At 47.5% G+C, this 71,764-nt stretch overlaps 1 protein-coding gene across 2 annotated transcripts; it reads right to left on the bottom strand.

Moving 5' to 3' along the window:
• Positions 1-48,953: 48,953 nt before the first annotated feature.
• COPZ1 (coat protein complex I subunit zeta 1) lies at positions 48,954-70,429 on the bottom strand. 2 transcript variants are annotated; one of them, XM_077329084.1, is made up of 9 exons: positions 70,218-70,429; positions 57,450-57,518; positions 56,086-56,167; positions 54,395-54,486; positions 54,027-54,082; positions 51,174-51,251; positions 50,972-51,023; positions 50,174-50,212; positions 48,954-49,117 (listed from the first exon to the last, which is right to left on the bottom strand). In XM_077329084.1, the coding sequence occupies exons 1-9, from the start codon at positions 70,233-70,235 to the stop codon at positions 49,070-49,072; spliced, it is 534 nt and encodes a 177-aa protein (XP_077185199.1). In that variant the 5' UTR covers positions 70,236-70,429; the 3' UTR covers positions 48,954-49,069. The 2 variants fall into 2 exon arrangements, with proteins under 2 accessions (XP_077185199.1, XP_077185198.1); XM_077329083.1 differs by lacking the exon at positions 50,174-50,212 and having other exon boundaries at positions 70,218-70,418.
• Between the last annotated feature and the right edge of the window lie 1,335 nt (positions 70,430-71,764).

The raw sequence follows: 71,764 nt of genomic DNA, 5'->3' as shown, positions 1-71,764 counted from the left end.
GATCTTCCTTTCCGGGGATGAGCTCAGAGTTTTGTCAGTCAGTCAGCTGGTAGGGAACAGCTGGAAGCTCCCTGTCCTCATCCCCTCCATTCCACTTAAGACTCATTGATAATTTTATCACCCAGCCTTTTGAAGCAAACAGGCACCAGGAAACGTATCAGACAGCCCAAAGTCTGAGATCATTGGCATGAAGAATCAGTGAGGGTAAGTAAAGGCCATTTAAACACATGAGGAGTACAAACCTCCCCCCCCTGCAAAAAAAGGTTAAGGTGTACTGAGAAGAGTTGGTTCTTATATGCCATTTTTCTCTACCCGAAGGAATCTCATACAGTCTCCTTGATACAGAGCCCTGATATTACTGAAGAAGAGTTGGTTCTTATAAGCCATTTTTCTCTACCCAAAGGAGTCTCAAAGTGGCTTATAATTGCCTTCCCGTTCCTCTCCCCACAACAGACACCCAGTGAGGGAGGTGAGGCTGAGAGAGCCCTGAGATTACCGAAGAAGAGTTGGTTCATATAAGCCGCTTTTCTCTACCAGAAAGAGGCTCAAAGTGGCTTATAATTGCCTTCCCTTTCCTCTCCTCACAACAGACACCCAGTGAGGTAGGTGAGGCTGAGAGAGCCCAGATATTACTGAAGAAGAAGATTTGGTACTTATATGCCACTTTTCTCTACCAGAAGTCTCAAAGTTGCTTACAGTTGCCTTGCCTTTCCTCTCCCCACAACAGACACCCTGTGAGGTGGGTGAGGCTGAGAGCCCTGATATTGCTCCTCGATCAAAACAGCTTTATCAGTGCTGTGGAGAGCCCAAGTTCACACAGCTAGCTGCATGTGGAAAGGCAGGGAATCTACCCGGCTTTATAGATTAGAAGTCCACTCCCCTAACCACTACATCAAGCTGGCTCTCTGCTTAAAAAGTTTGCAAAAAACAATAAGCACTTCCAGGGCAACTCTCAGTGAAACAGAACCTGAATACCTTGGGGTCAAATGGGTAGCCCCATAGCTTGAAATGGCTCTTCCTGATCAACAATTGGTGAACAACTTCAAAATTAAGGAATGAAGCCATGAAACATTTTCTTGTCTGATCCATTTTTTCGCCTAGCAACTCTTGCATTCAGCCCAAAAACATCCATCACTTCTTCAAGGGCTCATTCATCCACATGTCCCTTGATGTCATGCACCATCACCTGCCTGTTAAACCCATCAGAGCTAAGAGAAGGGATGGATGTGACATCGTGAACCTCTGGGATCACCTGATGCTGCAGAGTTTCTAGAGGAGGGGGTGTATCTAGTCACAGGGTCAGATGGTCAAAGCCCACTGAGAGCCACATGTTTTAAATAATCTGAGAGAAACACACTCTATACCTGGAATCATAGAATAACAGAGTTGGAAGGGGCTTCCTGGGTCATCTAGTCCAACCCCCTGCACTATAGAGGACACTCACAACCCTATTGTTCATCCACTGTAACTTGCCACTCGCTTGAACTTTCACAGAATCAGCCTCTCTGTCAGATGGCTATCCAGCCTCTGCTTAAAAATTTCCAAAGATGGAGAACCCACCATCTCCCAAGGAAGCCTGTTCCACTGAGAAACCGCTCTGTCAGGAACTTCTTCCAGAGGTTTAGATGGAATTTCTTAATTAATTTCATCCCATTGGTTCTGGGGCAAGAAAGAACAACTCTGCTCCATCCTCTACATGGCAGCCTTTAAATACTTGAAGATAGTTATCAGATCCCCTCTCAGTCGTCTCCTCTCCAGGCTAAACAGACCAAGCTCCCCCAACCTTTCCTCATATATCTTGGTCTCCAAACCCCTCACCATCTTTGTTGCCCTCCTCTGGACATGCTTCAGTTTGGCTTCAACTATGGTGCCCAAAAGTGAACACAGTGCTCCAAGTGAGGTCAAACCAGAGCAGAGTAAAGCAGTACCATCACCTCCCGTGATCTGGACACAATACTCCATTTGATACAGCCCAAAATCCCATTTGCCTTTTTAGTCACTGAGTCAAACTGCTGACTCATGTTCTACGTGTGGTCTACTAAGACTCCTAGATCCTTTTCGCACATGCTACTGCCAAGACAAGTCTCCCTCATCATATATTGGTGTATTTGGTTTTTCCTACCTAAATGCAGAAGTTTACATTTGTCCCTATTGAATTTCATTTTATTCAGTTTAGCCCTCTTCTTGAGCCTATCAAGATTATCCTGTATTCTGATTCTATCTTTGGTTGTGTTTGCTACCCCTCCCAGTTTAGTATCGTCTGCAAATTTAATAAGTGTCCCCTCTAAACCCTCATCCAAATCATTTATAAATATGTTGAACAACACTCCACTTGTCACTCTTCTCCAAGAGGATGCTGAACCAGTAACAAGCACCCTTTAGGGTACAACATCTATATCTGGAGGTTCAGCACAAAAGGAATACCCACGCAATGGACCACGATATTAATATTACTGATCGACGACAGGTGACATAAAAGTCCTAATTTTCAAACCAAGTCTTGTTTAATGGCTTGAAGAGACAATTACTTGAAGATTTCATGGAATCTTCAAGCAATTGTTTCTTCAAGCCATTAAACAAGCCTTTAGTTGGAAGACAAGGACTTTAGTTTGCTTTTTTGATCATTATTATTGGTATTGTGGTCCATTGCATGGGTATTCCTTTTTTGCTGAATGGACTGTACCATATACACCTTCGTTGTTACTATTCAGAGGAATCTACACATGGAAGTTTCATTTCGAGAAGATCATAGAATCATAGAATCATAGAGTTGGAAGGGGCCATCCAGGCCATCCAGTCCAACCCCCTGCTCAATGCAGGATCAGCCCTAAGCATCCTAAAGCATCCAAGAGAAGTGTGTATCCAACCTTTGCTTGAAGACTGCCAGTGAGGGGGAGCTCACCACCTCCTTAGGCAGCCTATTCCACTGCTGAACTACTCTGACTGTGAAACATTTTTCCTGATATCTAGCCTATATCGTTGTAGTAGTTTAAACCAGTGGTCCCCAACCTGCGGGCCGCGGCCCGGCGCCGGGCCGCAAAGGCCATGGCGCCGGGTCGCGGCTCCCTCTCCCCGCCCCCCCTGCCCCTCCCTCGCAGTAGAAAACTTCCCAGGCCGCAATCTTGCGGCCCGGGAAGCTTCTTACTGCGGGAGGGCGGGGAGAGGGAATCAGGGCCAGGCCAGGCCGCGCCCGATGCCCTGCCGGTCCCCAGCCTAATAAAGGTTGGGGACCACTGGTTTAAACCCCTTACTTTCCTCTGCAGCCAACGGAAACAGCCAACAGATAGCTAACCACGACTGAAATTTCTCCCTTTCTCTTTGGCAATTAACCCGTGGTTCTGTAAAACGGTTTGCTAGAAAGTCACGCGGCAACTGTATTAATATATACAGGTGCAGAGAAAGCAGCTTAGCACACAGGAAAAGATCACATCCCACAAACATATATTCACACACACACACACACACACACCCCAGCTCACACCTCTTCTCCCATGAGCACACATTCTCGGGCACATTCTTCTGCATGCTCTCCGCACCTCCTGATGTAATCTAATCCAAATAGCCCATAAATTAACCAGGACAAAAGCTGCATTCCTGGCCTGCTTGGTCATCCCCCGCTCCTCCACCTCAACCCCCTGGCTCCGCAGTGTCTCCTGCGCCAACACTGCAGGAGAGCAGGGATGTTTCGCTCCCTAGCACTGGCATCCTGAGAGATTCTCCCCATAAATCTCTCCTGCTTTGTTGTATTCTCCCCGCCGCCAGCATCACCCTGCACGCAGGCACACATGCACACACACACACACACACAGGCAAGCTGTTTCCATTCAGTCTGCCCTGGTAATTTCATCTTCATGTGCAAGATCTGAAAGGGGGAATCCAGCAGGGGAGGGAAGCAAAAAAATCCGGAGGAGATAACGCTGAGTTGGCTGCTTCCCCTGCGCTCCCCTGGCCCTGTCTCCGGGCTCTTTGGAGCTGCTTCCAGAATAACAATCAAGGGGGCCCGCTGGATCGAGAGACTCCCTCCAAGGCACGGACGGAGCTCAAGGACATCCTGCCCTGACAAGCGTTGACTTGCCGTTGAACCTTACTTTTTTAACCCCGGCGCAGGCCTGGATTTACCATTTCAGAGAGCAACAGAGGAAGGAAGGCGCATGAAAGTTCATGACATGTGAAATTCTCTTGGACTGAGTCAGTCCGCTGGGCCCAGCCACTGCCACTGCCTTCCGCAGCCTAAGAGGGAGGCTAGATACCTTTTTTTTTAAGCGGAGAAGTCAGGGAGTGAACATGGAGCCTTCTCACATAGGGTGACTTTAGTTCGAACACGTTTCCTGGTCTGCTACGGGCTCCTGAGCATAAAAGTGGCTAATGGAGCATCACAGAGTTGATGCAAAGAACATTCCCATCCAGCAATTTGGCCATTGTGCAGCTTATTAATAGTGGTCTTTAAAGCGCTTGTTCAAAATACTTTTCTGACATTATTACATGATTATCCCTTAAAAAAACCAAAATATTGGAATGTGCACATAACAAAAATTCAGTACTTTTCAGATTCAGGTCAACTCGATTACGCTGAATTCAAATCACCCAAATCACTGGTGTGGATTCGGAGATTTAATCATAGAATCATAGAATCCTAGAGTTGGAAGGGGCCACACAGGCCAACTAGTCCAACCCCCTGCTCAACGCAGGATCAGCCCAAAGCATCCTAAAGCATCCAAATAAAGGGGGTATCCAACCTTTGCTTAAAGACTGCCAGTGAGGGGGAGCTCACCACCTCCTTAGGCAGCCTATTCCACTGCTGAACTACTCTGACTGTGAATTTTTTTTCCTGATATCTAGCCTATATCGTTGTACTTGTAGTTTAAACCCATTACTACTCTCCTCTGCAGCCAATGGAAACAGCATCCTGCCCTCCTCCAACTGACAACCTTTCAAATACTTAGAGGGCTATCATGTCCCCTCTCAACTTCCTTTTCTCCAGGCTGAACATTCCCAAGTCCCTCAACCTATCTTCATAGGGCTTGGTTTTGTGTTTAGCCGAATTGATTCTGTGCCATTATAACCTATGACGCCATTAAAGTTGTCTTTTTGTCTTCTCTGTGGTCTGGGGGGATGGAGGAGACACCAAATTTGCGGCACAACTGCAGAGCCTCTCCGTGAAAGCAGTAAAGTTTCAGAAAGATTGGACCAAGGGGTCCAATACTACCAGCACCCAAAAAGGGTGCCCCCATCCAACCTCCATAGGAAACAATGGCAATCAGATGGAAGCACCCTCTTTGGGTATCCATAGAACTGGATCCCCTGGTCCAATCTTTTTGAAATATGAGGCTCCGTGGAGGAGAGGCTCCCCCAGGCCATGGGATAGACAAAGTGGCAACAATTCCCTTTGATTTTAATGGCTACATAGGCTACAATGGAGCGACCATGTCTCATCCAAATCGTGATTCAAATAAGACTGATTTGGACCATTTAAAGTGCAGGGACAGGTGAGTCAACTTGGATATGGCTGAAAAGCACCTGAATCAACATTGGCCGAAAAGCCAAGTCAAAAAAGCACCTGAGTCAACATTGATTCGGATACTTTTCGGCTTACCTGAACCGAATCGCCCATCTCTAAAACCAGCTGTGTAAAGTAGGCCACTATTATAGCCTATTAGGGGGTGGGGGATTGACTTATTTAATTCATTTTTACCCTGCCTTTGTCCCTATTGTGGGTCCAAAGTGGCTTACATAGTTCTCCTCTCCTCCATTTTATCCTCACAATGAATAACCCTGTGGTTTGGATGAGAGGCTGTGACTGGCCTCTTTTTATCCAGCGAGCTTCCATGGTCCACAATTTGAACCTGGGTCTCCCGGATACTGGTTTGACTCTCTTAACCACCTCGTCACACTACCTTGCTGGCTGAGCATCTGCTCTGTGTGCAGAAGGTTCCAGGTTCAGTGTCGGGCATATCTAAATTAAAAGGTCACGGGGAAGGTGATCTGAAAGACCTCCACTGGAGACCTCCTGCCAGAGCAGACAACACTGATCATGGCAGACCCATGGACTGACTCCGCAGAAGGCAGCTCTGTGTGTCCATATATTATCGAGACCCACAGAACCTGCCCATTGTTTCCCCTTCTGTTCTCACGAAAACCCTGTAAAGCAGATCTCTTGAGTTGTCAGGTTCTGCCTGGCTGCTGGTGGGGGATGGTGGGTAGGGTTGCCAGATTCTGGTTGGGGAATTCCTGGAGATTTGGAGATGGAGCCTGGGGGTGCAGTGCAATGCCATAAAGTCTGCCCTCCAAAGCAGCCATTATCTTCAGGGGAACTGATCTCCTGAGGTGAGCATCCAGGGGATCCCCAGGTCATACCCAGAGGCTGGCATCTTTAGAAGATTATGCTGAAAAGCAACCAGACTGAGAGCATCCAGTGGAAAGACTTTGCAGAGGACAGCTTTGAACCTGGATCTCCCCAATCCCACATTATATTTCCTGCCTCCACACCATGACTCCTGAGCCTAGTCTGCACACAAGAGATAATGCACTTTCAATGCACTTTAGAAGTAGATTTTCCTGTTCCGCACAGGAAAATCCAGCCGCGAAAGCACATTGAAAGTGCATTATCTATTGTATGCAGACTAGGCCCTAGTGTTCCTTGGAGGATCTAACACACAAATCCTTGGAGGCCTCCCATCCAAATACTATCCAAGGTCAACCCTGCTTAGCTTCCAAGATCTGACAGGATCGTATTTAACTGCACTATCTAGGACTCATTCTGCACATGGAGGATAATGCACTTTCAATGTGCTTTTGCAGTTGGATTTTCCTATGCAGAACAGGAAAATCTACTTCTTAGGTGCATTGAAGGTGCATTAACCAACGGGTGCAGAATGGGCCCATGTCAACTCCACGATATATCCTGGGCTCACTCTACAAACCTTCCATAATGCACTTTTAGTGTGCCTTTGCGGGTCAATTTTCAATGCGCAAAACAGGCAAGTCTGCTTCTAAAGTGCATCAAAAGTGCACAATGTAACCATTATACCCATCTTCCTTGTACTTGCATTGCTGCAGAAGGACAGTTCTATTTCTCTAGCCTTTCCCCCCTGCTTTCCAGTTCATCCAGAGGTACATGCTTTTTGCATCTGTGCATTTGTGTGCCGAGAACAGAGACACGGGCCATCGACAAGACTGGCCCAGAGGATTTCGAGGGTTATGCTGACCTTCCAAAACGCTGAGACAGAATTCAAAGCTTTGGACTCCATTTCGAGATTCTCTCTTTCCCCCCCCTCAGTTGAGAACGGAGCCAGTTTGCTTCCAGGCAAGTCTGGGTTCGCATCCTAATGTGGATTCTGCAGCCTCATTCACCTCGGTGTCTAAAACCAGACAAATTCTGCATCCCTCCTTCTTTCTTCCCTTCTGCCCAAGGTTAATGGTAACAAAGAGAGAAGCGGAGAGTCATCAAGTCTGTTCCTCAGCCCCCAGCCACTCATCCTGCACCAAGGCAGGACTCTCCATTCATCACTTTCTACCCCACCCCTGAGCCACAAATACGCACCGCGCAGGCAGGCAGCCGTGCCGCACAAGCAGAGGGCAGGCACGAAGACTCAGAGGGGCCTACAGAGAAGGATGCTTCCGAGGCAATGCATCATCTTGTTCAGAAGGGATTCAACCAATTCCTGGGAATTCTATCAACGGTGATTTGCCAGGATAGCTCAACGAAAGGTCCACAGAGGTGGCATGTGGAGGCCCTTTCATACACTTTCAAGCCCCATTCAAAGCACTTCCAATCCATGTTCCATGCAATTTGCAACTGGATTTTACCATATGACGGGGCAAAAAGAAAAAGTGGACTGGAAGACCATTGTTCAGTGTACGTAAAAGTGCTCAGATCACAGTGGCGGGGGAAGGGGGGTAGGGATCATGGGAACTTCTCAGAGACAGCTGGCTGGGCGTTTTGAGTCTGCCATGAAAACGCTAGAGGGCGTCCCCCTAAGGATCAGACATGACTCGGTGCTTGCACAGGGGATACCTTTACCTTTTTACTTTCCTGGAAGGGATATGACCACAGCAGAACGATGGTTCCCTGGCCCCAGGAAGAGCGAGTCAAGGAAGAAAAAGATGCAAGCGATGGGAACGGGGCTGTCTTGTTGGTCTTCAATGCCAACATTCAATACATCAAAAAACTGGCAAAGCATGAAACCCGCTGACAGCCCTGGATTAACCAGGAAGCAAAATACGTACATGCTTAGAGCCAAGGGGGAGGGGGACACTACAGAGTTCCCCCCCCCCAGCTATCATGCCCTTAACTCTTTCACTGTCACACTCAACTTTAGTTGAATTTTTTTTCTAATTGTCCTCATCTGCTGCGTACAACTTTACTCGGCATTGTTCAGAAATAGTTTTCTTTGGCACGGTGAGCACACCAGCTTGGTGTTGTGGTCGAGAGCAGCAGCTTCTAATCTGGAGAGCCAGGTTTGAATCCCCGCTCCTCCACTTGCCTGACCTTGGGCTAGTCACAGTCCTGTTAGAGCAATCCTCCCAGAGCAGTTTTCTCAGAGCTCTCTCAGCTCCACCTACCTCACAGGGTGTCTTTTGTAGGCAGAGGGAGGGAAGGCGACGGTAAGCCGCCTTAAAATACCTTTGGGCAGTGAAAACCGAGATATAAAAAACAACTCTTTCCCCTCTTCTAACCTCTTGGAAGGGCTACTGGACACCACTTTTGGACTAAGTTTAGGGTAGGGCATCGGTTGGCCTTAATCCAACCATGCCCTCTGGGTAATTACTTTTGGTCCAGGCAGGGAGAGTATGGTGCATTCTTTGTGACAGCTGAATGAAGACTACCTTGGAATCCAAAGGCCTGAACATATCCATGAGTGAGACAATAGGCTTATGAGAGAACAATGGGTACTCAGGGTATAGCAGAAAGTAATCTAAAAAATAAGAAAATTCCAGTCCTAAAGGGTGATTGGGATTCTCAGCTTCAAGGGCTTGTTGGTTTTATCTCTGCAAATCTGTTCTATATAAATACTACAGGGGGGCAGGTCTCTTCTGTGCATGGCATGGCCTCTGTGTATGTGTGTGTACGCGTGTGAGGGAGAGAGAGAGAGAAATATGTGCTATGACTACTTAATAATTGCAAGGTATAATGGCAAGGCGATGTAATTTACTGAGAGAGGTTCAGGAAAGTAAAGGCACGCAGATGGAAAGTTCTCTAGGATCTCAGGCCGAGTTCTTCTGTATCACCTACTATCAGATCCTTTCAACTGGCGATGCCAGGGTTTATATTTGGGGCCTTCTGCATGCCACGCTGATGTTCTGCCACTCAGCTACAGCCCCTCCCCTTATTTTCACGGTAAAATGATTTCCCAGTTGTACAGAAGCAAGCATATTTCAGAAGGATTTTCTTAAATTGTCTTATGTAGGGAGAAATGGAATAAGGAAGGTACGTAAAACACATGGGAAGAAAACGAGAAGAGCATAATGGAAATAAGCCTCAGAATGTTTGCCATAGGGCAGAAGGAATGAAAAGAGTACTTCTGAGCATGTTGAGAATGCATTTTCCATGCTAAACCGAAATTATCAGGAGTACTCATACAATTGTGATTAGCAAGCTTGGGTCTCTGGGGTAGTGAGTTTGACTCCTATAGTGAACCGTATCAGACATTCAGGGTGGTTTCGTGATTTGGGGGCCCTAGGCAACAGTTTAGGGCCCATTCTGCACACACAGGATAATGCACTTTCAATGTGCTTTGGCAGCTGGATTTTCCTGTGCGGAACAGGAAAATCAACTTCTAAAGTGCATTGAAAGTGCATTATCTATTGTGTGCAGAAGGTCTAAGATGGGGATCCAGAATCACTGCTACCCCACCACCAACTGACCCCATCTGCTGTGGCCAAAGAAGGAGTGACCCTTGCCCTGTGGAAGGTGGGCAGATACCCCTCTGCCACCAGAAGCCAGCTCCCCAAGCCCCAGATTGAACAGGTACAGGTAACAGTCTGTTCTTCATTTCTTTTCCAGTTTGGTGTAGTGGTTAGGAGTGCAGACTACTAATCTGGCATGCCAGGTCCGATTCTGCACTCCCCCTTTGGGGAGAAAAAATGGCATATAAGAACCAACTCTTCTTCTTCAGTAATATCATGGCTCTCTAAGCATCACCCACCTCACAGGGTGTCTGTTGTGGGGAGAGGAAAGGGAAGGTGACTGTAAGCTGCTTGGAGCCTCCTTCAGGTAGAGAAAAGCGGCATATAAGAACCAACTCTCCTTCTCCTTCTCCTTCTCCTTCTCCTTCTCCTTCTCCTTCTCCTTCTCCTTCTCCTTCTCCTTCTCCTCCTCCTCTGCACATTCCAGACTGTGTGAGGTTTTTTCCAGGTGAAGACAGTCTGGTGCAGTTTTCCTTTTGTTGCCATAGCAGCAACAGGGTTTCTATGTGACATCCTCTGGCAGCCATTCCCCTGCATTACCAGGGGGGCTTAAAAAAATAAAATGGCAGTGATCTTTAGTGTGTTATATCAACTTGCCTATAAGGCTCCTTAATTTCCCAACTTTCATTTTGTTCAGTCTCTATCCCCTTTTCATTGTGGAGATATAAGGGGGAATGCATATGTTCACAATGAAAGCAGATGAAAACTTACTAAAAAAAAAATTGAAGCCAGGATTTCAGAGAAGAGAAGAGTCAGTTTTTAATACCCCACTTTCCACTACCCAAAGGAGTCCCAAAGAGACTTACAAACACCTTTCCCTTCCTCTTCCCACAACAAACACTCTGTGAGGTAGGTGAGACTGAGAGAGCCCTTAGAGAACTGCTGTGTGAGAAAACTCCAAGAGAACTGTTACTAGCCCAAGGTCACCCAGCTGGCTGCATGTGGAAGAGTGGGGACTCAAACCCAGTTCTCCAGATTAGAGTCCACCACTCTTAACCACAACACCACCCTGGCCCCTACACACATGTCAGTTGACACACATGTCAATTATCAATTCCAAGCAAAAAAGCCTTCTGGTTGCAGGAGGAATGGCTGCCATAGAGAATTGGGGAAGGGAAAATAGTGTTGATGTGTGCATAATCAGGAAGGTCTGGGCTTTCCCATCCACCCTGTTTTTACTGCAAATTTTTCCACCACCACCCCCCACCTAAATCACAGCAAGACAGCTCTGGGGAGAAATCACAAAAAAGATGGGAAAAACCCAGAATACGCATGGCAGCAGCATCATGCTGTGGGAAGCAGAGAAAGGGACCCACATCCCAGCAGCATCCAAGCCAGGGCAAACAATGTGTAAACGGTCCAGCTCTGCGTTTAGAATACACTCACGGGCAATATGAACGCCTACGTAAATACCATTTGTGAAAATGGCCAGCTCTTCTACATTTCCTCTGTTGGCAATCCAGATGTAAAACTTGCATTGGCTACAATACATTGCATTGGCTCTCTAAAAGGCATTCCTTCGTTACAGCAAGGCAGTCATTGCAAGCGCATGAAAAAGCCATTCAGCTGCACCAGCCCTTGGGGAAACGCTCTCAGAGGTTTAACCCCACAAGCCAGAGACAACTGTGGGTTGTGAGAGACGCAGTGTGTTTATGCATTTAGACATCTGACCGCCCTGGGAAAAGCCATCCCCACCGGAGACACTTCTTGTGATCCACCAAGAACACAGGTAACTGCTGCACAGCCGAATTCCACACCTGGCACTGAGTCCCTCACTTGTATGTCACTGGATCTGATCCCATTAATATACGAGCCCCCTTCTTTGAAAAGCACTGCATGAAAGTATGTGAGATAATGCAAAAGGTGTCTGTGGGGTTTAAGCTCTGATGGCTGCTTCACGTACGCAAGTTTATAATTTGGGTTTTGGCTACACGCATGCATCAGATGGTAAAGTCCCGATGTGGAAGGGTGGATTGTACCACTTCGGCTTCAAGCTGGGGGAGATTAAATTGGCCGTTCACGCCAAAAGCTTCCAGCTAGATTAAGAATGAACGTAGCCTTTGATCTACTGATTTTTTAAAAAAAATTAAAGTATCCAAAAATAATATTTCCACCCACCATCAGAAGTGGTTCATTCCGTTCTGCTACCTCAGCAGCCCACTACATAATCCCCCACTGTCAGGGAAGTTCAATGGGTGCCCCTGAGTCAATCACTCTCTCAGTTTAACCCACCTTACAGGGTTGTTGTTGTTACTGGGAGACGGTGGAGGGGAGAATGATGGCCGCAAGCTGCTTTGTGTCCCCACTGGGGAGGGAAATGGGGTATAATATTTATTTTGTTATTATTTGGATTTCTATGACTGCCTCTGCCAGCAAGCTGGCTCGGGCTGGCTAAGGACGTAATAAATAGAACATAATTAAAGGAAACAGTGAAAAATACCATGAATTAAAATGGTTAAAACAAGTTAAAACACCTCTCTCGACTCTCATTACTGCTTCCGTGTCTGAAGCAATTGCCTGTACAGATACCTCATTGATCCCGGGGAACTTGTTGCAGGAGGGGGCCAGGACAGATGGTGTTACTAGTTATTATAACTATCTAAACAGCAGCCCTTAATAGCCCATGCTCATCAGCGCTTGGGAGCTAAGCAGGGCTAAGTACTTGAATGGGAGAGGACACCAGGGGCTAACCACCTCTGCTCATCTCTTACCATGAAAACCCCACATGGGGGAACTCCACGGGGTCACTCTTTGCCTTTTCAATATCCAAGTAAATACGGCAACAAGCTCGGCCGTTGCCCTCCAAGTAAAGAGATCACAGAGAGTATGTTGAAAGGCAACGCTTAAGCACAGCCTAAAAGCAGATAAGCATCCCACATGTACATGCTCACTGTTTCTCAAGTTCCTTTCCAGCAAGATTTATATTTGGTTGTGTAAGAAAAACGTGTCAGGAGAACATAAGAGAAGCCATGTTCATTCAGAATGACCCATTCAAGGCAACACTGTCAAGCCGTGTTTGACTCTTGGGGCCCTTCTTGGCTTACCCAGGGAACTGCTGATCGCCATTGTGGGATGGTGGGTGAATTCCCTCCACGCTAGGCTGGATTCTGGAGATTTTTGGTGTGTGTGTGGGGGGGGGGGGATCATTTGGGCAGGAAGTTGGGATCACTGTGAGTAGGTGGTTAGTTAGTTAGCAGGGGGTTCTGCTAGATCAGGGGTAGTCAACCTGTGGTCCTCCAGATGTCCATGGACAACAATTCCCATGAGCCCCTGCCAGCTGGCAGGGGCTCATGGGAATTGTAGTCCATGGACATCTGGAGGACCACAGGTTGACTACCCCTGTGCTAGATGACCCTGGTGCCATCAGGAGGGCCACCAATGGGGCCAGAGGTTCATGTCATTTGCTTGCAAACTATAGAAAATCTATGTTGGTGCTTTATGGATTCATCATAAGGCAGCCTAACAGGTATTCCTTTCAGCGTCGCCCCAGGATGTATTCAGGCAGCTCCTGGAATGCCCCACAGCCACAACCCCAAAGGGCTCTTGAGTGATCTCACCAACAAAAAATTTGTAGGGCAGGGGGAGAGAAATGGATCCAACCATACAAAACGTGGAACCCATAATCCATGTGTCAACTTCACTGCCGGCATTATTGAAGAAGTTAGTTCTTATATGCCGCTTTTCTCTACCCAAGGGAGTCTCAAAGCAGCTTACAATTCCCTTCCTTTCCTCTCCCCACAGCAGACACCCTGTGAGGTGGGTGAGGCTTAAGAGCGCCTTGATATTACTGCCTGGTCAGAACAGCCCTATTAGGGCTGTGAGTAGCCCAAGGTCACCCAGCTGGCTTCACGTGGGGGAGCGGGGAATAGAACCCGGCTCGCCAGATTGGAAGCCACTGCGTTGCCAGCTCCAGGTCGGGAGATTCCTGGAAATTTCAGCAGCAGGACCTGAGAAGGGCAAGGTTTGGGGAGGAGAGGGGCCTCTCTGGGATCACGCAAGAGTGTAATGCCATTGAATTCACCTTCCAAATCAGCCACATATTCCCCCCCCACACACACACACACACACACACAGAGACACCTGAGAACTGTTCTCTTCAGCCTGGAGATTAAATGTAATTCTGGGAGGTCTCCAGCCACCGCCTGGAGGCTGGCAACCCTACTTGGCGGGCAGCAGTGGAGCCCAGGAGCTGCCCCACCTTCCCCCAAACCCGGGCAAGCGGGAGGAAGGGAAGAGCAGGGAAAGCGCTCCAGCATCCTCAGCCCCCGGGGAAGCATTCCGCGCTGCAGCTGCAGCTGCCCGCCGCCGCCGCCGCCTCCTCTGCCAAACCCAGGCCATAAATCACCCACCCTTCTTTCCTGCCAAGCGCGCGGCCCGACCAATCGCGCGGCCTCCATCAATAACCCTGTCAAGAGGCAGCCAATGCGGCGCGGCCCTAAATCAGCGCTGTCAGGCCGGCCAGCCAATGGGAGCCGCCGAACCGTAAATCTGGGAAGAGAAGGGAAGGCGCGGAGAAAGGATGGACGGGGCGGGGCGGAGCGGCGAGGAATCGATTTGCCTCTCGAAGGGGGATGGAGGGGGCGCCGCAGACGGAGTCGGGGATCGCCAGGGCCAGCGAGCCCAGTGAAGAGGCAGGCAGAGAAGGCCCCGGGCGCGCCCTGCACGAAGTCCCGCAGAACAATCTATCCCTGGAGCGGCCGTGGAAATGGGAGCCCCAGCAAGGGCCCCGCTTGCAAGACCTGCGCAAGGAGGATTTTGCAGCATATCCCTAACATACCCCAAAAAACGACCCGGCCTCCAGGAATCGCTTCGTGGTTCGTCTCTCCCCCAAAGCGGAGCCGGATTTCAGTGCATCGCCCTGGGCCTTACAACTGTCAGATGTCCCTAACAATGCCGCCTCCCTAATCCCGGATTTCTATGCCTGGTCCTTTTACCAGTTGTCAAGCACACACCCCAATAACGACGACCAGCGTCTCTCCCGCCCCCCACCCCCCCAATTTATTTGCCTCTGCCTAGCCACTATAGTTTGCCATTCTGCACCTCCTTAAAACTGTAGGAAGTTGGGTTAGGGGTGCCATCCTGCAGGAGAGACTTGGGTTTCCCCCCAGAATTATAGTTCATCTCCAGACAACAGAGACCAGTTCCCCTGGGGGAATTGACTGCTTTGGAGGGTGGGATCTATGGCATTGCACCCCACTGATGTCCCTGCCCCCCCCCCCAGCTCCACCCCGCAAATCTCCAGGGATTTGTCAATCTGGATCTGGCTACTCTTTACCTCAAACACCCCCCACCCCCAGCACTGGCTACGAGGGACCCTAAATTAAAGGATAGGGCAGGGAGCTGAACAACCTTGTACAGGATTTCATTGTGGGAGAGTACTGCCAGTTTGGTGTAGTGGTTAGGAGTGCGGACTTCTAATCTGGCATGGCAGGTTCGATTCTGAGCTCCCCCACATGCAACCAGCTGGGTGACCTTGGACTAGCCACAGCGCTGATAAAACTGTTCTGACCAAGCAGGAATATCAGGACTCTCAGCCTCACCCACCTCACAGGGTGTCTGTTGTGGGGAGGGGAAAGGGAAGGCGAATGAAAGCCGCTTTGAGCCTCCTTCAGGTAGGGAAAAACGGCATATAAGAACCAACTCTTCTTCTTCTTCTTCTTCTTCTTCCAGTATTTCTTGTGATTTACAAATGGGCTTGGCCACAGGGGCTCAGACAAGCATTTAAGCCAAGGGTGACCAATCTGCAGCTCTCCCAACGGCCATGGACTACGGTCACCATGAGATCCTGCTGGCAGGGACTCATGGTGATTGTAGTCTGTGGCCATCTGGAGAGCTGCAGTTTGGCCTCCCCTGGAGTTTGGCCTCCATTGAAGTAGCCCCTCATCATGGGCTAAGCGCATTTTCCCTGTTGCCTTGAGTAACCCAGGACTTCCTTGTCCTTCATTTGCCCACACTGTCCTCCTGTCAGCTCTTGCTAAAGTTAATGTCTGGTCGCCAGAAGCCATCTTGGAGCTATTTGTTTCTGTTTAGGATGCAGAAAACTCCAGCGAGGGTTATCTTTTTGGCTGACACAGCTGAATAACATGCCTGTTACAAATTGTTCCAGAATCACTGGGACCTTTACAATGAATCACCCCTCACACCATCATGTCTCCAGTCATATTGATTTAAGCATGAGCACCCCTGGAACCTGTTGTTGGATGCAAAGACGCGCCTCTTGGTCACGGGAAGTAGAAGGGGGAAAGTATTGCTCAACACAGAAATATTTGCCCTCTGCGCTTCCACACACCTGAGATTTGGGAGCAGAGCAGACCCCCCCCCCCCCCGGCCCACTACAAGTGCTGGAGATGTCTCACATATCACCCCAGGTATCCGCATCAGACATAAAAAAGATGAAACCGCTTTGTCTTTTCCCATAAAGTAAGTGTCAACCATTCGTCATTCATTAAACACGCCATCGTTCAAATGCTGGAAATGCCAATGAAGGAGGGTTTTTTGGCTGCAGCAGAGATGGGCTAACTTCAGCCTGATGTGATCTACTTATTCATTTTTTTTTTAAACTCCAGTCCCCACAGACCACCGATTTGTAAAACAAGAGTGCCGAGTCAGACTCTCTTAGACTATTAAGGCATAATGAATGTCTGCAGAATGTGCTAATTGAATGAGTTAATTGATCCTGAGTTTTCCCTCCTCCTTAAGTGCCTCGCGGAATGAGATCAAGAGCTGCCCGATCCCAGAATGCTTTGCAAAAAATCCCAGAGATGAGGAGACTGCTGGGCCAGAAACATGGCTCCCCGGTGGTCTACCTTCTGCTCAGTTCTGGTCTTAAGGGTGACAGGCCTGCTAGGGGGTAGGGAAGCGCTCTCCTTCGACAATTATTCTTATAATAATATTACTGTTATTGTTACCTGTTACCATACGTTAATGGTATCCTTTCCTGTTTTCTGTAAACCGCCCTGAGCCCTCGGGGAGGGCGGTATATAAATATAATAATAAATAAATAAAATTCAACGAGGATTGTACGATCAGCAAGACAGATAGTGTGCAAAAATGGCTAACCCACGGCCATCTGCGATCGCCGTGTCATTTTGCATCAAGCAACCATTTCACAAAGCAGAAATCCTTCTCGGAGAGATGGGAAAACACAGCAGAAATTGCTTTGAGACTGGTATGGCAATAGGCAAGATCTCCATGATGGATGTTAATTCCGTGGGTTCCGAGATCAGGTCCACTGGGAGTTCATGCAACTCTTTATTGTGACCCCAGCTCGAAGGTACAAGAAGCAAAACTGAACGAAGGGAAACCCATCAACAAGCCCAACTTATATGCAATACAGAAAAATAGATCTTCCCGCCAGCACGAGCTATTGGTCAATCTCACTTTGAACTGACTGGGTCTAGCAAATAGGATCCAATTACATGCTGACCAATCGCATTCTTGGGATTACGATCCTGGCTTGGACCACAAACCCGGTCCTTGGCAGGTCTAGAGACATGACCGTGGGGAAGGAAATCTTTATTTCATTCTGTTTCTCTCACCCTTTCTCCCTAATTAGGACCCAGAACAGCCTATTACATTGCCCACCCCTTGTCGATTCCTCACAACAGCAGGCTTGTGAAGTGGGCTGGGCCAAGAGGTTGTGATATACCCAAAGCAGAGCAGGGATTTGAAACTGGCTCTTCAGGTCCTAGTTTGACAGTCTATGCTGGCTCCAGACCAGCAATGTAGACAGTTCCAGACTCAGTCTGGCAACTAAGTGTAGGAAATGGGGGGAGGGGGAGATACCTGGCTATTGCTGAATGCATCCCACGCAGCACAGGAAGTTTACCACGTGCCCCCACCGCTCAGCTCAGGAAGCCGCTGTCTGGAAGAGCCTTCAGAGGATCACTGCTTTACTGTGGCATGAAATAAGGAACATCTGGAAAGCATAAGGAGAATCAGATGAGACCCGATGACTGGATGTCAGGTCCGGCATCTGGCAACCCTGTGTTCAGGCACCCGGGGCTGAAGACTTATTCAGCTTTTTGGCCACTTTGGGCCAAATACTAAAATGACACCTCTAGGGAACCACTCAGCTTGCTTCCAGAGGGCTGTTTTGGGGGACAATGTGTTCTGTCGATATCCCTAGTAGCTGCAAGCCATGTAAGCACTGGGATCATGATGGTGATTCTAGTTAATCCAAGTGGCGGGGCTCATGGGAATTAGCATGAGCATCTGGATTACCATGAGCATCTGGAGAGGCACCTTTTGGCCACCTCTGGGAGTGGTGAAGAGCAGCAGCCTCTAATCTGGCAAGCCGGGTCTGATCCCCCACTCCTCCACATGCAGCTGGGTGACCTTGGGCCAGTCATAGTTCTCTCAGAACTCTCTCAACCTCACCCAACTCACAGGGTGTCTGTCGTGGGGAAAAGAAGGGAAGGCGATTGTAAACTGCTTTGAGACTCCTTTGGTACAAAGAAGGGTACAAAAAAAAAACCCAGTTCTTCAAATCCAGATTATTGCAGGCCATAAGAGTGAACATTGTATGTAATATTAGGTCGACTCAGTCAGCATGTTTTTTCCTTTCCTTTCCTTTCCTTTCCTTTCCTTTCCTTTCCTTTCCTTTCCTTTCCTTTCCTTTCCTTTCCTTTCCTTTCCTTTCCTTTCCTTTCCTTTCCTTTAACTTTCCTCAGGAACTTTTTCCTTCTGTGTTTCCCACTCACACTTCAAGGTTCTTTTAGCATCAACTGAGCAGAACCCTTAGTGAAATTCCCAATCCTGAACTTACTTGATTGGATTCCGACAGCACTGGAGGGAAAAAAATGAGGAGGGAGTCCTTCTCCTTAGGACAAAAAGTGAGTACGCAGAGGATCATGGAACTGGTATGTTCAAAAGACACATGTGAGACCTGGGCTGAATCAGCACTGGGCTTTTTATCTCCGGTGACCCCAAATTAAAAAAACTCATCTGCACCTTATACGATTTCCATTCTGATATTTAGCACTCTAAATTTTCCCTCTGCAACATCTATGAGTGATCCATGGTGACACTACCTTTCCCCTGCAATATCCAGGAGCAGATATAACTCACTGTATTTGAGAAAACTGTTCCGAAAGCCCCAGTCTTAAGTGTAGATCTCTACATTTTGGATTGTCTTTCCCCCTCCCCTTGCTCATTCAGGAAAAGAAAAATAAACAAGCTGCCTTGTGCTCCATTCTCCCCCTGCCCACTACTTTCTTTGGCTGTAGAGGAGATGGCAGGATATAAACCCCTCTCCACCTTTGTGCTCCTTCAGTGCTACCTGGAGCTTCACAACGGCTGCTTCCCTCCCCCTTCTGAGCTTCCCCAATCAAGTGCGAAGGAGAGAGCAGCCACACAAGTGTAGAACGCAGTCTGTTTCAATTTGGGGAAAAGGAAGGAGGAAGACCCGGGTTCAAATCAATCTGAATTCAGTGGGAGCGACAATGGGGGGGGGAGTAAGTGCAGAACCAGCCTTGGACTGTACAAAAGAGGAAAACTAAGTCAGATTTGAATGAAATTGTTGACTGGGTCCAACCCACTGAGTGGACAGTCTGTCAACACTTCCAGTTAGATACTAGGAAGACTTCTGGGGGATATGCCAAGCCTGTATGAAAGAGACAGGCTCCGTTTGGATTTCAATGGAAGCAGACAAATGGCACTTAACATCACACCAAGTGTCTTTTACAGACTCCTAGAGGGAAGTCTGAAGAGCTGGGGAGCATCTATTTCCGGATGACTCATCCCTTTGGGACATCGGTATAAATATTTCAGCTCCCCAAAGAAGCAATAGGGTAGAGCTTGCCTTATATCTCCCCTATTATGATGGTTGTTCTGAGGCAGTGTACATATACTCAAAAGCTCACGCCTTAAATAAATCTTTGTTGGTCTTAAAGGTGCTATTGGACTATTTTTGTTAAAATATATTTTTAGAAGGTTGTCACTTATTTAGCAGGGCAAAAGCTCAAGCAGGATAGGGAGAGCTCAAAAAGGCTCCCCTAAATGTGGTGAATGGGCAACAAAAGATATGGGAGAGGAGACTTGGCAGGAAAGCATTCAGGGCTGGGCGGGGGGCAAATCAGGGGAGGATCCCAGTTCTAATGATCGGACCATGACATCATGGCCTGAAAAATCTGTCTCTTTCTTTAAAAAAATGTATCACCTCCAGCTCTGATGAAGAGTTCTGGTGAGCCCAAAATCCCATACATGCTTTCTGTTGATTGGCTGGTCTTAATGGTATTACACGGATTCTGGTATTACAGTGTATCTTTTTGTTTTATCCATAGTTCTGTGGCAGATCGGAATTTGCCAGATTTGCCTTCGCCGCATATAGTTTGACTAAGTGTCTGCCAGGGGGCCCCCCACAAATAGGTCAGCCAGTCCCCCCCACTTTGAAACCAGTTGTGATGTTTCTGCTGTTACTGGCATGCCTGCAGACTTGAGGTCTGAAGATGAATTATTAAAGGAAGAGACTTTATTAGATTCCCAAACAGGCTGATCAGGTTTCATGCTACACAAGAGCTTTGGAGGAGCAACGTAAAGAAAGGAAAAATAGATGTTTCCAAAAAGGTGTGTGCCTGGGAGTCCAGATCCTGCTGGACCTCAAGGCTATGGAGCTGAACCCAAGCGACCCGATAATCTGATAACCTTATAAACACGGCTTATTATTCTAGCAAGATTCTTGAATTGGCTAACCATCATCATACTGCGTATCTGTTGGATATTCCCACGATGCTGTTTTCTCTCTCCTTATAGCCTAGTGATTTCCATTTCATTGTCTGAAGACTGCACACCAGAGCCCATGCTTTGAATTAAACTTTGTTGGTCTTCAAGGACTCAAACCTGGGGCAATTCTGCACATTTTAAAAAATAGTGTTACGCCAGCGAAATGGCATGGCGCTAAAAATTATCACACCTCTGGCCATTCCTTAGCTTCTAGCTCTCCTACTTTTGTCTGCCGCCTTCTCACACTTCTTACACTCTGCATGCCTGCTTGAAATGGCAGAAGAGAGCAGCATGCTTTACACGTGACTCTCTTCTGCCTGTCAATCAAGTCGGGCAGCCAATCCCCTTTCTCCATGCCTTAAAGGGCCCACAGTGTCAGCTTTTTTTTTAATTAAGACTTTTCCATTGAAATGCCCGTGTACCTAATCATAGATGCAAAGTGCTTTTTATAGCACCGCCCCTTATGGAATCTCGAATCTGTAATCTGAAAAAAATTAATCTCATTCCTGATTTTGGGGGAGGGGGGGCTTTAAAGAAGCATGCTTTGTGTTTAAACTGTGGGGAATTTTTCTTGTTTGCTTTGACTGCACGATTGAACACCTATTCGTTGCTCCAGGCAGTTTGCTTTAAAGAAAAAACGTCCCCGAGAGAAGGGAGAGGGAGGCCAGTACAAGGGTGGGACATTGAAGGCAGAGATAGCACTTCATAAGGTAAGCATTTCACTGCATTTAACGGGTGCAGAATGGTCCCTTTGTTCTGCTACTTTAGATCAATATAGTGACCCACCTGAATCCACATTGTTTCTTTGAATTCCATTTTAAGTGAAAAGTGCTTAGGGTTCCCAGCTCCAGATTTGGAAATGTCAAGAGATTTGGAGGTGAAGCCTGGGGAGGATGAGGCTTGTAGGGGGTTGGGACCACAGAGGGGCATGATGCCATAGAGCCCACTCCAAAGCAGCTCTTTTCTCTAGAGGAACTGATGACTGTCATCTGGAGATGTCCAGACCCCACATGGAGGTTGGAAACCCTAAGAGCAAAAAAAAAAAAATAAAAGGAGGGGGGGAATAGCAAAAAGGTCTTTTCCTTTCCAACTGCTTTTACTTTTGCAATTGCCCCTCGGGCCTATCCCAAGGATGCTTCACCCAACCAATCTAAAGACACTGCTCTCTCTATTGTTTTATTATTTTTTTCCTGCAGAGTGAAGAGCAGCTTGAAGGAGATCAGTGTCACAAAGAAACCCAGCCTTGGAAAGAAGGCGAAACACCTCCCTTCCACCCACTGGGGTTACCAGTTTCCACCTGGCCACTGGCAGCTTCCCCCACTGTCCACTGGAAAGGTAGGGTGCCCAGATTCACGTTGAGAAACTCCTGGAGATTTGAGGGTGTTGCCTGGGGGGGGACAGGGACCTCAGTGGGATGCAATGCTACAGAGTCCACCCTCTACCATAGACTTTCTCAACCAGGGGTTGAGCTTCTTGAGAGCCTTGGAAGGGTTTCTCGAATGGGTGGGAGGTAATTAATTTTTAAAATAGTTTTTTTAATTTGTTAAACATTTATTGGGTAATATGAGCATATATGGTCATGTTGACTTGCACCCCCTCCCAAAATGGCCAAAGATGGGCCTGGAGGGGGTGGGAAGGGGAGGACCCCCAGGTGGGCATGTCCACAGCTCTGCTTCCCAACCATATTCTGCATGATCATGCCACTTCTGGGGTTTCTCAAAGCCTGAAGACTGTTTCAGGGATTTCTCAATGATAAAAAAAGTTGAGAGAGGCTGATCCAAAGCCTCCATTTTCTGCAGGGGAACTGATCTCTGTAGTCTGGAGATGAGCTGTAATTCTGGAGTTATTCCCAGGTGCCCCCCTGGAGGCTAGCATCCCTACCATCCAACCTTCCTCATTTTTGACAGCAGTTACCGATGACTGCTTTTCATAACTGAAAAGAAAGGTACAAAGGGCTCCATGTGACACGAAGGTTGGCCCTCTTCAAGACCTAGGGTTGCAAGGGCCCTCCCAGCCATTGGAAGATGTGGGGGAGATGGGGAGGGTGTCTAGATCCAGGTTTGGGCAGCACAGGGACTTCACTGGGGTACACCACCATTGTAAATTGTGCTGAAATTACCCTCCAATCCAGGAGAATTGATCTCTATAGTCTAGAGATGAGCTGCAATTCCAGGGGATCCCCTGGTCCCACCTGGAGGATGGCATCCCTATCAAGACCAGAGAACACAATAGAGGTTTAGCCCAGCAGTGAGGGAAGAGACTGACAATCTTCCCTAGGCTCCAAGACTTGGTAATAAGAGACACTTGAGGTAGTGTTCATAGTGTTTTTGCAGATGAATCCAGTTCCTTGTTCTTCTTCACAAGAGCCCTTGACTTTCCCATCTGAGGGAACGTCTGAAGAATGTTGTCTACTGGGAAGAGGCTTGTTCCCCACATGTTTTTAAGAAGGTTGTAAAGACTTTTCAGACAAGTCTGTCTTCTTGGCTGGCCCAGCATTTGGGGCTTTCTTTCTTTCTTTCTTTCTTTCTTTCTTTCTTTCTTTCTTTCTTTCTTTCTTTCTTTCTTTCTTTCTTTCTTTCTTTCTTTCTTTCTTTCTTCTTTCTTTCTTTCTTTCTTTCTTTCTTTCTTTCTTTCTTTCTTTTTGGAGTGGTATGTTATACTGTGACCTCACTGTTTGCATGGCTTTCCTTCACTGAATTGTGCTTGGTTTTAATTTGGGAGGTTACTGTGTGGCTTTAAGTTTAGCTATTAACTTGTAAACTTGTTGGCTTAAAAGGTAAATCAAAAGATAAAGATAAATCCATCCATCCATCATCTTACAATGGACAGCGTTGCCAATTTCCAGCTGGTACCTAGAGATCTCCTCCTATTACAATTGAACTCCAACCAAAATCAGTTCCCCTGGAGAAAATGGCTGCTCTGAAGGGTGGACTCTATGGGATTATATCCTGCTTTGGCCCCTCCTTTCCAGGAAACCCACCCTCCCCAGGCTCTCCCCCCCACCCTCCTCAGGATCTCCAGATATTTCCCAACCAAGATCTGGCACCCCTAATAATAGTTCAGCAGTGGAACAGGCTGCCTAAGGAGGTGGTGAGCTCCCCCTCACTGGCAGTCTTCAAGCAAAGGTTGGATACACACTTTTCTTGGATGCTTTAGGATGCTTTGGGCTGATCCTGCGTTGAGCAGGGGGTTGGGACTAGATGGCCTGTGTGGTCCCTTCCAACTCTATGATTCTAGGATTCTATGATTCTATACCTGACACTAGCCCGCATCCCGTAGCACAAACATCTGGGCTTCACTCCTCTGGATGCCTGCATGATTTAGTTTAAGTAGGACTGTTATTTTTTTAACAATAGAATTACTATATTCTTATGCATTTTGTATTACTTCACATTTCTGTGCCTGTTAACCTGTGTTCAAATAGTTGTAATACCGTGTTGTGTTGTTATGTGCTTGCTACACAGGTGAGCTCTGGCTTATTTTTTTTTGGGGGGGGGTCTTTTGCCAGGAAGGACCTGGCAACTGTACTGGAGCACTTGGGAACACTAATTTCCTGGTGGTATATATGTCTGCGAGAAGCGATGCCAACCTCCCAGTGGAACCTGGGGATCCTCTGGACTTACAACTCATCTCTAAACTAAAGAGATCAGTTCCCCTGAAGAAAACGGCTGCCTTGGAGGGTGGACACAGCATTCTACTGAGGTCCTCGCCTCCAATTCCACCCACTCCTAGCTCCACCCCCAAAGTCTCCAGGTATTTATACAATCATAGAATTAGAAGGAGCTATACTGGCCGTCTAGTCCCACCCCCTGCTCTATGCAGGATCAGCCTAAAAAATCCATGATAAGTAGCTGTCCAGCCATTGCTTACTGCAGCCTTCCTCAACTTTTTTACCATTGAGAAAACCCTGAAACATTCTTCAGGCTCCAGGAAGCCCCAGAACTGCACCAGCTCTGTTCACAATGAAACCTCACTGTACTCTCTAGTCTGATATTTATAATGCGGTTTGTGACAAATGAAAAATCACTCCATGACCCAGTCTCCGAAATGCATCAGACGTTGTGCAAAGAATCTTGCATTTTCCCCTTTACTATTCCCTTGGGACTCCAGGTATCGGTCACGGCTAGAGATGAAACAGCAGTTTACATAATTCTCCTCTACTCTATTTTATCCTCACAACAACCCTGTAAGGTAGGTTAGGCTGAGCGTCTGACTCAAAGTTCCATGGCATTTGAGGTTGGGTCTCCCTAGTCCTACACTTTGAACACTTGAACCACTACACTGGAGCAACCAAGTCTATGTCTCACAGCATTCAAGTCTTCGACATGAATACATAAAGCTCACAACGAGGGTTAGCTGTCCCCAACGTCTTGCAGTCAGGGGTGTACAGCCTCTGGATGTGGAGGCTCCATATTCAGTTCTCATGCTAACAGGCATTGATCTCTGGAAAACTTTAGCTATTACTTCCAAGTAATCTAAAGTCTCAGCACCTATCACTACAGCCCTCTGCACGATCACCCATTCCACGCCCCACATCTTCCTGCCCCATTGCTTGGAGGAAGCCAGCATAGGCCGGAATAACCAGTTAATTAAGCCCAGCAACATAGCACCCCCTGCTGACCAAAAGTTTAAAATGCAAGGGGGGGGATCTCACTTGGCCTTCAAAAGGATTAAAAGCATCCCCACAGCTCCAAATGCTCTTCCCCAAGATCCCTGATGTGAAGACGGCAGAATTTACCCAGTTCAGAATCAAGAAATGGAAAGCAAAAAAGAGAAATTGGAAAACAAAGCACACGTCATACCCGAAATAAGAGACGTACCTCCGAGGCAGAGTCCGGGCCACAACCCATCAGAGCAGACATGACTGGCCAATGTCCTGAATCCTGAGTCTTATTTATTTTATTTATTATATTTATATACCACCCTCCCCAGAGGATCAGGGCCTCTTCTATGGGCATACCGAGCACATGGAGGTTGAAAGGGAGGCTGCAAAGCCTGTGTCATGTCCAAGCTCCATGGGCCAGTCAGTTCATCTCCCCAGAACATCCATGCACACAGGCAAAATATATACTGAAGAGTAAGGCCTCCCCATACAGGGCTGGATCAGCACAGGACCTGACAAATCCCAGGCACCAGCTCAGCAGGGTACATAGAAAATTCAGGGTGGCACCAGAGGCTGTTTATCCTAGAGGCATATGTAACATGGAAAAGAATATGTGTACTGTTTGCTACTAGAGAGCCAGCTTGGTGTAGTGGTGCGGACTTCTAATCTGGCGAGGTGGGTTTGATTCCGCACACCTCCCCCACATGAAACCAGCTGGGTGACCTTGGGCTGGCCACAGCACTGATAAAGCTGTTCTGATCAAGCAGTAATCTCAGGGCTCTCTCAGCCTCCCTTGCCCCACAGGGAGAGAACAGAGAAGGGGACTGTAAGCCACTTTGAGCCTCCTTTGGGTAGAGAAAAGCAGCATATAAGAACCAACTCTTCTTCTTCAGTAATATCAAGGCTCTCTCAGCCTCACCTACCTCACTGGGTGTCTGTTGTGGGGAGGGGAAAGGGAAGGCAATTGTAAACCGCTTTGAGACTCCTGCGGGTAGAAAAAAGCGGCATATAAGAACCAATTCTTCTTCTAGTGTTCTATTTTGACGTTCTGAAGTTACATTGAGAAGATCAGCTCTTTGGCAAGAGACTAGTTCTCTGGTGTGTGGACAGTAGTGTGACTGGCTCATGCCAAGAGAATGGGTGGAGGATGGTTTAGACTAAAATGGAGAAGCACCTGGACAAAGAAGCTGCCCTGCAGGATATGCATCAGGATCCACTGATCCAGCAGCACCTGTAAAAGTCGCCTTGTGGCAACATGAAGAACTAAAGGCAGAGGGACTTGGGAATGTTCAGCCTGAAGAAGAGGAGGCTGAAAGGTTGTCACTTAGAGGAGGGCAGGGAATGGTTTCTGTTGGTAGCAGAGGATAGTATTTGCAGTAACGGCTTTAAACACATAGAACATTACCAGCTATGTTCACCGTCAGAGTAGTTCTGCAATGGAATCGGCTGCCTAAGGAGGTGGTGAGCTCCCCCTCACTGGCAGTCTTCAAGCAGCAGCTGGACAGAGACTTATCCTGGATGCTTTAGGCTGATCCTGCATTGAGCAGGGGGTGGGACTAGATAGCCTGTATGGCTCCTCCCAACTCTGATTCTATGATTTTAAGCAGTGTCTGGACAGATACGTCTCTTGGATGCTTTAGGCTGATCCTGCATTGAGCAGAGGGTGGGATTAGGGGGCCTGGATGGTCCCTTCCACCTCTATGATTCTACAATTGACTAAAGTTTGCTCTCTGCTGGTGGGAACCAGTACTGCATGAGTACTTGCCAAACCATGAGCCACAATCCAAGCATTTTCAGCTGGTTTGCAGTAAAACACCTCGATGTAAGTGCCTAGTGCCTTAAAGACCAGCCAGATTTTCAGGGTATACGATTTCAAAAGTCAAAGCTTTCTTCATCAGACAGAAGTGCTGTATCTGATGACAGGAGCTTTAATTTTCAGAAGTTTATACCCCTAAAGCTTGTTGATCTCGAAGGTGCAACTCGACTCAAATCTAGCTAACCAAAGCACAGATAACCGAGGTCAGGAATATCTTCTGTCCATCTGTCCCGCAGGGTTCAACAGGCAATAAGTTCATGCAACAGAGAGTCCCTTATAACCATAATATCCCTGGGTGCCCAAAGCATGGGGGATTTCCCAAGATGGGTGGTGGTGGGAACGGAAATATCTCAGAAATAAAAACAGAGCTACAATGAACACTTTTTGTCATTTGGAAAACCTGATGCAAATGGGATGCTTTTGTATAGCTGTCACAATTTGGGAAGCATGACGCAGATTTCCTTGGCACATAACGGTTGGTTCAACCCGTTCTTTTTTGCAAACTTCGGAAAGGTCTATTCAAAATACGCATCATTGCTCTGTAGGTTTTCTGCAGATACAGTGTGGTTTCTCAAGTTTCCCAAGGAATTGTCCAAGTGTCTTTTCAGCTGCCAGTTTCACAATAAAATCATGAACAACTGGAGTCTTCTCAAAGTCATGTTCAATGGCATCACACGGGAGGGGGGGGAATACTGTTCCTTATCATCAGAATAGCTTGGAATAACGCTCATGAAAGTCTCACCTGGCATCATGGCAAGATGAAGCATGTGGGATCTCATAGAATGTAAAAGCTATTATTTTCCGTGTTCCAAGGTGACCCTGGATTCTACTATTAGGGGAGAGGGAGGGGGGCTTCTCTCTGCTTTCTGCACACCACAAGAATCTCAATGTCTCCCCCCCCCTACACACAGACATTATCTTTTCTCTAAAATGAAATGCCCCAAATTCCAGAGCTTTGTCATGCAGGGTAAGCAATGGTTTTGGTTGCCCTTTTCCAAAAAAAGGAAAAGGAAAAAAGAGATGCAATTAATCAAAGGAGAGAGACAGAGAAGCCTTTAACTGATGGAAACACTGGGGATATTGAAATGCAGGTTCTCTAAAAATATGTCCACAACAAAAAGAAGAAAATATCGTGACCCAAGTCAAGAACTCTCCCCCCAAAAAGGTTTTTTTAAATTAATTTACTAATTATATAGAGGATGGAGCAGTGTTGTTCCCTCTTGCCCTGGAGGGACAGACCAGAACCGATGAGATAAAATCAATTCAAAAGAAATTCCATCTAAACATCCGGAAGAAGTTCCTGACAGTTAGAGCAGTTTCTCAGTGGAACAGGCTTCCTCGGGAGGTGGTGGGCTCTCCATCTCTGGAGGTTTTTAAACAGAGGCTGAATAGCCTACTGACGGAGAGGCTGATTCTATGAAGGCTCAAGGGGGTGGCAGGTTACAGTGGATTAGCGATAGGGTTGTGAGTGTCCTGCATGGTGCAGGGGGTTGGACTAGATGACCCAGGGGGTCCTTTCCAACTCTATGATTCTATGATAATTGACAATAGAAGGAATGAGGCTATATTTTTATTATATTTATATTTATATTTATATTTATATTTATATTTATATTATTTATATTTATACCCCGCCTTCCCCCGAAGGCTCGACAGAAGCCTTGGGTTTTTAATTTTAATACCCATTAATATTCAATTTTAGATTACGTTCTACAGAGGCTTGAGCACATTATTTTGACACTTAAAAAAAAGAAAGTCTCGAAATACATGCCCACGCAAAGTCACCATGGAGCTCCCAAAAAACAGGCAGCCTTTTTTGTTTCAAATGACCGGACCAAGCAGCAGGGCAAGAGGCAGACAGAAGACAGGGATGGAGCAGCAGTGGTTCCTTGATGGGCGCATTATGGAGGGCACTACTGACGGAGGGGCTGGTGGGTCCCTGTCCGTATTTCCCTTACCCTGTATCAATGGAGCCCCCTGGTATCTTCCCAGCATTACTACAGTCACAAAATGGATGTTCAATCTAGCTCTAGTGCCCTTCGTTGCCTGGCCCTCAAGGGGACAAGAGTTACCAGTTCTAGGTTGGGAAACACGTTGGGGGTGGAGCCTGGAGAGAGCGGGCTTTGAGGGACCTCTTCACCTACCGGAGGGCGGGTGTAATACCATAGAGTCCACCTTCTGAAGCAGCCATTAAAAAAAAAAAATTCCCTGCTCCCAAGACCGTTTCAGGAGAGGGGCAGCCTAAAAGTCTCCTTCCTTCCTTCCTTCCTTCCTTCCTTCCTTCCTTCCTTCCTTCCTTCCTTCCTTCCTTCCTTCCTTCCTTCCTTCCTTCCTTCCTTCCTTCCTTCCCCCTGTACCTGTTTCTCCTTCCTTCCTTCCTTCCTTCCTTCCTTCCTTCCTTCCTTCCTTCCTTCCTTCCTTCCTTCCTTCCTTCCTTCCTTCCTTCCTTCCTTCCTTCCTTCCTTCCTTCCGCACTCAGAAATGCATTTATGAATTCCTTGCTTGGAGCTCAATTTTCAGGAATGCAGGGACTTCTCAGTTCTTCACGTGTGGGGAAATTGAGGCTTGTGGTGGGTAAGGCCAGGTCTGCCAAAGGTACTGTTCAAGTATGCATAATTTTTTCCCAGTGGGCAAATAGTGGCACCACTATGCTGTTTCTGCTTTGCGAAACAGCCCGGGAAAGAAGACATAAGACCCTTCTCTCCGTGAGCCATAGTTATGGCCCCCCCAGGGTGGGATACCTGTCCCTCAGCTCCTGTTACCTGCTGCTACTCTGAGCCGAAACAAGACAGGGGGAGGGATGTGTGTGTTAAAAACTGGAGAAATGAAATATGGTGTTATGTCCCTTCCAGTAAAAATCCGGAAATTACATAGGGTAACTCTAGGAATCCCTGAAAAACACAGACTTTCACAGGATTCCTAGAACTTCCCGATGTCACTGCCAGGTTTTTAGCAGAAGTGACATAGTATCATAGCCAGTATCCTGGAGGGGGGGCATGTCCCCATTTCCAACCCTCCCACCGGTTGCCAGGCAACCCTAGCCATGGTCCCAAGCTGAGTTAGGCCGGAGGGAAACCCCCAGTGCACAACTAACAATTCTCATGCTAGGCCCCCACCACCTGACCCATGGACTGCGTAGGTGTTCTAGCCAGAGCAAGAGGTCCTACGAACCAAGATCCCCTTGGGGCCTGTTTACTGAATCAAAGCTACTCTTGTGAGAGGCCAGTAATACCAATAGAGCTCAATTCACTGCCAAGTTCTGTTTGTGAGCTAGCCTCATACTCCATTTCTCAGCTTCCTCAATGAATCATAGAATTGGAAGGGACCTCCAGGGTCATCTACTCCAACCCTCCGCAGAATGCATAAAAACACAACTACCTGCCCACTCACAATGACCCCAATTCCATGCCCAGATGATGCCCCCCCCCCCACAAAAAAGCCAAAACATAATCCCTGGCCACAAGAGCCAAGCCTTTACACAATCCCTTCTGCCCACACTCTCACAATCTGCCTAAATTCACAGAATCAGCATTTCTGTCAGATGACTCTCTAGCCTCTGCTTAAAAACTTCCAAAGAAGGAGAACCCATCTCTTCCTGAGGAAGCCTGTTCCACTGAGGAACCACTCTAACTGTCAGGAACTTCTTCCGGATGTTTAGACGGAATTTCTTTTGCATTAATTTCATCCCATTGGTTCTGGTCTGACCCTCTGGGGTGACAGAAAACAACTCTGCTCCACCCTCTGTGACAGCCCTTCAAGTACTTGAAGATGGCTATCATATCACCTCTTAGTCATATTCTCTCCAGGCTAAACGGACCAAGCTCCCTCAACCTTTCCTCATGCAACATGGTCTCCAGACCCTCACCATCTTTCACCAGACAGGTTGTCTTAGGTAAGGCCATGGAGCCTGCCAAAGATGCCAGCCCACAGGAGTTTGGGGTCAGGGACCTGGATGAGTGCACAGCATCACACACACACTGATGTTACTATCAGGGGGAAGAAAACAGAATAACATGTTGCTTTAAGAATCACGAGGACTCTTAGGGTGCCATAGAGTTTCCAGCAATTCCTAGAGCAACATGAAAACCTGGAAGTGACATCACACTGGATGCAGTACTGGCTTCAGGGGCTGATAACGAGAGCTGCTAGCAGGAGGACACCTGCTGTGGCAGAAGGCCTGGCAATCCTACATGGAAACAAACACCCAATCAGGACTGAGCCTCTGGGCATATGCCGAGTATTTTTCCCCGTCCATCACAAATCCAAGACTAGGGAAAATTTCTAGGGCAGAGAAAAGAGTCTGCGCCTCTCATTTTAGAAGCACATTGGTGCTGGCAGGTGGGTTGGGAGGCTGTGCTTTCTGTCCCCCTTCTCCAGCTCCTGCTGCTATCCGATCAACCCCACCCCCTCCTTGGCTGCTGGCAGTACAGCTGCCACATAAAGGGGCCGGCCATATCCAAAGGCACTCTCTCCTAAAGCTGCAGCCAGGTATTGGCACCTTCCCATCATTCAGCAACCATAAAGCATCTCCTGCAGCTTTCAATGGCTGTGCTGAGCCCAGAAACCCAGCCCTTGAGCCAAGCACTCCACAGGAGTCCACCTGCTCCCTGTCAGAGTCCACAGCTGCAAGGCTTCAAAGCCGGTTGTGCCAGGAACATCTGATGCCCCCCACCAGGGTGGAGTCGTGTGCCCACACCCCGGGGCAGGAACGGGGCAAAATGATGGGCAGGGGTAGGGCGTCAAGGAGGAGAACAAAGAAGCGATCCTGCCAGACCCCCTCTTGTCGAGTGCCAGTCGGGATCCTGCCAGATGTTCTGGGGTTGTTCTCAAACTGGGTAGGAGGCAACCATTACCTTCCCTTGTTCTTTGCCCCCCGACCGCTGGATTGCCCCCTCTTATTAAACAGTGGTCTCAAAACCGTCAGCTCGCACAGAAAGAGCATCAGCAGCATAACACTGTGTTCATTCCGTGTAATAAACAAAAACATATGTTTGGCAGGCTATCAGAACCCATATGGGCTGGGTTGTTGCGTTTTCCTTGTTGTTGGTTCATTTCTTTCTTTCTGTTCAGAAGATCTTTTTTTTTAAATTATACTTTGTGTAAAGAATTACTTCCTGTTCTCGACTGGCTATTAGTGACCATCAAGCAACCCCAAATGTCAGGACCAGGGGAGGAGCAGGGGGGGAATCTTTCTCGCCCTTCACAATAAAATGACGGATTAAACCAGCGCTTGCGTTACAGGGACTCCAAAGGTGTTTCCCTGGCCCTCCTCCTCCTTGCAATGCCCCCCTTTAGAAGGCTTCAGGGTCATCATGGGGTGTGCCTGCCTCTCTGGAAGGGCCTTCCGTCGTCCCTCAGTTGGACTTCTCCACCAAAGGTCTCTGTGGCTACAGAGTAGAGCCATCCCCTCCAGCTCTGCGTTGCTTTGCTGGCTCAAGCTACCCACGTTATGATCCCAGGGAGGAAGTGGCCAGCCAGCCACCCTCTCCTCGTCCCAAGGTTGCCAACTCTCAATTGGGAAATACCTAGAGCAATTCTTTTGTCTGGAGATGAGCTATAATTCCAGGGGATCCCCAGGTCTCACCTGGAAGCTGGCAGGTGGAGCCTGAAGCAGGCAGAGTTTGGGGAAAGAAGGGACCTCAGCAGGGCATGATACAAAAACACCGGCCCTCTGGTGTTGTCCTTTCCCCCAGGGGGAATTGACTCTGTGGTCCAGAGATCTGTGGTCATTCCGGAAGATTTCCAGACCTCAGTGGGAGGCTGGCAACCCGAAACCTAGCAGGGCAATAGGCCGTGTGCAGAGAGCACCAGGGTCACCAGAGCAGCTTTCCCTCCCTGACCTGGCCTGCCAGCCTAGAATCTAAGTGCATTTCACCTCCTACTATGCAAAATAGGACCCATCAATATCACTTTTCCAGAAAGTAAGCTGCTCCTGTTGGATTTCTGCCCTTCTGTCGAGGAAGAGGCTGAGTGACCATATAACATGACCATATATTTCAGTCGCGTTGGAGCATGCCTCCTGCTGGTGGGAACTAGTACTGCAACCTCCTCGAGCTAACTCGGTCCTAGAGGAGTGTTTCTGGGTGGGGGGTTCTACAATTTAAATCGTTCTGGGATTCGGTCTAAAAGAAGCGAAGTGGGCCGTGCCAGAGGTCCGAGAGAGCATTTGCTCGGCAAGGCTGGAGGCTTGGGCTGCAAAGCGGATCGCTCTGTTCCGTTTACGAAGCGTCCCGGTGCTGGTTTCGGCGGGTGAGGCTGCCATCTGCTGGTCAAAAGGCGGTACGGCAGCGAGACCGTCTTAAACTGGCTTTCCGTTCATACTCATTAGAACTAGGAATAGTTCCCCGTGAATTCCCGCGGGGCTTCTTCCCAAATAAAAACACCCTGGGGGAGGCCCGTCAGGTTTCATCGGTGGCGGAAATGAGCCAGAAATACACAAAACACAAATGCTTCCTGGGCAAAGAGCTGGTACAGTACCACACTGATGCCTCCTGGTGTTAACCTGTTGGAGCATTTTAGCAACTAATGGATTGCTTGCAGCATAAGCTCTTGGAAAGCACAATCCCTCGGCATCAAATGAGCATTGAACAAAATACTAGATATGCACCGGGCATAAGGGCCAGGAGGAAGGGCTCAGATTTTAGGGTTGGGAACTTATTTCTTCAGTTTAGATCACACTATGGAGTTTCCAGTCACAAAACACCGGTTTTAAATACCGTCTTGATCTGCAAACCCCGATGTTCCTCTGCAGGCCGGTTCAAACTTCCCTTGCTGCCTGAACGGCCCTAAAGGAGAACTTTCGGTGGCCCACAAAAAAAAAAAAGCTCCCTGTCCCTTTAAGGGAAGCTTGAGTGTGGGCAAATGGACAGCAGACATCCCCCCTGGCCTGGAGGTGACATAACATCACCGGGTCAATAAGATCCCATTAAAGCTCTATTAAAGGACAAGACATTCCCCCCCCCCCTCCAGGTATTTGGCAGCCCGACCCGGGAACCAAGATGGCTTTTCTTCGCCCGCGTTTAATGTGTGACCCTTTTAACTCATTGGTTATCTCAGCAACCGAGGAATTCGTTCTCTTTCAAAAGCTCATCCAGGAGACGCCGAATTATGTCAACACCGCCCATCTCCCGCTTTGTCTGACTCGTTTGGGAGGGTTGCCAACAGCCTGGAGAAAATGCCATGTCCTTTTCTCGGAGGCTTGACTTAGTGTTATTTACCTCCATGCCGTGAAAAGATTGTGGGGCCTTTCTGAAAGGGACGGGGACATTTTTCTCTCGCCTTGCTGGCAATCCCGCTGGTGGGTGGCGGGTGGAAATCTGGAATTATAACTGGCCTCCCAAGGATGCAAATTGGTTCCCCTCGAAAAAATGGCCTTGCAAGGTTGGCTGAGGTACTACAACAGGGGTAGTCAAACTGCGGCCCTCCAGATGTCCATGGACTACAATTCCCATGAGCCCCTGCCAGCAAATGGACATCTGGCCCTCCAGATGTCCATGGACTACAATTCCCATGAGCCCCTGCCAGCATTTGCTGGCAGGGGCTCATGGGAATTGTAGTCCATGGACATCTGGAGGGCCGCAGTTTGACTACCCCTGCTCTACACTCTCCTACCCCTGCTCTACCCCAAGATCTCCAGGTATTTCACCAACCCAGAGCTGGAAACCCTAGAAATGCAAAATGGATTTTGATATCATCAGAACAGCTAAGAACTGCTCACTTCTAAAAAGAGAAACGAGCCTCACGCAATGCAAAATCTGTGGAACTCCCTGCCACTGGGATATGGCGCTGGCCACGAGCTTAAAGGGCTAAAGAAAGGGGGTGGGACAAATCCATGGAGGGTGAGCCCGTTAGTGGCTCTTAGCCACGTCAGCTGAATGGAGCCTTCATGTCCAGAGACTGTGTGCTTCTGAATGCCAGCTGCAGAGAGAGAATCACTCCTTTGGTTTCTGCAACACACCCATTGCAGGCCTTTTAGGACATCCAGTTGCCCATTTCTGGACCCAGAATGCTGGATTAGAAGGACCACTGGAGAAAGCAACCTAATTTTTCCAGAGGAAGGAAGAATGGCTGTGTATAGCAAGGGGGCAGAGGAATATTAGACTCTTTGCACACAATTCTTAATTCTTATTAATTCACTTGCTCCAGGCCTAGTGCTGTTAGAAGAATGCACAACTAATGCTACAGCCAAAATCTAGGCAATAGCAGGCTTGAGGAAAGGAAGCCCCTGTGCCAACCTCCTTCTCAGCTGCAGGGCAGGCATTAGGGGGGGAAAGAGGAATTTCCTCCGACAGCTTCCTAACAGTCTGGCCAACCTGCCCTGGGGAAAGAGGGATGTCATTTCCACCAGTGTCTCTCCTGCTTGGTGTAGTGGTTAGGCGCGCCAACTTCTGGCAAGCTTGGTTTGATTCCCTGCTCCTCCTCCACATGCCGCCAGCTGGGTGACCTTGGGCTCCTCACAGCCCTGATAGTCCTGTTCTTACAGAGTAGTAATATCAGGGCTCTCTCAGCCGCACCTACCTTACAGGGTGTCTGTTGTGCAGAGAGAAATGGAAAGGTGAATGTAAGCTGCTTTGAGGTTCCTTTGGATAGAGAAAAGCAGCATATAAGAACCAACTCTTCTTCTTCAGTAATATCAGGGCTCTCTCTCTGTATGATTTGCTGTTCAGGTCTTGTCTGCATCCAGTCAAGCACTTCATTCCATCACTTTTGGTGCAGAGAGAGCAGAATCATTGGCCCTCAGAGAAGGCAGGCTCAGAATTCAGGCAGAAACACAAGGGGTGGGTCTCATGTGGTGAAAAATAGATTTTCACATTGTCCACATTTCTGGAGAAAATGACACCCCCCGTTTCTCTGCTACACCTTTATCAGTCGCACATGTGGAAATTCAACCAGTAAAGCTTCCCTCCACTGCATCTGAATGCTGATGCTTCTCCTGTTGGATTTGAGCCTGTCAAGTTGGCCAGAAGCAGAACGTCTGCCAGGGAGAAAAACTGACAAAAGGAACTGCTGTCTATGAATTTAGGCATTTTTTTAGAAATCCAATTGTTTTTTGAATGTTTAATTTTGCTTTACTTATACGTTGTCTTTTCACCTCAGAGGCAGGATTGTAGACCAAGGCACGGCTAGATCCTGTCTGCTAGATGCAGTCAGTTTAAATCGAAACTGACCAATAGCACGTACTGGCAGGAAGATCCCTTGTTTGCTTGTGTATATAAGTTGAAGCTTGTCCTGGGGGGAGTGGGAGGGTTGATTCCGTGGTGGTCTGTCTTGTAGCAACTCACTTCCAGTGTCTGTGTTCCTCTTTGAACCCACAGGTTTAACATTGCTCTTGAGCAGGGGTAGTCAAACTGCAGCCCTCCAGATGTCCATGGACTACAATTCCCAGGAGCCCCTGCCTGCGAATGCTGGCAGGGGCTCCTGGGAATTGTAGTCCATGGACATCTGGAGGGCCGCAGTTTGACTACCCCTGCTCTTGAGGGTGCTGCTGGACTCACTCTTCGTTCCCCACCCCTCCCCGGAAAAGGAAGTTTCACAGACATACCAAAATGGAATGTCCTTTCTTGAAAGGGAATCCCAGCATTCTCGGATTGATTCTGCTGTCTTCCAGTCTCCGGTTCTTATAGACCTTTCCCAAAACAAAACCTAGCAATGCCCCTGCAGTCTTATTGGGTCTTTCCAAAGCGGTGAGGCCAAGCACCAAGACATCAACTGCCACGCTTTCCGACAACCTCTTTGCCCTCCCCTTCACAAAAGAATCACAAAACAAAAAGTAGTTTTTATACTGGCACGGCAAGGAGAGGCTAGAAAAAGAGAACAGAAACGTGGACTTTTGCAAGCAGAGTGAACTTAGTAATGTGGCTTGGGTATCTTCCCTTCAATCTGGGGGATGATGGGGGGAGGTGGATGGACGACCTTTTCTCTCCCTGCTCTATGCCCACCAGTTCAAAGCCCCTCTTCATACCTGACAAAATGTCAGGGGCTTCATTTCAGGGCGTTTTCCCTGTCAACTATATTGCTATGTTGTTCACCGTCCAAGAAGATCAGAGCAATGTACACGGTTCTCCCTTCTCCATTTCATCTTCATGACAACAACCCTGCAACTTCTGTAAAAGAGTCAGGAATCTCTCCCTCCCTTCTCCTGGCCAGCTGGCTTTACTCCTGAACCACCACTAAGCTCACTGAGCAGTCCTTAGCAAATTAGCATCTCTCTGCCTTGCCTACCTCACAGGACTGTTGTGCAAATAAAGTATGACGGGATTCCCTAGTCTTCTCAAAAACATTTACAGTTTAATACACTACTAATCTTATTAACTTTTGGTGATAACTCGCAGTCTTTTCAACACAAGCTAATCACACATATGCTTGTATTTTGCTGTAAAGAGAGGAATGGGAGACCACCTGGGAAATCCAGGGCTACTACGAGGCAGGCAATGGCAAACCCCTTCTGAATGTCTTTTGCCTTGAAAACCCTGCAGCAGTAGAGAGGACAGGGCTGGCATCCCTAAACATGGGTCATTTCAGTGTCTGGTACAGAGAAATGTAGTGGGTCAAACTTTCCCCATCACTTTACCAGGACCACCGACACGAGCAGAGAAAAGGATGTACTTCTTCACCCAAAGAGTAATTTAACACATGGAATTCACTGCAACTTGAGGGCTCTTTCTACCACCAAAGAGATCTGTCGCTTTGGCAGCCATACCTAGCACAAAGGGGCCCCTTAATCATTTCTGATTATATTCACCTAATAATGAACTGGGCAGATCTCTGAGTGCTACTGAGGAAGAAGCTGCCTTGAGTTCCCCAAGGCAGAAAGGCAGCGAATAAACGTTTCCGGTAAATAAATATGAGAAGTGTGCTTCGCTCTTCCTTGAACCCGTCTGTGCCACAATAAACCTTTTAGCCTTTCTAGTATCCCAGGAATCTTCATGGCTTTTGTTGCAATATAGATACCTTCTGGAATGGGTCGTTTCTCAGCCTATGTGGGAAAGAAGAACCCCCTTGGGCTTCTTGGTTAGCGTGGATGAAAAGGACTTTGGATGCAGAAGCTGCATTAGGCTTACTTGCATGGAAGTTGCTGTCTCTTCTCTTTGGACTGTGAACTGCCTCGGCCTTTCCTTTTGAGAATGAAATGACTAAGAAAGCCAGCGATGCCGCGCATGGACAAGGAATGTGCTATCAGGATTGGTTAAGAATGGCAGGAGTGGTTCTGTGAGTCTTCCATCTCTTAAAATAAGTCAGCAGTATCTTTGGATAAATCAATGCAAGCATAAGAGACCTCGCAGCATTCCCCGCTGGGCGATGACACGGACACTATCCAGTAGGGGCACCATCCCGTTTGTGCATGACTTAAAATATGCACTGCAGTATAAGCTTTTGTGAGTCAGAGAGCTTTTCATTAGATGCACTGGAGTGTGCTTTCCTTATGTCAGATATTTTACTTATTTATTTATTGTATTTATATACCACCCTCCCCGAAGGCTCAGGGCGGTTTACATGAAATGGGGAAATGATACAGGTGACACATGCTTTTAGCAAGAACGGAAAAGCTGGTGGATACAAGTGATGCAAGAAATCTATGGAGCCGGCCAGTGGGACCCAGGTGGCTGCAAAGAATCTGGCTTCTCCTCCTTCCTCATGTGCTTCCACACACTGTGCAGACTAACAGGTTCTCTGATCTCTCCTTTGTGTATTCAGCTTTTCAGTAATTCCTGGCATCTAATTCTCAGCGGACCCTACCGGATTCTACCTTCTTATGCAGTTATTTGATCATAAGGCACTATTTACTTCTCAGAAAGCAAACAGAGGCCTGGGCTGTTCATTCTGTAAAAGAAAAGAAAAAGCCAAAGGTGTTCAAGGGTGGGGATTGTCCATTTCATTACTGAAAGGCATGCCCAGCACGGCAATAAAAAGGAGGGTGGGAATAACTTGCACTTCTACCAGTGAGCTGAAGGTGGCACTGCTGCTCCACCAATGAGATCTACACTCTTTTGGAGAGCTGAGCAGAGCAGCCCTTAAAGGTTCTCAAACTTTCCAAAGCAGGAGTTCCCCTGGCGAATGAACGGTGCTTTCAGGAGACCCACCTGGAAGTTGATTTCACACCATTCCCACCCCACCAAAGTATGAAACGCAGGAATATCTCGGTAAGTAACAGGGAACAAGCTTCAATTTTGTTTTTCACTTTTGGTATGAAGCCTGCTCACCTGCATGATCCAGCCTAGCTCACTTTTAGCCACAAGGTATAGAGGGGATGCTGTGGCTGGGGCAGTGATGCTCTGTGTTCTGGGTGCCTTGGGGGAAACCGTGGGAAGGCGTCTGGAGTTCTGGCCTCGCTGGTGGCTCTCCCAATGGCCCCTGTAGCAGGGGTAGTCAACCTGTGGTCCTCCAGATGTTCATGGACTACAATTGCCATGAGCCCCTGCCAGCATTTGCTGGCGGGGGTTCATGGGAATTGTAGTTCATGAACATCTGGAGGTCCACAGGTTGACTACCCCTGCCCTGTAGGACACTAAGGACCTTAATTGAGCCTATGGGCCAGAAGGCCAGATAAAATTCTTGGAGGCCTTTTATGTTTCTAAAGCGAGCCCTGGTGCAGATGAGCACTTCCGGTGTCCAGCGACTGTCCTATAGAAGCCAGCCTTTCTCCAAAGGATGCTGAGATCATTGTATGTAAAGTGGCCAACTGTATATTTAACATTTCTGTTCCTGTATTCCTCCTGGAGAAGACTCTTGCGAGTCCCTTGGACTGCAAGGCGAACAAACCGGTCAGTCCTAGAGGAGATCAGCCCTGAACTGCTCCTTAGAAGGCCAGATCCTGAAGATGAAACTCAAATACTTTGGGCACCTCATGAGAAGGAAGGACTCCCTGGAGAAGAGCCTAATGCTGGGAGCGATTGAGGGCAAAAGAAGAAGGGGACGACAGAGAATGAGGTGGCTGGATGGAGTCACTAAAGCAGTCGGTGCAAACTTAAATGGACTCCGGGGAATGGTAGAGGACAGGAAGGCCTGGAGGATCATTGTCCATGGGGTCGCGATGGGTCGGCAGTACTTCGCACCTAACAACAATTTTTCACATGCTGCTTTATTTATTGGTACGCCAGACCATGGATAAAGGCATCGATGCTGAAACGTACCTTCTCAGTGGGGGCATTAGTATGAATGCACACTTGGATTTTAATGTGGCTATGTTTTAAACCTTGGGTTTTTAGTTAAAATAAATATTAACAATGAATTTTGCAACTAGTTTTACCCTACACAGGTTTGAGCACATTTTCCTTATTTTGACCCTTTTTTAGGGGGCGTCCTTTTAGGATGGACCAGAAGATTTAGAAATAGGGTTCCTTCCACCCCCCCTCCCCCACTTGGGACTGTAAGTAGAAGTGGATTTGATTTGCACAAACAAAAGAGCAATTTTGCAGCACCTTAAGGGCCAGCAGATTTATCGTGGCACCAACCCATAAGGCAGGGGTAGTCATACTGCAGCCCTCCATATGTCCATGGACTACAATTCCCATGAGCCCCTGCCAGCAAACGCATGGGAATTGTAGTCCATGGACATCTGGAGGGCCGCAGTTTGACTACTCCTGCCATAAGGGAAGTGGGGTGCGTTAATGGGCTGGAAGAAGGGTTTCCTCATCAAACCATGTTGCCCGTTTCGAACTGCAGCGGCTCCTTTAACAGCATTTAGATAAGCAGCAATTAGACCATTGACTGCTGTTCTCCTGCTGGGATCTGCACATCAAACCTCCGTTAAAAGGACAGGAATCCGCCAGGCTGTTTGTTCTTCCGGCCAGTTGGCAAATCAGCGCTGAAGCTGGAATAAAATTTTGTTGGCCTTGAAGGTGCCACAAGACGCCACAGCAAGCTGGCTCTGCGGGCATCGTTCATTGTTAACAATACAGCTCCATGCAAAAGAGCACTTTGGTCTTTTATTAAGTGGTGCTTTACCTCCCTGGGGGGGGGGGGGTTAGGCGGTATAAAAATTGCCTTCACGGAAGACCAGGCTGTTTACCCAGCTCAGGGAATCTCGAGCTGTCCTCTGCAGGAGGCCTAAAAGCGAAAGGCCAAGAACCCGAGAGGGGGAAAGGAAAGCATGGGGTTGAAGGCGCATCAAAACCGGGCCGCCCTCAGCCGCATAAAACCTGCATCTCTGTGAGCATTCCCACTGCATTGCTGTTTTTTCTTTGCCTCTTCCGTCCCCCAAATGTATAGTGAACGGAGAAAGGGAGAATGTTTCACTGCTTTGTAAAAAATTATTTTAATGCTGTCAGATTCGTTTCAGAGAGAGATGAATGCCGCTTGCTGTGAGACAGACCGGCATATAGGTGGCATCCGTGCCGAGGCCTGGGGGCGGTCTCTCTTCCTGTGAACCAGTGGGATGCAGGGTACAGCAGACCACCGGATGCACATGTCCATGAGAGAGAACGTTCCATCCAGAGAAATGTGCCCCTCCAGTCCCAGCCCTTCTCATGAATCCTGCACTGGTCAGACACCGCTTCACAGATCCTTTCCCCCCTTCTGTTTGCTTGTTTATTTGTTTGTGCTCACCCACCTCTGGGCCCCAGAGAGTCTGACGACTCAGTGCGACAAACCCGTCTAGACATCCGGGAGTCAACTGGAATAATGCGGCCTGTTTTAACAACGTGCGAGGATAAACAACCCCGCCGACAGGAGAGAACACCAGACAGGCTTCGCCAAAAGCCGCAGCAAGGAAAAAAAGACAGAAAGAAAGCAAAAGAGCAGACTGGCTGCTCTGCCTGTTTGCAAGCGGCGGGGGAATGAAAAAAATATTGTTAAAAATAACATGCATGGCTAATCCAGCACCTCAGATGCTCCACAGGGTCTAAAACAAAGCGCAAAGCCAGCCGGCCACAATGGAGAAAAAGGAAAGGAAATTAATATTAGACTGTACGCGGTTGGTAGCCCTGGCCCTGATCTCCAGAGCTAAGCAGGGTCGGCGCTAGCTAGGATTTGAGTGGGAGAGCTCCAAAGACCACCAGGGGCATGATGCAGAGGCAAGCAATGTGAAGCTACCTCTGAACATCCCTCACCTGGAAGACCCCATGGGGATCACCGTAAGTCAGCTGTGACTTGATGGCAAAAGAAAGCTTTAGGATGCTTTGGGCTGATCCTGCGTTGAGCAGGGGGTCAGACTAGATAGCCTGTTTGGCCCCTTCCAACTCTATGATTCTGTGATTCTGTGAAAACAAAAAATAGCGTTGTTGCCCCCTCCCCCCCAGGTACTCGTGGCAATATTCAGTGCATTTAAATATAAAGAAAAAGCAGAGAAAGAGCCAAACTATGTACTGTGCCGGAATTCTGGCATTTGACCTGGAAGAAAACAGCCCTGGGGGAAGAGGTGGATCCCTGGAATCAAGGGAGGGTCTTAAACAGGGGTAGTCAAACTGCGGCCCTCCAGCTGTCCATGGACTACAATTCCCAGAAGCCCCTGCCAGCATTCGCTGGCAGGGGCTTCTGGGAATTGTGGTCCATGGACAGCTGGAGGGCCGCAGTTTGACTACCCCTGGTCTTAAATCTCTCCCCACCATGACCGACCAGAGTTTTCCTGAGGGAAAGGGCACCACAGAGATGGCTTCAAGTTGGTTGTACAAAAAGGCAGAAATATGGGCTCCCTCTGATTCTGCTATAGGGGCTTACAGCAACCCATGAGGACATTTTCACTCAAGGAGTCATTGAAGGAGAGAAGAGCTTTTTAAAAAGAAAGTCCTTTCTCCCCGGTGGGGATCCTGAGCCACTTACATTGCTCTCTTTCTCCTCCCTTTTATTGTCACAACAACCCTGTGAGGTAGGTGAGGCTGAGAGTGTGTGACTGGCCTCATGGTCACCAGCAAGTTTCCATGAAGAGTGGGAAATCGGACCTGGGTCTCCCAGATTCTGTTCCAAAACTCTAACCAGAGCTAGGCAGGATGTTTGGGGATGTGAAAGTGTGCAGGTCAGTAGCCCAGACATGGGGCGGGGGAGAATCTGGCCCATCAAGGGTATTTCAGTATGGCCCTGGAATTAATCTCCTTGCATTTAAAAAAAGGTTGGGAGGGGCCATAAAGGCCACCTAATCCCACCCCCTGATCAATGGGCAGGATCAGCCTAAAGCGTCCAGGATAAATATCTCCCTGGCTGCTGCTTAGAATCCTAGAGTTGGGAGGGGCCAGACAGGCCATTTAGACCAACCCCCCTGCTCAATACAGGATCAGCCTAAAGCATCCAGGATAAGCATCTGTCCAGCTGCTGCTTGGAATCACAGAATCATAGAATTGGGAAGGGCCACACAGGCCATCTAGTCCCACCCTCTGCTCAATGTAGGATCAGCCCAAAGCATCCTAAAGCATCCAAGAAAAGTGTGTATCCAACCTTTGCTTGAAGACTGCCAGTGAGGGGGAGCTCACCACCTCCTTAGGCAGCCCATTCCACTGCTGAACTACTCTGACTGTGAAAAATCTTTTCCTGATTTCTAGCCGATATCGTTCTCCACATAGTTTATACCCATTACTGCAGGTCCCCTCCTGTGCTGCCAACAGGAACTGTTCTGTGCCACCCTTATCCTTACAGAAATATAAAAATAAGAAACCTGCTTCTGCCTTCTAGTGATCTCTGGCCCATGAATTCAAAGTGACTGGAATGACTTAAGAGCATTCAATTTTAATGACATTTTTGGCAGCATTAAAATGGAACCAATGAAAATAACATAAAATATTAGATTACATGGATTTACAGTCTTGCTGTTCCATGTTGACTTATGCTAGCTCAACCAGACTGACAGATGTGCACGAGTGTGCACACACCCAGCGGTGAACAACGTCCCTTAAGGTTTCTAGGAACAGGCAGAAGCTGCAACTCTCAAGCAGAATTTCCCAGGATAAGGTTGGCACACAGATTCTGCTGCTGTGTAGCCATTGCCACAGTCAGGGGTGGCCAAACTGTGGTTCTCCAGATGTCCATGGACTACAATTCCCATGAGCCTCTGCCACTCAGAGACCAAGGCCTATAGCCCTCTTTGAACAAAGATCAAAACAGTTATCCTTGCAAGTCAGGCTGCTTACAAGTTGAGTTCCAGAAAACAAAGCTGGAGCCATTAAGTACTGGATTTCGATTGACACTTCCTGAACTCAAGAAGGCCCCAAAATAGAAGCAAAGTGCTTTATTACTAAAGTGTGCAGGAGTACTCAATAAAAGAATAGTGAACCATGAGGATAAAAATAATCATAGAATCATAGAGCTGGAAAGTTCTGCAGGGCCTGCAAAAAGGAGCTCTTCCGCCAGGCATTTGGCTGAGACCAGACGTAATCAACAGCAACTGAAGGGCCCCTGCTCCCCCCCCCCGCCCCCTCCAGAATTCCACCAATATGCTCTGGACCTGTTTGTATTGTTTATACTGTTACATTGTTATATGGTTACAACTATTTGTTGTTGTTATTATTGTAAGGTTATTCACATGTTTTTATAGACCGTTTTATGTATTGTTCTTTGTTCTTATGTAAACCGCCCTGAGCCTCCGGGGAGGGCGGTATATAAATATAATAAATAAACAAACAAACAAATAAATAATAAAGGGCCATCTAGCTCAACCCCCTGCTTAATGCAGGATCCGCCTGAAGCATACAGGATGAATATCTGTCTAGCCGCTGCTTGAGGACAGCCAGCAAGGGGGAGCTCATCACCTCCTGGGGCAGCCGATTCCACTGAACTATTCTGTTAGTCAGAGACTCCATTTTCTATTAAAATCTGCCTTCTACTAAATTACCCTTGGTCCATCAAGTTCAATACTGTCCCATTGACTGGCAGTGGCTCCCCAGGGTCACAGGCTGAGGTCTTTCATATCAACTACTGCCTGGTCCTTTTAACAGGGGCTGTCAGTGTGAACCTGGGACCTTCTGCTTGCTCAGCCTCTGATCCCTCCCCTAAGGCAGCCATTTCTTCCATGGGAACTGGAACATCTTTCATCCCTGGGCTAGCAAGTGGGAGGAGGGGACAAGAGAGCTCAGAAGGCCCATTACTGATAACCTATAATGGGTTGAAGAGCTTACCTCATTGTGGAGATGGTTGTCAGTGCAGATGACCGTTCTGTTTCTAAGGGTATATTCTGAAAATCCAAATCTGAGGAAATACAGCAGCTGAGATCCAGGAAGCCAGTGGAGATCTTGATGCCCTGGTGGTCCTTGATTAAAAACCCCCTTGGTCAGGAAATGCCTATCCAAGGGTCACCATGACCACCATATTGTTTGCTGGCAGCCATGTCACCTATGACTGGAATGGCAACCATGTGATCTCATGGGTTATGGCTATTGTCATGTTATATCCTACCTGCCATGTTATATCCCTTCCCCCCCTCTTCCTAACCTTTTAATGTCACCTCTTGAGTTCCTTGATTTATAGTACTGCTATTGCTACTAGTCAACCAGGGTTGGTTTCTGGTCAAAAGATGACACTTCTCCCTCCATCAGCACCCTGAAGGCTTACAAAAGCTAACCCCATCAAGAAGTGAGTGGTGGTCACCTTTAGTCTTCCCCTTGTTTTCAAACACTGGGGGTGGTTGGGCACCCCCTTCTCTTGAATGGGAACCGGTGGCCCAGTTTTGTGCCTCACCTGTGAAGATCCCATCTTTAGGTGATTTCAGATTTTGGACAAATATAGTCCAGGGGCACCGTTAAGACCAACACATTTTTACTCAAGGGATGAGCTTTCGTGTGCAGGCACACTTCTCCAGAGTGGAAGTAATCGGTTCATACTAACAAGGAAAGTGTGAGGTTGAATGAACATACAGCATAACCAAAATGTTTAACAGATACGAGGGTTAAATGGGGGGAGGAAACAGCAATGGATTTGTTTGTGGTCACGTGAGACTGAATTGTGTGAGAAACATCTTGGGTTCAATAAATATGTCTCCACTAAGAACACAATGGTCAACTAGGTAATCAATTGTTGACAGCAGTTAGCTAGTAACCTTCTGCCCCGCCTGTCCTCTCAAGCATGGGAGCATTTTGGGCATCAACTTCTTTGAAGTAGAACGTTTGGCTGGTCCTATTCACAGACCAGAGAAAAGCATATAGATACTATTCCAAACTACATTGCATTATATTAGTTATATACATCTCCAAATGAAGGCTCTTGTGTGCCAAATGCTGTGAAAGACCTTCCTCCCTGACATTTTGGAGAGCTGCTGATAGAATAGACCAGGGGTAGTCAAAACTGCAGCCTTCCAGATGTCAATGGACTACAAATGGACTACAATTCCCATGAGCCCCTGCCAGCTTTTGCTGGCAAGGGCTCATAGGAATTGTAGTCAATGGACATCTGGAGGGCCGCAGTTTGACTCCCCCTGGAATAGACCATATGGGATTTCCTTCTGGAGTCCCTTCCCCATAGCTATTGATCTGGTACAGAACCTCTTAAAGTGACATTCTGTTTATCATTAGGGTATCCCTTCCCCCCTCTTCCTAACCTTTTAATGTCACCTCTTGAGTTCCTTGATTTATAGTACTGCTATTGCTACAAATTCTTTTACTGTTGTTGTTTAGGTTAATTGCCTTTGTGCTGCTCTTTGAACAGCTGCCTATTATTTCCTGTTCAGGGATTGTCTGACTAGGTCATCCTTACTCCATCGCCACTATCCTATAAAGCAGAGTTGCCCACTGTAGTATCCATGGGTGCTATGGCGCCCAATAGTATTTTCCTTGGTACTTGCCAAGGGTTTTAGAAAGTAGGTGAAGGCAGGACTTGTTTTGGGCTGCCCCAATTCTAATGAAAGGGTTTTTCATGGCTGCAACAGCAGTCACAGGAGAATCAGGAGGGATGGTAACCACCTGGGCTCACCAGTTAGCATGTGATTTCATCACCCCTTCGGGCTTTTCTTATTTCCCCATCATTTTCTCCTCTCCTCTCGCTTTCCTTCATTGCTTTTCATTCCCCCTCTTCAATTTTTGCTAAGACAGTAGGTATTCTGTCTGGCTCTGCCTCTGTGGCAGCCATTTTGAATGTGACTTTACCTCCTGTGGCAGCCATTTTGAATGTGACTTTACCTCCTGCGGCAGCCATTTTGAATGTGACTCTGCCTCCTATGGCAGCCATTTTGAGGGGGCACTCACCCCTCTCAAAATCCCAAAGATGTCTACAAACTCAAAAGGCTGGGGACTCTTGCTGTAACATATGTGAGGCTGAATATAGCTCACCCTGTGTGATTAATGGCAGAATGCTGTTTCCCAGTCCCTCTTTTAACTCCCTAAGTGTTGATGATTTTCATCTCAATGTTGTGATCTGTTTTTGGAGCTCACAGTGCAGGACAAAACGTATAGTTTCAATAAGAATGGAACAAAGTTTCCCCTTATTCTATCTTCTTTATAGCATGTAGCAGTTGGCCAGGTAAAGGCAAGAACAAAAAAAAATAGATGTGAGGGTGTTTCTGTAGAATACAGTGAGAATATGAAATATTTTTGACAAAGCTTCGAGGTCAAGACACGCAGAAGCACGAAAGGAAGAAGCTGCAAAGATTAGGAAAATCGAAGGCTACTGCCAGTCGGAAAAGAGAAGTGATTCTCCTCCATGGAGCACCCATTACAGAGTCAGGGATGTCACAGAGGCCTATAACACCCTTATCCAATGCTTCCTCTCAGAGGAGGAACCACAACCAGGAGAGGAAAAAGGAGAGCAGGGCAGAGTCTGCACTCACTTTCTTTATTCCATTGTCAATCCTGTTGAATTCAGATCACTTTGAACTTGGGTCTTCCTCTCTCCCCTCCTCCCCATTGAAACAGGGAAGTCTTCTGCACGTGGTTAGGGAGGCTCAGAAGGGGGGGAGCCAAGCCTCTTTCTTTCTTTTCTTGAAGGTGGGGGGGGGAGAGGAGCCAGACAGGGAGCCTCCTTCTTTTCTTGGAGGGGGGGGAGAGGAGCCAGGCAAGGAGCCTCTTTCTTTATTTGAAGGTGGGGGGGAGAGGAGCCAGACAGGGAGCCTCCTTCTTTTCTTGGAGGGGGGAGGGGAAGAGGATCGAAAAAGGCAGAGAAGGGAGGAAAAATCCAGGACCGACAGAAGTTGAGAGAAATTAGGGGCTTCTCCTTTAAGGCAAGCATGTCACATGACCAGGTGTAGCCTATCAGAGGTTCTCTACCACGGAGCTTTCTTTCCCAAGCTGGATATTCAGGCTTAAAAGCAGTCTGAGATATCGCACAATAAAGGTAGGGTCACTCCGGATCAATCCTTCTTGCTGCAGAAGGAAAATTAAAATCGCCCAAAATCCAAACGGAATTCTGTGTAGAGGGACTGAATCGATCTGGGGTTGGAATAAAAGCTCTGTGCAGTTTACACCCAGGAAGAACAACCATTTAACAGAGAAACCTCCCTGTCTTGTAGTTTTGTTGGACAGGAGGAGACCAGGAAGTACCCACTGTGGCTTTGGGCAAGAAGAGAGTTATTGTGAAAACCCAGATCAGATTTGGACAAGGGTGGTGTTGCCATCCTCTCCATGAAAAACCACCTTTATTCCCAAAACAACATATTATTGGCCCGATCATTTACAAAAGAGGATTAGAACAATTTGCCTGGCAACCAAAGATATCATGTGAATCTATGATGCTTCATGTCGGAAGTGCCTGCAGAGATGGTGCATGTAGGTTAGCGTTCGATCGTTAGCTGTGAGGTGTAATTTGATAGCTAATGTAAGATTAACCCAAGACACAAAATCTTGCCCCAAACACTTGTTTTTGTGGTACCCCAGAGCATATGGACCAGAACACCAATGTACTCAGTAAGAAAGGCCCTAGAACTGTGGGTCTGGACAGTGAAGGGGGCACAAGGCCGAAGGAGGCAAAATGTCAAAAGCACTCAACAAGCTGGATCCTGTCCATAGGTCAACCACCACACAGATGGCGGCAAGACTCAGAAAGAAAGAGCTGCAGATCCGATACATCAAAAAACCATGGTCGTGTTATATTTTGGTCAGTGCGAGACACACAATAAGGAGGTCTGAGTTGGGGGCTGGGGACACAGTAGGTCAGGAAGGCGGGTTCCATGTTGCTCCTCATCGCAGTAGCGACCACTTGATCTGTTCTTTTGCCGACTGCAGCACCTGCAAACAGAGGCTGGTTTCAGCTATGAGATTCAACCAAGTACTAATCAGGGCCAACCCTGCTTATTTATTTATTTACTAACTTCAAAGGCCATTCCCATTCCTTGAAAGGGCCCCCTCGCCTGGCCCCTGGCCAGGCAGCGTAAGGTGGCCTTGGGCGGCAGCTTGCAGCCAGATGAAGTGGGGCGGGTGGGGGCTGGGCAGCTCGTTAGCAGGAGCAGGACGAGCTCCTTAGCAGGCAGTCAGCAGGCTGGGAGGCCCTCATCTTGAGGCCCTCTTGGCCTAGCAGGCCAAGAGGCCCTCGTTAGCAAGCACAGCCTAGCAGGGCAAGATGCCCCCCGTTAGAAGGCCCTCTCCCCTTTCCTGCTGCTGGCTCCGGGCACTGAGGCGTCTGAGAGCAAAGAGGCTAGACTCCAGGGACGGAGGGCGGGAGTTGCATGGGGCAGAGCCAATGAGGGCAAAGCCAGCTGCACCCTGATTGGCCCTATTCCAACTTGGACAGCCGGACACATTCCACCCCCTAGGCTGTTTCATAAATATACAGAGGAACAACAACGGATAAGGATATTTGGATTTGCTGTCCACCCTCACTCAGGGCTTAGCTTCCAAGATCTGATGCGATCAAGCTAACCAGGTCAGGGCAAATCACAGTTACAGTGTAAGTTACGTAGAATGAGAACTCTCCTCCCGTCTCACACCTGAAGCTGCTGATGGCGACAACAAGGTGGGTTGGGGGACACAAAGACATAGACCAAGCAGTATTTATGGTAGAGAAACTGGTTTTTTGTACCCCGCTTTTTACTACCGAAAGGAGTCTCAAAGTGGCCTACAATCACCTACCCCTTCCACTCCCCACAACAGACACGCTGTGAGGCAGGTGGGGCTGAGAGGGAGCTGCTTTGTGAGAACAACTCTAAGTGAACTGTGACTGGCTTAAGGTCACCCAGCTGGCTGCACGTGGGGAACCAAACCCAGTTCTCCAGATTAGAGGCTGCCACTCTGAACCACTACACCATACTGGCTTTCAAGGCAGTAGGACCTGCCCACATGACATACCTGAGAGACGGTTTGCTCTGTAAGAGGGACATCCTCTCCCTGAAAAGGAAGCACATCCGTTTTCAGAGGGACTTTCCCACACGCACATGCTGTTTTTCGTTTTACATTCTCATTCCTGCCTTTTAACAGTGTTAACTTCCTAATATTAATGTTTTGGTAGCTGGATGTTTCACTCTCTCACTCTCTGGGTCTCTGTCAAAGTCATTGTGCTATACACACAGTCCCAATACAGGAATACAGGGAATGGATGAATGAATGGAACGCACTGATGGATCCAGCACAGAATCTCCCACAGGGACTCTCAAGAGAACAGGCCTCCCAACTCCAGCTAGATGACCATGAGCGTTTAATTATGTGCATTATCTCTGACAAATTCTTTAAGGCAGGGGTAGTCAACCTGTGGTCCTCCAGATGTCCATGGACTACAATTCCCATGAGCCCCTACCAGCAAACACTGGCAACAAGGAAGTACAAGTTGCTGCTGGAAAGGGCTCATGGGAATTGTAGTCCATGGACATCTGGAGGACCACAGGTTGACTACCCCTGCTTTAAGGGACTGTGCAGAAGGTAATGATCTAATGATCTAATGCAGGCGTGGCAAAACTGTGGCTCTCCAGATGTTCATGGACTACAAGTACCATGAGCTCTTGCCAGCAGCAACTTGTACTTCCTTGTTGCTATGAAGACTGACCGAGCAGCAGACCCCCCCTATCCCCCAGCTGGGGCTTGGTCACTGAAACAATTGCTGTGGTCTGGGCAGGCAGGGAAAGAAACAGAGAAGAAACGAGACCCGCTTACCCGCACAGCAACCCTGTGTAGCACCTGCTGTGGGTCACTCTCAAGAATCACCCTGTGAAAGAAGAAGGAAAAAGCTGGCTTAGGCTTGGCTCCAAGGGAGTTTTGGCAGAGCCCAAATTCACAGCCAGGTTCTGGCTCCAGGTCTGAAGAGACAGCTGAGCCTAAGAGATTTCTAGCCCACACCAAGTATCACTGGACTCACCCCCCATCCACAATCTCATCTACGGCCAGGAAAAGGCCTTCCATGTTTTCCAGTAGAGCCCGCTTCTCCACGTTCTTCCTGCAGAGGGAGACAGACAACAGAATCTGATCAGTGAGGAAGACGGATATGTAAGGCAACACCTAAGAGGACTCACCCCCCCCCAGACACACCCCTCCCTTTCAAGTCTTGGCCTACAATCACAATGGCTAAGCTTGTAATGCAAACTGCAGCCAAATTCTGCAACGGATCTACAGGCCTACATGCTGAACCACTGTACATATAAGCATACACACTCCCTGGCAAAGGCCTGCTTTTAAGGGGGTGTTTTGTGCCCCTCCCTATAAAATGATCTTTCATATTCTCCATTAAGAAAGGTACCTGCAACAATGAGGCATGTTTCTTTAACATTTTATTGCATACATTTGCTTTTGCCCTGCTAGCCGGAGGCTGAAGAAGCCAGAAGTGGCAAAGGGTATATAAATCCACTCCACAGCAGGAATACAAATATGTATGTGCTGTCTTTTGTCCCTGAAAGCCATACAAATAAACATTTCAGCCACATTTCTTTATACTCAACTGATGGTTAACCTTGTGGTCAGCTTTGGGGATTAGACATGGGCACAACCCCCCCAAAATCCATTTAGGCCCCCTTCCAAACTGAGTAAGTTTGGTTCCCCCATTCTCCCGACCACAGCTCACCATGACCAAGAGGAATGAGGGGAAAGTCATTTAATAGCAATCATATAACCATTCAAACACCATTTACCTTCATAACCTGCATTTCCCACGTATTTCCTTTTAAAGAATGGAGACCAATGACAGAGTCCGTTTTCATGTCAAATTCCCGGTTTTACAGCGGTATACAAATCCAAAAGTACGGGGGTTATCACACAGTGAGAAGGAAGGGAAGAGGCAGGCACGGCTGCCAGCACGCCGGCGATGCAAACGCGCATGCGCGCAGTTGCCGCACGTGCATGTTTGCGCCCCCTGGTGGTGAAAACGTGTATGTGCGGCAACTGCGCATGCGCGTTTGCGCGGCACCCGGGCCGTCGGCTTTCACCTCACCCCCAGAGGCGGTCCCTGACCTCAAAAAGGTTGGGGACCACTGCAAAAATAAATAAATAAAAATAAATTCGTCACCATCCTTCTGTAGTGACCCCAAATGCCACCCTCCCCCCAAAAAAAAATCAGTCCCTGGGTCCTCCCCTCCCATCATGATGACCTGTTCAATGTAAGCATCAAGTCAATGTGCTGAACATGTGCAAATGGCAAATTCCTTGTCATGAATGATTAGAAAAGGGCAGAGGGGGATGACGGGACCTGCTAACGTTATAATGCCTTTGCATGACCACATTTAGAATAAGGGATTCAGAATTCTACCGTGAAAAAGGATCACCTCATAAGAAAAGAATCACAAAAGGCCTATCAAAATCATCAAGGGGGCAGAACATCTCCCCAGTGAGGAAAAGCTAAAATGTGCGGGTTTCTTTCATTTCGAAAGAAGTCTCGTCAAGGGAGACATGATGGAAGATTAAAATTATGCATGCTGTCTAGAATATGGAGTCATGTGCGCCTCCTCCAATAACCCTGAAACTTGAAATCATGCATTAGTGATACAGCTACTTTCATTTAGGAATATTTTAGTTTTCCGGGAGATTTTTTTCCCCCTCTGGTCATCTTTCCTTTTCTTAACTTTGCAAAAATATTAACAGCAGTTCTTTTGCTAGCCTAACCTATTAATATTTCATAACACCCAGATCCTACTCTATGTTGTATCTCTGTCACTGATATTTTATCCTGCCTATTAAGGTGCACTAATATCAGGGTCCTGTTCTAATCTTGTGATGATTTAATGGTCCACTTTACTAACACTTCTTCAGGTGTTTTAGAATGAAAATTGTTTTCCCTTTCCTCTTAATTTGTGTATTATTCTAATTATTTTTAAGGAAATTAATTCACCGGGAATAGACTCAGTAAAGACTGAGGAAAGCAATTTTTTTTTATTTGTGGGAATCCCTGCCGAAAGCTACGGTAACAGATACAAATTTAGAAGCCTTTGAAAAGAGAGCAGACAAATGAAGGCTTAGATCTATCAGTGGCTATTTGCCATGAGGAATATTGGGAGCCTCCATGTTTAGAGGCAGATTGCCAATTAATTGTGGAAGGGCAACAATAAGGGCCTTCATGCCCTGACCTGAATAGCCTAGACCAGGGGTAGTCAACCTGGGGTCCTCCAGATGTTCATGGACTACAATTCCCATGAGCCCCTGCCAGCAAACGCTGGCAGGGGCTCATGGGAATTGTAGTCCATGAACATCTGGAGGACCCCAGGTTGACTACCCCTGGCCTAGACTAACCTGATCTCAGAAGCTAAGCAAGGTCAACCACGGCTAGCATTTGAATGGGAGACCACCAAGGAATACCAAGGTCATGATAGAGAGGTAGGCAATAGCAAACCACCTCTGAATGTCTCTTGCCCTGAAAACCCCACGGGGGTCACTGTAAATCGGCTGACTTGATGGCATTTCCCACCCCCACCCCCATCCCTGCCTCCATGCCTTGTTTCCCCAGAATATCTGCTTGGCTACTGCTGGAAATAAAACACTGGACTAAATTTCATCAAGCAGGGCTCTGGTATATTTTGATGCCTTTTCAGCACACTTAGATCCACCGGGGGAAAAGCCAACTGACATGAACCTTGATATGTCTTTTAAAACGAACAAGTGAAACTGCCCCATTGTTGCCTGGTGCACCGTCCCTCCTCCTCTGGCTTTTACCCCACTACGGTTATCAACCTGTTCCAAGTACACCCAAGCCCTGACCAAATCCAAGCCCAGCAAGGGGGTTTCTTACCGCAGCATCTGGCTGAGTGAGTCAAACAAGCAGTTGAGCACGGCCATGAGCATTAGCTGCGAAAGGAGAGGACAGGGTTAGAGGCAAAGGTAGCACCACAATGACTTTGCGGTTATCTCTGATTGGGACTTGGAGCTTGACAGGTGACGTTGTAAGCCGGGGTCTTCCTGCTCAGCTGCAGACTTGCCCTTTCAGGAGGCTCTGAGCTGAAATGCCTCTTTTATACAGAGGGTTCAGTCGATCATCAGAGTAACCGCAGCAGTGCCAGAGCAAAAGAGGAGGACCCCGGACAAATGGCAAGAACAACCTGCCTTCAAGGGGAAAAGCTAAACAGAAAAGCAGCCACTTGCTGTCTTGGGATAACGCACCTCGTTTTCATGAGAGCTGCCGATGACGTAGAAATACAGGTCAATGCTGCTCTTATATACAACCGTCAGTCCCTCCAGGAGGGCAATCTCACCTGAGTGGGGAGTAAGAAAGGAAACCAGAAAGAGCTGGATGAATGGATGAATAGATGGGAGAGGAGCAATACTTAAGGAAAGACAGCCTTTCCTTAAGCAGAAGTGAATCATGGATTATCACAAACATTTTGGTTTGCAGTGCAAGGGGGAAGAACCTCCTAGTAAGAGCACAAGCCCATTTACAATTGCATGTGGGGCAGTACGGCCGGGTCCAGCAGTGCTTGTAACCCTGCAACTGCACTTCAACGGTGCCTACCTGCGGTAGACAATGAACTGCACACCTCAGGGGAGAAGCCACCCATCAAACTGAAAATTTGACTACTTCATTGCTTTTTTTTCTTTTGCAAAGAATTTGAATGGAATGTCTTCTCACAACTGTAAAACTACTGAATAACTCTTTCTGTTTTGGTTTAAGCCAGAGGCGTTCCTGCTTAGATCAAATTTAGTGCTTTAATTTCGAGGCAAAGTACTTTACCCCCCAAGGAAGGAAGCTGAAGTTTGAAAGGCACTGAAAAATTCCAAAACCAGCTTCTCAATAAATCTTGCCTCTCCCCGCTGCTTTTGATTTCAGCGCAGATCCTGCCTCGGGGACGAAGCGAGGCCCTCCCCCAGACTCACAAAGGCAACACCCTGGATTGCGAAAAGACGGCGCCTGGTGAAATCCACGATTGCAAAACCGCCTTCTGGGACCAACCACGGTTGGCGTGATGAAATTAATCTCGAGTCAGAGAGAGGGCAAGACGCCTGCAGGACGTGTGCTCGCCTTGTGGGCTGCAAGGCATGCGGACCGCTGGTGAGCCTCCAAGGATTCTCACAACGGTCATTATCCTGTCCCAGCCCCACATGCATCACAGCTGGTTCCGACAGCCAGGCCCGTGTAAGTCATGGAGGGCTGGGTGGTAAGGATTCTAGGGGCTGCCTCCTTTCTGAAGCATTTCCCTCCCTGTTTAGGCATAAATGTAAGTTTTCCTCTCCCCCGGCCGCATTAGCGGAAACGTGTTGATAAGAAATGGACAGAGCGGACTCAGAATACATTAGCCGTTTTGTACTTTCCAAGAACGGCTCTTCAAAAGCTTCCAGACACAGAACGGAGGCCAATACGCGAGCAAACTGAATCTTCCTCCAGAGCAGGGGTAGTCAACCTGTGGTCCTCCAGATGTACATGGACTACAATTCCCATGAGCCCCTGCCAGCATATGCTGGCAGAACCTCATGGGAATTGTAGTCCATGAAGATCTGGAGGACCATAGGCTGACTATCCCTGCTCCAGTGAACCCCAGATGGGGCAGAAAGGAGATCTCGTCACTTTATACCAGAACCAACAGAGTGCAGTGATTTGGATCTGGGAGACCCAGATTCAAATCCCAACTCTATCACTGAAGCTTGCTGGGGGACTCTAGGCCAGTCACACGCTCTCGGACTAACCCACCTCAGAAGGTTGTTGTGGAGGTAAAACGGAGGAGACAGTGTTTGCTTATCTGGATCTCCCTTGGCGAGAAATGTGGTGCATAAATTAAGCAAATAATAAAATTTATCCATGCAGTGGTCTGAGGTGCCCCTTCCCCATCCCTGCCCCCACCACACAAAGCAGGACCTACTATCTGTCCGGTGAGTTTTATTGAAGATGTTCTTCTCAAAGGCCTTTTGCTCCTTGACAGTAGGGTAGGTATCGTCATAGTACTACATGGGGGAAAAGAAAAGCTGGTGACAGGACAAGAAGAGTTTGGGGAATGCAACACATGGAGCTGCCTCATAGTGAATCAGATCACTGGTCCACTAAGGGCAGTACAGTCTCCTCAGAATGGCAGAAGCTCTCCAGGGACTCAGTCAGAGGTCTTTCCCATCACATACTGCCTGAACCCTTTTGCTGAAGGTGCCAGGGATTGAACTTTGGGCCTTCTGTATGCCAAAACAGATGTTCTACCACTCAGACACAGCCCCTCCCAGCAATGAGACCTTTATTTATAATCTGCCATGCCTTGAGGTTCGGGGATGCATATGAAAACACTTGTTTTTCATCACATGGTCTATGGTTGAGGCCAGTGCAAAGAGAAGATCTGTGGGCCCCCCAAAGGAAGGAAGGTATTCCATCACATTCTAACAGTGGCGGCCAGCAGTTCTCTCCTAGACCCCAGCAGGGGAGGTGGGGGGGTTGGTTTGCTGCCGCGTTTGTTGCTGGCTTGGTATTTTTAGTGGGGTTTTTAGGGGACTTGTATTTAATTCTATTTGTATCTTGTAACCCGCCATGAGCCGGTTTTGCCGAGAGTGGCGGGAAATAAATTCTAGTAGTAGTAGTAGTAGTAGTAGCAGCAGCAGCAGCAGCAGCAGCAGCAGCAGCAGCAGCAGCAGCAGCCGCAGTAGCAGTAGTAATTTAAATGTATCACAATCATGAGACATCCATCACTCCCATTTTTAGGCAGATGGGAAATGGGCAAAGAGGGAGTCCATAATAAAAGCATGGGCTCAATTATCTAACCCGAGGTTCCACACGTTCTTCTGTGAACGCAACAACTAAACTGGGGAACCGGACAGGGGAACTCGCTCATCCTGTCCTCGGTCAAGGCAGAATTGATCATGGTGGCCCATCAAAGTAAACCGAAAATCTTTACACTGAAACTTGCCCTGCAGATTTTGCATGAATGTACCAAACAAATAATCCTGCAGCTCAGTAGCTACCAAGGACAGAGTAATGGAATCTGCCAGCAGTTTCTCCTGCAAAGGACTCGCTGAGAAAAAGTAAAGCCCCGGAGCCACTGGAGAGTCTTCCTCACTTGCTAGCAACTAAGTTTGGGACTCGTACGGGCTCAGTGGACACCAAGAAGTTCCTTCTTGCGCAGAAAGCTGGCCCTCAATGGGAATAACATTGGCCCGATAAGCAGAGTTGACAAGATATCTCCATTTGAATGATTTTTTTTAGTGTTGTGCCCCCCCCATGCCCTTTCCATATCTCAAGAAAGTTTACCTTAGCAAAGAGACGGTCTCCATCATTGTCCAAGATGAGGATGGCTTTCACTGTGTAGAGAGATGGCTCCTGCAAAAGGAAGGCACAACATCATCGTTCTGTTCAGCTAACACCCTGCGCTGCCCCTCCCCCTGCACCCACACCTGAACATGATAGGCTGGCCCATCCAAAACACAAGCAAGAGCATCTAAACAGGTCCGGGATCAAAACATTGCATCTGTATATATGCAATCTATTGCATTGCATCTCTATATATACATTGCATCCCTATATATTGCATCTCACAGCAAGGCTGTGTATATATAGAGATGCAATGCAGCTCAAGATGTGAGCCAAATTTAATTCTTGTAAACAGAAGTATACAAATTAAGCAGATTTCCACAGGCTTGCTTATTTTCTCTTTAAGTCACCAAAGGGACTTGTAGATGAACTACACAGAGAAATGAAATCCCACCTGTAAACTGCCACAAATCCTCTCTAGCCAAATTCTGGCTTCTGAGATTTCATGTCCCTACCGGCATATTTTCAGGCTTATTGCCATAGCCGTGAGAGTTTGAAATGTAGGTATTTGTTGTAAAACAAAAAGCTGAGATTCCCGAGATGATATGTGAACCCATGCATGTCTAATGCAATATCAAAAAGGTGGAATGCGTGCAGCCCTGTCTCTCAAACATTGGAAGGAATCAGTGAGACCTTATATACAAACTGCCCACCTCTATACAAATTATTCAAGGCCTGCATGACTTGAAGCCCACTGGGCCTAACTCAGCCAACTAGCCGCATACAGCAGCCCACTAGATGGTAGAAAAACCTCCTGTTCCCATTCTGTCGGCCTAGGGGCTGCAGCTTAATAAATTTCTAGATCAGCCTTCCGAGACCAGCTCAGGGCAGCAATGCCCTGCATGTACACGGCTGCTTTTGCTGTAGGCTTGAGGAAAACCCCTGTGTCCGTATGATGCTAATGTCCCTTTGGCCAGCTTGCAAGGCACAGAGAACAAGCCTCTCTTAGGGACTGAAAAAGAGTCCCTGTTCTGTTTGAAAACAACCCTTTGGCTTCTGGTTATTCACAGCAAGTAAAGTGCCCCTCCTCACACTCTCCAAGCAGAGCCAGATCTGCTTTCGGCAGGACACTGCAAGCATGCTGCAGCCAGAAGCACGTGTGAGCAGGAATGATCATGTGAGCCTTACAGCCAATCAGCGCCTGTCCTCAGGGCACTGAATGTGTGGAAAAGCCCTGCACAACTGGAGCTGCCCATTTTATTAACAGTCTGCAGTGTTGGGGATTGCACAATGCAAAAGTGCATAAGAGGAGTGCCTGAAACCAGCGGAGCATGAGGTCTCATGGCCACTGGCTCAGTGCCTTTGTAGGAAGAACTTGAGCAAAACTCCGAATTCGTCATAAATGATTGCACTTGTTTAAAAGACGAATCCACCTGGCACAGAGAGATCTGGTTATTAGGGCTAGGCCACTGGCTGATAGGTCAAAATAACAGCCAAGTACTTGCAATAGGTTTTCTATATACATATTACAATCAATGATCACTGTGAAATGACAAACATCAACTTTTAAAGCAAACATTGTGGTAAAATATTGCGACTTCAAAATTGTTAAGCAAGGTAGATCTTTATTGACGCCCATCTTGTATTTAACCTTTTGCTTTAGCTTTTATCTCCAAACACCAGAGTCAGTCTACAGTCAGAAAAGCTTTTTTTTAAAAAGTAAGATTCAAACACAAAGAACACAATGTGATGTACTTAATAAGAGACTGAAGTCCTTTTTAAAAACAAATGACACCATACTAAGTCTGTCAACAACCTGGAGTAAAGAAAAATTTACTGTCACTTATACAGAGTCTTAATGTATAGAAATGGAAAGTTGAAGCTTTTCGTGGAATAGCAGTAAATGACATTGCCTGGTTAGAAAGGAAAAAAAACACCAACCCATTAAGCTTCTATTAAATGGGCAGGCTGTATTTTAATCAGGGCTGCCAGCAACTGCAAGCTGTATTAGTTGTCACTTATACAGTGGCACTCTCAAAATACTTGACCACGGTAAAGTAATACGCCATCAATTACCAGGTCAAGAGATACAACAAAATCTGACCCATCACATTTTGGCTGGCATGCCAGTCCTGTTCCATCAAACCACTCATAAGTACACCACCCATCATGGTCCACTTCTGGCCTTCGGCCACCAGAGTGACCTTTGGAATGATGCTGGCTTAAGCAGTAAACTGGCCAGCAAACTTGTGTCAAGGGATAAAAGCCACAGGGTGGGTGGTACAAGTTGGCCTTGCGTATCATACATTTCCACACATCCTTCTCAGAGCTACCTCCGGGTTTGATTCTGTGCACCCATGCAACCAGCTGGGTGACCTTGGGATCGCCCCAGCACTGATAAAGCTGTTCTGACTGAGCAGTAATGTCAGGGCTCTCTCAGCCTCACCTCCCTCACAGGGTGTCTGTTGTGGGGAGAGGAAAGGGAAGGCGACTGTAAGCCGCTTTGAGCCTCCTTCAGGTAGGGAAAAGCCTATAAGAACCAACTCTTCTTCTTCAGTGATATCAGGGCTCTCTCAGCCTCACCTCCCTCACAGGGTGTCTGTTGTGGGGAGAGGAAAGGGAAGGCAGTGATATCAGGGCTCTCTCAGCCTCCCCTCCCTCACAGGGTGTCTGTTGTGGGAAGAGGAAAGGGAAGGCAGGAATATCAGGGCTCTCTCAGCCTCCCCTCCCTCACAGGGTGTCTGTTGTGGGGAGAGGAAAGGGAAGGTGATTGTGAGCCGCTTTGAGACTCCTTTGGGTAGAGAAAAGCGGCATATAAGAACCTACTCTACTTCTTCATCTTCATCATCTCTAAATCACTGATGGATTTCACCATTTCCCCCTCTTTATTTTAAAAAAGATACTTTGGGAATAGGAAAGCAGAGGATGAAATGCAAAAGACGACTGGGCTCCGTGATCGCATGCATAGGAAGGAAATTTCAACCAGTGCAGCTCTTCTCAAGCCTGCATGACATGCCACACCAGCCAAATCCCACCCCCGTGGATATCACTCAAAGAAACAGGAGCGCCGTCCTCCTTTTTGCAGGTGAAGGAGAAAGAGGGACATATACAGTAAAATATTAATAGTGCATCCATATTGCATCTAGATCCTGCATTTGAAAACACACCAGCCAAATCCCACCCCTGTGGATATCACTCAAAGAAACAGGAAAGGCTACATCCAACCGTAGCACATGCTGTAGCCCCGGTCAGTATCAGCCTGGCAGAAAGCAACGGTCAAAGTTGTAGTTTGTACTATGAAGACACAGTATGGTCTGCTTGTGCGGAGTTGGAACTCATGCCTAGCAGGCCAAAGCACAGGGATACACTGGGGCTACCTTCCTGCCTCATCTAGGAATGTGCGGGTTTAGAAAGTAAAACTTGAGGCCATGGGAGCGAAAGTCCTAGAAGGGACACCGAGCCCCGCTGCTGGATGCTGGAAAGCTCTCGAGACAAAGTTCTGTGATGCACTGACTTCTACGTAGCCACAGTCGGAGTGTATAACAGAACTTCACCTCAAGCGCTGCAACAGCCCCTCTCCAGGAGCAGCAGGCTCCACGGAATGGCCCCGGAGAGCAAGGATTCCCCCCAAAGGGGTGCCCACTTCCCTCTCCCCCCAAAGCAAAGAGACAGTCCCGGCTTTCTGCCATCTCCATGGAGAAGGAGATGCTACAGAAGAGCCCAGTGGAGACATCGCATTTTTGTTGTCTTCAGGGACCATCCATTCAGAAACCATGGCCTCCTTCTCAGGACGATGCTTGGCTTGGAACCTCCCAGCCTTTTGCGACTGACCACAGCTACCATGACAGCCATTTTTGGGTGGACCCACCCACTCAACAAGCTTGGGGACCCCACCCGCAGAATCACAGACTCAACAAGCTCAGGGGCTTCTGCTGCAGAGTCTTTGCTAAATTCTCCTCCCTGCAAGTCACTCTTCCATTGAGATCAAAACAGTTAACAGTCAGTGTACAACACAACTTTCTCTAGGGTTTTTAGATCAAATGCTCTGCTCCTCTCAGGATCAGTGGCATCCACATGTCAATAAGCTCCCTCTTCACTACAGGAAGTGTACCCTTTTAAAATGGAGATTCTTGTATTTCGCAACCCCCTGGAACAAAGCTCTTCACTGCCACTTGCCATCTTCAGAGGCTCTGTATTTACACAGGGCCCAGCATTTTTATCCTGCAGACTGTCCTAATTCAGCGCCATGGATCTCAAACAGCCATTTTAAGAATTCCTCAAAAGTTTATGAGGGGCTCTTCAATTGGAAGATCAACAATGACAGAAAAGTCTTCCTGGAAGACAACTTGCATACCACTGCTAATCATCTCATAAAACTGTACACCCGCAGGGAGTGGCTGATTTGACTCTGGGGATGTCACCTCGGCTCATGCAAAGTCATAGAGCTGGACTTCACCCTGGAAGACTTCCCTGAATCGTCTGCCAAAAAGTGAGTGATCTATGGCAGGTATGCAGGGGTTCCTCAGTCCACTAATCAATTCGGAGAGGGTTCCATGAGTGGAGGTCCTCCTTTCAGAGGGTTCCCACCATCTTCAGCCCAAGCGACATGCATGAATAGGCACAGAAAAGGGAAGATTGGTTTCGGGACCCCTGCGGCTCATCCATTTTCACACGGAAAAGATACGGCGTCGACAAATTTAGACTCTCCTTCTGGTGTTTTCATCCTTGTTCATACAGACGCACGCAGATAAATTTGTTTGGCAAACTTACTAAGCAGGCAGATGTGCATCGGGAATTTTTTCTTCCCTCTGATAATATTTCACCTGCCTTCCTGTGCAATGCCAGCAGATCCAGGTTTGGAACACCCCTGGTTTTACAGCAAGATGGGGAATTAAGACTCTCTGGTGGGTCTCAGAAACTGCGGGCGCAACAGCGTGATGCCCCAAAGCTCACTGGATGATTTTCTGCACAGGTACTAGGATCGGAGGAGCGGCCCAATTCCAGTCTGGCCTGAATGAAGCAACAGATGACAGGTAATGGTTGGCAGATCTGTCCTGTTTTGCCTTCTGAGAGAATCAGGGTAGATGCTTACCACGTAAGCATCAGAGGAGAATTTATACATCCCTTTGCCAAAAAGACAAGCTTCCTCCGGAGAGACGGGAAATAAACACACATTTTAAATCTATAATGAGCTCAGACTGGAGGGCCAGAAGCAGCATAAATTTCTCTCTGGAGGCTTCCAGTTCAAGCCAAGGGCTGCCTCGAGCAATCAACCATTAAAACAAGACGTTAAGAGTTACTGCACAGTTTATTCTGATCATTTAATTCTGAAGTTTCAATAAATTAAACTTCAATCAATTAAACTAGGTGTGCAATGGCCCAGATGGTCAGCATGATAGCGGCAGCATCGCCATAAAGATTTTACAGCTGCCAGGACCCCATGGAAGAGTAGCCCCGGCAAGGGAGAGGAGACAGCAAGAAATATGTCAGGGCCTGTTTTATTTGCAAAAGGCAATTGGACAGCTCCGCGAAGGAGGCAGGGCTGCTCCCACTGGGTGCCTGGAGCCATTGCGGTTCACATTCATGGCCGAACTTTAGTGGAATGGGGAGACACATCATGGGGCTGCAACTGCTGTAAGAACTGGCACGTGTTCCACACCACAACGGCACCAGGCATCTTTAACAGTGCAAAATCCACTGCTACTGATTCATAGAAGATGGCACTGCCCCTTTTAATTCCAGGACAGTTCATTGTGCTCAGAAGGGGTTTTTACATTCTGCTCCTTTGGAGTGTCAACCACTTCACCCAGATCCTTCAGCAAACGCCACAGAGGAGCCTAATCCAATAACTTGGGGATGGATTTTTCTTCACAATCAGCCATGGCAAGGTATTTTCTCCCAGTTGCCCCTGGAGATCTGTGTAGTTTGTATGTCAAGAGAGGGGGGAGGGGGAAAGAGATTGTCTCCTAGAACTAGAAACATAAAATATCCAGAAATTTGGAAGCCAAGAAAGATCGGGGGGGGGGGGGGGGGGGACTGAAATACTGCACTACTGCTAACAGGAACTGGCTCGGTTCCACAGGGCCTGCAAGATGGAGCTCTTCTGTCAGGCATATGATTGAGGCCAGTACATAAAGAAAAACTGGAGCATCTTACAGGCCTCCCCTGCCACTTTGGTTTCCTCCTCCTATACCCTTCTCCTCTATGGAGGGAGGGGCTCTATCAGATGGTGACTCTGTAGGCGAGTCTTTCTCAACTTTTTTACCATTGAGAAACCCCTGAAACATTTTCCAGGCTTTGAGAAACCCCGGAAGGGTCGGATTGTGCAGAATATGGTTGGGAAGCAGAGCTGTGGACACGCCCACCTGGGGCCCCACCCCTCCCCAGACCCTCCAGGCCTATCATTGGCCATTGTGGGAAAGGGAGGGGGGAAACGGACTGACATGACCATATATGGCCATATCACCTGATAAAAGTTTAAGAAATTTTAAAAATATATTACAAATGTATTAACTCCCAATCATTCAGGAAACCCTTCCACGGCCATCAAGAAACCCCAGGATTTTACAAAACCCTGGCTGAGAAAGTCTGCTAAGGGCAAGCCAACAGAATAGTACTGTGCTGCTAGTTTTTAAATTAGTTTTAAATGTATTGCTGGATGATCTTATTGTCTTTATACTTGCGATTGCCTCAAGATGACTGGTTCAAGAGGGGCAGGTTATAGATATAAAAATAAATTAATTCAATATAAAGCTATTGTGCTGCTTCAACAACTTACAGTGGGGAAGAAAGACAGCATGGTATATATCCCAGTCTGGTCAGACCTTGGTAGCTAAGCAGGGTCAACACTTAGAAGCGAGACCACCAAGGAAGACTCTGCAGAAGAAGGTGATGGCCAACCACCTCTGCTTCTCAAATTACGAAAAACAGAAGATAGTTGGCAAACGGCTATATCTTCTACTATCTCTTAGTACAGGTGTAGTCAACCTGTGGTCCTCCAGATGTTCATGGACTATAATTCCCATGATCCCTCATGTAGACTCATGGGAATTGTAGTTCATTGACATCTGGAGGACCACAGGTTGACTACCCCTGTCTTAGTACATTTCATTCATCCCAGAAAGGGAAGGGGTAATGTATTACAAGAATTTTGTTTGTCGCTCTCTAGTTTTTCTGATGGAGAAATTGGGGGGGGAGGCTAAAGACTTTTTCACGTTGTACATTTTTGGGTGGGTCAAACCTTCTTTAATAAGCACTCATTTCAAAGCAAAGCATGAGGGTTTTTTCCACTGTTGCCCGAATCCTCCATTGGAAGGAAGACCTCAGACATTCACTCCTATCTTTGTGGGTTAAATCTTATCTTATAAAGCATTATACTCATCTAAGAGAAAAACATTTCATCTGAAAGCGTGTTTTTTTTAATGCTTCCCAAAATTTCCTAATTTTTCCACTGGCAAAATGGGGGGGGAGGGGTGACTTTGGATAATTTTTTTTGTTCCCTTCAAACCTTCTCCTACACAACTTTTAGCTTACTTGGTTGAGCTACTTGGAAAAACCTGATCATTTTTTCCTTGAAAATCTCCCAGTGCAAATTTAAATAAATAATTTAACAATGTTTTGTTTATTTATTTATTATTTATATATATATATTATATTTATAATGTTGACAAAAGAGAGGGGAAATTCCATGCACAAACTTGTACCATACACAAGCACTGCCTGTTTGCCCATGCTTCATATCCCACATTTAGCCCATTTTAACAGGATTACCTTGCAGCATGCCACCCCTGATAAACAGATTATATCTACACATGTGCGGTAGAAACTTTTTCACGGAAAGGTATGGTGGTGGTAGAAAGTGCCACCAAGTCACGGTCAAGCGGACTTATGGCGATTCCGGGGTTTTCAAGGCAAGACACATTCAAAGGCGGTTTGCCGTGGCCTGTCTCTGAGTAAAAACCCTAGATCCCCTTGGTTGTCTCCCCTCCAAGTACTGTGCAGTGCCAACCCTGATCAGCTTCTGAGATCTGAGAAGTAGAACATTGGGAATTTTCTCATCTCACATCACTGGTCCTATGTACATGCAACCAGGAAGCATAAATCTATTTTTATTTCTTTATAATGCAGGGTGATAGTCTCATCAGTGCTTCTATTAGGAACCACCACAAATGATCATAAAATATAGCCCTTTTTGTTAGTTAATTAAAATAATCATCTTAGATGATTGGATACTTTTAATGTAGTGATTATTGGCTAGATACCAGGAAAATGGTAATACATGGTAATACATGGCCTTTCCCATGTATCCCCGATGTTGTATGTAAACTTCCCTGAGCCATATGGAAGGGCGATATAGAAATCAATCAATCAATCAATCAAATAAATAAATAAATAAAATAATTTTCAGTCAGAGTAGTTCAGCAGTGGAATTGGCTGTCTAAGGAGGTGGTGAGCTCCCTCTCATTGGCGGTCTTTGAGCAGAGGAGTGGGGGGGGACTGGACTAGATGGGCTGTAGGGTCCCTTCCGACTCTATGATTTATAATTCCAAGTTAGCGAGAATTTGGGGGAGTTCAGAAAGGAAATGTGGCATCAGGTTGGTTTCAGTTAGCTTCTAATCTCTTGTAACCCAAGGATGTTATGAGACATCAAGATCTTGCCCAACATCTCCAACTACCGGAAAAAAATATACTCCGCTACTAATATATAAGCACTCACCTACAATGATATGTTCTGTACAAACCACGTCCCTACATCCATCCTAGTGAGCTAGCTTAAACACAAACACAGCATACATGCATTATGCAAGCTCCTTCTACTGCACATAAAATGACCCATGTGGGGGAAAGCTTCAGTTGCTCACAGCAAAATATTAATGTGTCCCCACATGCAGAACAAAAACATTTGAAGGATCCCCCTGAAAATAGCTCAGTGACAGCCATGCTAAAGATGAGTCTCATTCTCATGGAGATGGTAAATCTGTGTCTGAGCTGTACAACTTCGGGATGCAGAAGCTTGGCTTGAATTCCTGATTGTTAGAACTCGTGGCCGCCATTTTTATTCTTAGTTTGCACTGACTTAATGTAACTGACAAACTAAACTGCATCAAGAGCTTGCCAAGGAAAAGGCAGGGCCTAAATTTCATACATGGCTTTAATATTAAAGTCACCCTGAGAGATTCATAGATGAACCAACGCTTGAGTCCAAGTCTTCTCGGCTTATGTCCGACATTTTATCTACTACTGTCCTGCTGACTCCAACTGGATCTAATGACAACTCTGCATATGAGAATGAAACAAACATGAAGTTATTATGGCTTCAGCAGGACTTATATGCCATTTTTGACTGCTTCGATTCAGCTGAATGTCTGCAACTCAGTCACGCTTCTCCAAAACCATTCATGCCATTAGGAGACTGGATTTCCTTCTCTACAAAATAACTTCAGCTCAATGCCTAGGATCAGTATTGTTCTCCTGAAGGCATCTGTACAGATCAGTTGTTCAGCTAGCCTCCAGAAGAGCATCAGTTGCTGAACCATAAACATCAAACCTGGACAGAGGGAGGGGAGAAGGATGACTGCATCTAAATTATAGATCTTCAGCCTTTCCAAACCCCACTGAGCTGCAAGCGTGTGATAGGAAAAGAGAGGAAACCAGACTTACAACCTCACTGACATCCACTGGAGACCAAGAGAGCCACGAACATGAAACACAAGTGAAGCACCAGGAGGCATATCACAATTGGGAATAAGCAAATTACCCAAATGATGAAGGAGCCTTCTCTACGACTGAGGACCTCCCCTAGCCATCCTGCTGTTTCTCTTAGTGTGCATACAAAGAGAGATAGAAGACATGCCACCCTGGCTCTCTATGTATGCATGCTATCAGCAGGTCTTTCCAAAAGGCTGCCAAAAATGGCATCACTAGAGAAGCTCACAACTAAGTAGTTGAAGCTCTATGACCCACACCTGAAGGTCTCAACCCAGAGACTGAAAAACTACAGTCCAAGATCATATGGCATCATAAGCACACTGAAGAAAGGGCTTTTCAAGAGAAGAAAGGAAATGGGGGGGGGGGAGAAACTATCACAGCTGGTACAGAAGAGTTAAATGAAAATCAAATATAAAACTGATTAGAGGACCATAAGCGGGTCAGCTGCACTACTCAGGGATGTTATTTGATTTGTGTTGTTGTTACCACAAAAGAGGGTCCCCCTCTTTTCCTCCTGATGCAAAACTGCCTGGTCCTGAAACAGACTTTAAAAACCCTTCCTTGTTTCCACAAAAGTATCTGGGCGATTTGCTAACACTGAGTTTGTTTGTGAGAATAACGTGGCCCCCTACTTAGAAACACGCATTAATGACAAGATGATGACAATATGTGTGTATCTGTTAAGTCAGAAGATTTCAGGTTGAGTTAAGGTTTTCATCCCCAGCATGCAATGTAACTTATATAAAAAACAAAGGGATCCCAAACAAAATCCCTCTCATTCCAAAGAAAGCAGAAGGATATTGGGCAAAAGCAGCAAAAGGGAGAAGGATGCATTAAAACATTCTTCTATAAAATTTAGAATTAAAATATCTCAGAAGTTGGGTGTTGTTTTTGTTTCTTTGTTGTCATCATGGCTGATTAAGGGCAACCCCAGAGCAGGGGTAGTCAAACTGTGGCCCTCCAGATGTCCATGGACTACAATTCTCATGAGCCCCTGCCAGCATTTGCTGGCAAGGGCTCATGGGAATTGTAGTCCATGGACATCTGGAGGGGCGCAGTTTGACTACCCCTGCCCCAGAGGGTTTTGAAGGCAAGAGATGTTCAGAGGTAGTTTTCAATTGCTTGCCTTTGCATCACAGTCCTGCTATGCCTTGGTGGTCTCCCATCCAAACACCAGCCAGGGGAAACACTGCCTAACAGCCAAGGTCTGATGAGATGGGGCTATCCAGGTCAGGGCCAGAAGTTGCTGAACCCTTATGGGAACGCCACACTGAGCTGGGCTAAAATATATCAGTCCAGCATTAAGGGAAATCTATCTTCTCCTGACATACAAGCTACTAATTTGTGAAGGACCCAGAGGGAAGTTTTTACAAAATTATTTCTCTAGAGTTACTACAAAAGAATTGCTCCACAAGTGCATGGTGGGAATGATTTCAGGAAATATAATTGAGTGAGTAGATTCTGTTATGAATGCTTTTAATGCTGAAGTCTGCATAAAGATGACCCTCTCTCCCTGCCCAGCTCCTGTAACAAGGCAGACATGTAGTGAATGAAGCTTTTCTGATGCTTTTATCTACATGTCTGTCTATCCTTGAAGCTGTCAAAGGCACAGGAGCCTTGCGCGGTGGGGGTGGGAAGCTATAAACTCTTATGGAGATGCCACAGAATTTACAGAAACCAGCCTCTAGATCACACAACCTCATCCGGTACCTCATTCTCCAGGGATTTCAAACTTTTTACATTCAAAGAGCTTTTTAAGACAAGCTACAGTATGCTGCATTTTACAGAGGATTCTGGGAGTGCTGGAGAGCACGTGCTCAGTGAATGCACTGCACTGAGTAACCTTTGTTAAACTTACAGGCTTGCAAGAATTAAGACTGCAGCCTAAAACAAAACTATTCAGCAACTGTAAACCATAAGGAATTAACAATGGGGAGGGAGGGATTGTCCTTCCTGGAAAGGTTTCTGCCACTGCTACTCACCTTCTCTTTATGAAAGGCTTTAAAGAGCCCCCAGAACTAAACAGGGGTCTTGCAGCATCTTAAAGACTAAAACATATTTTATTACAGCATTCACTTTTATGCCCATTTCTTCAAATGCCATGAGTGGATCGGCACGATGCAATAATTTTATGAATGGGTATGGCCACCGCCATACAGAGGCAGGCTATGGCAAACTGTCCTGCCTCATCTATTCCACGGAACACCCCATTAACACTTTCATTAGTTGTGACCTGACAGCACTTAATGATTGCCATTATTGGGGGTTGAGGGGTGGATAGCAGGATGAAAGGGCCATGAAAGGCAGGATCTAAGTTGAAATGTAATTACACAAACTCCAAATACTATCAAGAAATATACAAAGATCGTTCCCAAGCCAACACCTGTAACAGACAGGGCTAGCAGTTGAAAACCTGTTAAAGAATCCCAGTTCTGCAACGACAACTCCAGATGGATAACCCACGGGTGATGCTGGAATAAAAGTTGTTAATCTTTCAGGTGCCACTGGCCTCCCGTTACAACTGACAATGCAGCATCCCTGGAAGGAGACGTGTCCCTCATCCCAGCCCAAGGCACCCAAGCAAAGCCGTCTGCTGCTGCACTTTACCTGGGATCAAGGCCTGCTGGGCACATGGGTCGGAATGGACTGGATGGCATGTTCCTTTTTTTAAAAAACAAACAAACAGCCCCACCAAATCCCACTTAGCCAGGAAGCAAGTGAGTTACTGGGGTTGCAATTAAACCAGTACCCCACCCCCACCTTGTGCTGCGTGGTTTACTCATTGGGCGCTCCCAAGCCAGAGAAGCCCCTTAGGAGGGGAGGTGGGAAGAGCTCCCTGGGGTTCCCCAAGGCAAAGCAGGGGATACCTGGCGCTCCTCTCCCACCTGGCCGACCCACAGTTCTCTGCCCCGCATCCAGGAAACTGGGCCTGGGCTCCAGCTCAGAGAACCGGACCAGGCCCCCCAAGAGAAGCCGGCTGGTTCCGTCCCGCCCGCTTCCATGGCAACGGGCCCCCCCTCAGCTTGCTCCCCCCTCTCCTTTGCCCCCTCCGGCTCCTACCAGGATCAGCGCCTCCATCTTGGTCGCCCCAATGCCGACGTGGAGCAGCGACCGCAGCGTCGCAGCATTGGCTGCCCTCACGCCAATCTTTTCTCGGAGTCCCACCTCCAGGCTCCTAGGCGCCTGTGGATTGGCTGTTTTCCACTTCCCCTCCCCGCCTGCCTTTTTCGTTCCGCCAGGGAAGCCCCCAGCAGCCCGCTCGCAGCGAGAGGACGCGGCTCACCTTGAGTCCCCGCCTCTACCTGTGATTCGAAAAGAAGGCTGTCGGTCACTTGCCAACAAGCCGTTTCCTAGACGAGTGAGGGTGGGACGGAAAGAAATGAGATGGTTGTCATGGTGATGCGGGAAGCCGTGCGCTCCCAGGCAATGATTGGGCTAGCTGTGGTCACGTGCCCGGAAGTCTTCGTCATTTCCTGTACCGGTAGCGGGGAGGGTGACTGTGCACTAAAAATGAGGGGTGAATAGGGCGATCAGGATGGGAGACTTGTTGCCATGGTGATAAGAGTTGTATTTTAAAAAAAAAACATGTCTCTATAGTTAGATGTCTGGAAGACTTATCGAGGACAGATTCTTCTGGGTGTGATGGTCCGTAGTTTAGCAGCGGGGGCAAAGGAAGTGCTGAGCAAAAGGATCACGGGCTCCAGCAAAAAACATGCTGCATTTTCATGCACCGACTCCGAAACGTACTTTGCGTTTTGCGATGTGATTCTAAAACCTGTATTGGGTGGCTAGAATACTCTCGTGACCCGGGCGTGCCTGCCTCTCTTTTTTTCTTGCGTTGGCTGCACTCAATACACGACGTGCACACCTGGTGGGAGAGAGATTGAGTGTTGCTTTTAGTGTCACCTATGAAACCATTCCGGGACTTCATATGAAAAAGAGGCGTACATGCAAATGCCAAGCGCTCCTTTTCCTTGCAAAGTGGATAAAAGCTAAAGGTGTGTAAAATGGCATGAAAGATGTCTTCCCAGGTGCAATTACACGTGGAAATCACCACCAGGGGTCAGACGACCATTAACTGAAGAGGTACAACCCTGAGTTTGACTGGGAGCCAGCCTACTTGGTGCCTTCAGACAGCAACAAGAGGGAGAGGTGCTGTTTTGCAACTGCTATGCATTGACTTAATTCAGTGCTAAACATGCAACACCATACAACTGAATTCATCTGCTCCTGTTTAGTTCCTGCATACTAAGTCTGTGGGGTTGTTTATCCATGTAATAATAATTTTATTTTTATAGTCCACATTTCCTGGTTATTGCATATACAACATGTGCTATGGGTCTTGCACTTTCAGGGGCCCTGCATGGTGCTTCTCCCCCCCCCCCCCCCCGCCACCCAGATCAGGACCATAGCCTCTCCTTTTCCTCATTTTGCCTCTTTGCACTTTGCACTGTGGGGGCCCCCTCCACCCACAGTCTGGCTGCTCCTGCTGCAATTGTACTCTGCTGGAGCTCTAGAATCCTTAAACTGGCTCTGCAAATCTATGAGCCCTGCAAATCCTTAAATCACTCCTGCAAAGTCTGTGCAGGGAAAGGAAAACGTTACTC

Source organism: Paroedura picta, chromosome 3, assembly GCF_049243985.1.
Source record: "Paroedura picta isolate Pp20150507F chromosome 3, Ppicta_v3.0, whole genome shotgun sequence".
Taxonomy (NCBI): domain Eukaryota; kingdom Metazoa; phylum Chordata; class Lepidosauria; order Squamata; family Gekkonidae; genus Paroedura; species Paroedura picta.
The sequence above is the reverse complement of the archived record's forward strand: the minus strand, read 5'-3'. Positions and strand labels throughout refer to the sequence as shown.

Excerpts from the sequence above, each read along its gene's own strand:
- COPZ1 (XM_077329084.1), bottom strand. Across the intron at positions 56,168-57,449 it reads GAGACCGTCTCTTTGCTAAG|TACTATGACGATACCTACCC; the intron begins GTAAACTTTCTT and ends TCCCCCATGTAG. Across the intron at positions 49,118-50,173 it reads CAGAGCAAACCGTCTCTCAG|GTGCTGCAGTCGGCAAAAGA; the intron begins GTATGTCATGTG and ends CTCTGTTTGCAG.